Consider the following 69,028-nt stretch of genomic DNA (forward strand, 5'->3'; position numbering starts at 1 on the left):
AGCCTTAGTTTGTGCTGTGGTTTAGTCCAGTACGTAGAGACTGATGATTCCTCTCTCACTCTGACCTTAAAAAGTAAGGTAAGGAGAGGTCACCGGGAGTGGTACGTCCTGCTCCCATCAACATCCTGCAGCTTTTTCAGTTGTCTTACTTCATGTATTTAATGTTATTTAAATTGCCCACGATGGCTGTCATGACACATCTCAGCAACTGCGCAACACACACAGACATCAGCCTGCTCTGATCAAATGAAAGTCCCTAGAAGAGCAGGTAACATAATTTTGCTTCCCTGAATTTATCCGAGATATTAAATTGGCTGAATTTTGTGGTATTCAAGATTTAAGAAGTACATAGATGGGATGTAACAGCTGTCGTTGATTTCTAAGTTCTCATTCTTTCCCATACTTTGCAATCCTCTCAATTTATCTACCGTACCTGGAAGTAATCTGGGGTTTACCCATCACAGCTCAAACTTACTTCTGTAGTATTTTGCTCTGTCATTACTCAGTTTTTGGCATATGCCTTCACCTCCTGCCTCTCTTGCTCCACCACTGCCTTCTCTCAACGTCTCTTTCCCTTTCGTCTTCTTGCACGCTTTTGCTCCTTTCTTTACTCTGGTTATTGAGGGATTCTGCTGTTCTTTGTCTCTGTAAAGCTCCCACTACTTCTGCTAGTGTAGCTGCATGTGACATAAAGGGCTTTGACTTTACACAAATGCAGGAGGAGAATGAAGTCTCCAGTTTACAAATCCTCCAAGCACAGACAGGCTCAGTTATGACGCAGGACATTCCTTTTCTTTCAGGAGGTCTTGAAATCATATTTATGAAAATATAATATGGTTTAGGATGCTGGGCTCATTACACATATTTTTATACCAAGATTCACACACAAGTGTTCAAGAATAAGAACCTGCCTAGTAACTTTCTCAGGATGAGAAGGCAAACATACTGCGAAAAGGGGTGACATAATTTTGGCTGCCAAACCCATCATTCCTTAAAATGCTCACAGAAGAACAATTCTTCAACTGATTTTGCAGTGAGTGTGAACACCTTTCCCTTTGTGTTCTTTCAACTTTGCCCAGTACCTTAGGCTTTCCGCACCTCTGTGCCTTATTTCAGTATCACATGCTACAGGCTGAGGCATCTTGCGACACAGAGAAACAGCGCTTTTCTTTCTTCTTTTTCCAGATGTCTTACTTCTGCACCCTAGAAAAAGAGCATATTCCACTTGCATAGTTCTCTCTTCTCGCCCCCAGTGCAAGCTTTCCTATTTAGCATAGAGATTTGTTTCCTAAACCTGATTAAGCAGGGAATATTTTCACTAATCCAATTCAGCAAATTATAATTTTGTCAGAAGTGCCCTTTAGAAAGAGCTTTTGGAAATTGCTCTGTAACTCATTCGGAATATGTGCACAGATAGAAGGATTTCTTTTCCAAACAGAAAGACTTCATCTCTCATTAAAAAACACAAAAACAACAAAGGACAATAGTTAACATTGCTAACTCTAATATAACGTCTGTTTTATGTAGCATAGATAAAAATTGAGCATCTTACAAGAAATGACTTTTTACATTAATCTTTTTCCAGGAGCATGCATTTCCCTTACAGTTGTTGTCAGGATTTAACGTACCTGACTAATGGGAAAAGGGGACATTCTAAAATCAGCAGTGTGCGGGCGTCACATTGACAAACACATTTGCATACACTTCTGCTCCTGATACTTGTCTAACAAATTAATGGCATTTAGATTTTTGCAAATCCAGCGTGCCACAGTTCACAAAAAGCTTGCCATTTCTTTGTTGGATGGATTTTTATAGCATATACTGCCATAATACCTAAGGGATGCGTAAGTGACGGAAGTACATCATCCTAAGGTCTCAGTTTCCACTGCCTGTGCTTTATTTTTCTTAGTACGAAATAAAATAGCGCAAGATTTAATAAACCAGTGCAAATTTGATTATTTTTGCATGGGTTTGACTTTGATCAAGATATTAAAGTACCGGTGTGCTAATTAATGAAGACAAAACAATATCAAATCACAACGGATCCAGCCTGAGCAAACAGCAGCATGAAGAATGCTGAGGCCATAAGAATTAAACGGTAATTGAAGAAGCATTGGCTTACGCCTTAGTCATGGACTGAAAATGTCTTTAAAGAAATCATCAAGCCCCCTGTGAATAACTGTCATTATTTTTCAGGGACATTGTCAGGTCTCCGAGTTTCAACCCTGCTCAATTGTTTGTTTTTCTTCTTCAGCAGAACAAAGACTGAAATATTTACTAGATTATTTAAATGTTATTTTATAGACCACTGTATACAGAAAGAGTAATGTTTTCAGCATATGCAGCTTAGGGAATAGCAAGAAAACTTCATTCGATGAAAAAGGAACGGATTTTGAAACAACAGAACAACGAGCAAAAAAAAAAAAAGCACATGGTCAGGTTCTAATACGAAGTAAAATTCAGATAAAAACGGGGGTAACCACTTACGCTTATACATTCAAACCCAGAATTTAGCACAGGGTATTTGATTCTGCCATCAAAATATGACTTCATTACTTATTTTATAGCACTAAAATAAATTACTTTGGGACGTAGCCTCACTTTGAAATCCACGGTACACATAGCTCACTAATACCGACTTCTGCCTACTCAGCGCAGCCACATCTGCCGGTCTGATCTTGTACTCTGCAAGATGACCCATGTCCTTAATTGCCAAAAAGAAACACGGGGATAACTAAACACGAGCAGCATTCGCTTGGCTTTTCAGACAGCTAACTGGCAGGTTCAGATGAACGTATTTAAGCTGCAGGGCAATCCCTCTGCCTGCCAGAACAGCTGTTCTGAGGGGCCAGACGTTGCAGCGGGGCCCTTACTGCTGCTCTGCCCGCAGCTCCTGCCGAAGGACAGGGACGTCGTCAGCCAGCAGCGCTGGCCACGACCCGAGCACGCTGCTGTCAGGGAGCAACCAGCCAGGCCGCACCGCTGCACTCAGCCTGCTGCGTGTATTTAGATGAGATACGCCTTCGAAGCTCCCTGGTTTGGTACGGCCTTCTGATTACTACCCGCTGCTGGTTATACAGGCTGGCAGTGATGAGGTTGCAGAGAGAAGTCCTGCAGCGATCAAAAGGGACTTCAGGGCACTGGGGCGACTGGTTCAAGGATCGGGAGCACAGGTAGTGTTTTCCTCTATCCCTACAGTGGCAGGGAAGGATACTGAAAGGAGCAGGAAAACACACCTGATCAACGCGTGGCTCAGGGGCTGGTGCCATCGGAGGAATTTTGGCTTTTTTGATCATGGGGAGGTTTACATGGCACTGGGCCTGCTGGTGACAGACGGAGTCCAGCTGTCTCACAAGGGAAAAAGGATCATGGCTCATGAATTGGCAGGGCTCATTGAGAGGGCTTTAAACTAGGTTCGAAGGGGGAAGGGGATAAAACCAGGCTCGCTAGAGATGAGCCTAGGGGTGGCGTGCCGATGCCGGGGGCGAAATCGATAGCCCAGCTCAAGTGCATCTACACCAATGCACGCAGCATGGGCGGCAAACAGGAGGAGCTGGAAGCCATTGTGCAGCGGGAGAGATATGACTTAGTCGCCATCACAGAAACATGGTGGGGTGACTCTCATGACTGGAGTGCTGCAATGGATGGCTATAGACTCTTCAGAAGGGACAGGCGAGGAAGGAGAGGCGGTGGGGTGGCCCTGTATGTTAGGGAGTGTTTCGATTGTATAGAGCTCAACGATTGTGATGATGGTACGGTTGAGTGTCTATGGGTAAGGATGAGGGGGAAGGCCAACGAGGCAGATATCCTGCTGGGAGTCTGTTATAGACCACCCAACCAGGATGAAGGGGCGGATGAAGCGTTCTATAAGCGGCTGGCAGAAGTCTCTCAATCGCTAGCCCTTGTTCTTGTGGGGGACTTCAACTTCCCGGACGTCTGCTGGAAATACAACACGGCAGAGAGGAAGCAGTCTAGGAGGTTCCTGGAGTGTGTGGAAGGCAACTTCCTGACGCAGCTGGTAAGTGAGCCTACCAGGGGAGGTGCCTCGCTCGACCTGCTGTTTACAAACAGAGAAGGACTGGTGGGAGATGTGGTGGTCGGAGGCCGTCTTGGGCTTAGCGACCATGAAATGGTAGAATTCTCGCTTCTTGGTGAAGTAAGGAGGGGGGGCAGCAAAACCACAACCATGGACTTCCGGAGGGCGGACTTTGGCCTGTTCAGGATGTTGGTTGAGAGTCCCGTGGGAGACGGTCCTGAAGGGCAAAGGGGTCCAGGAAGGCTGGACGAACTTCAAGAAGGAAGTCTTAAAGGCGCAGGAGCAGGCTGTCCCTGTACGCCGTAAGAAGAATGGGCGGGGAAGACGACCAGCCTGGCTGAACGGGGAGCTCTTGCTGGGACTCAGGAAAAAAAGGAGAGTTTACCGCTTGTGGAAGAAGGGGCAGGCGACTCAAGAAGAGTACAGGGATCTCATTAGGTCGTGCAGAGAAGAAATGAGAAAGGCAAAAGCCCAGCTAGAACGCAATCTGGCCGCTGTCGTTAAAGACAACAAAAAAAGTTTTTACAAATATATTAATGACAAGAAGAGAGCCAAGGAGAATCTCCATCCTTTATTGGATGCAAGGGGGAACATTGTCACTGAGGATGAGGAAAAGGCTGAGGTACTCAATGCCTTCTTTGCCTCAGTCTTTAACAGGCAGACCAGTCATCCTCAGGGTACTCGGCCCCCCGAGCTGGAAGACGGGGACGGCGAGCAGGATGAACCCCCCGTAGTCCAAGAGGAAGCAGTCAATGACCTGCTATGCCACCTGGACACTCACAAGTCTATGGGGCCGGATGGGATCCACCCGAGAGTGCTGAGGGAGCTGGTGGAGGTGCTCGCCAAGCCACTCTCCATCATTTATCAGCAGTCCTGGTTAACGGGGGAGGTCCCGGACGACTGGAGACTTGCCAATGTGACGCCCATCCACAAGAAGGGCCGGAAGGAGGATCCGGGGAACTACAGGCCTGTCAGCCTGACCTCGGTGCCAGGCAAGATTATGGAGCGGTTCATCTTGAGGGTGCTCACAAGGCATGTGTGGGACAACCAGGGGATCCGGCCTAGCCAGCACGGATTCATGAAAGGCAGGTCCTGCTTGACCAACCTGATCTCCTTCTATGACCAGGTGACCCGCCTAGTGGATGAGGGAAAGGCTGTGGATGTGGTCTACCTGGACTTCAGCAAGGCCTTTGACACTGTCTCCCACAGCATTCTCCTAGAGAAGCTGGCGGCTCACGGCTTAGACAGGTGGACTCTGCGCTGGGTCAAAAACTGGCTGGACAGCCAGGCCCAGAGAGTTGTGGTGAATGGAGTTACATCCAGTTGGCGGCCGGTCACGAGCGGTGTTCCCCAGGGCTCAGTACTGGGGCCGGTCTTGTTTAATATCTTTATCAATGATCTGGATGAGGGGATCAAGTGCACCCTCAGGAAGTTTGCAGACGACACCAAGCTGGGCGGGAGTGTTGATCTGCTCGAGGGTAGGAAGGCTCTGCAGAGGGACCTGGACAGGCTGGATCGATGGGCCCAGGCCAACTGTATGAGGTTCAAGAAGGCCAAGTGCCGGGTCCTGCACTTTGGCCACAACAACCCCATGCAGCGCTACAGGCTTGGGGAAGAGTGGCTGGAAAGCTGCCCAGCAGAGAAGGACCTGGGGGTGTTGGTCGACAGCCGGCTGAACATGAGCCAGCAGTGTGCCCAGGCGGCCAAGAAGGCCAATGGCATCCTGGCCTGTATCAGAAATAGTGTGGCCAGCAGGAGTAGGGAAGTGATCGTGCCCCTGTACTCGGCACTGGTGAGGCCGCACCTTGAATATTGTGTTCAGTTTTGGGCCCCTCACTACAAGAAGGACATTGAGGTGCTGGAGCGTGTCCAGAGAAGGGCAACGAGGCTGGTGAGGGGTCTGGAGAACAAGTCTGATGAGGAGCGGCTGAGGGAACTGGGGTTGTTTAGCCTGGAGAAAAGGAGGCTGAGGGGAGACCTCATCACTCTCTACAACTACCCGAAAGGAGGTTGTAGCGAGGTGGGTGTTGGTCTTTTCTCCGAAGTAACAAGCGACAGGACAAGAGGAAATGGCCTCAAGTTGCAGCAGGGGAGGTTTAGATTGGACGTGAGGAAAAATTTCTTTACTGAAAGAGTGGTGAAACATTGGAACAGGCTGCCCAGGGAAGTGGTGGAGTCCCCATCCCTGGAGGTATTTAAAAGACGTGTAGATGAGGCGCTTAGGGACATGGTTTAGTGGGCATGGTGGTGTTGGGTCGACGGTTGGACTCAATGATCTTAGAGGTCTTTTCCAACCTCAATGATTCTATGATTCTATGATTCGAGACACCCCTTTCACAGCACTCTGCCCGCGGGGCCGAGGCTGGCATGCTGGGGGGACGGCGGCCGCAGGGAACCGTCCGGGGCCCAGTCTGAAAGCAAGCCGGAGCCGCCGCCACAGCTGTCCCGCGCTATGAAGGCTGTTGGCGGTGGACAACCGCCGGCGAGGTGAGTGGAGGCAACGCCGGCACGGGCAGGGCAAGGCTGCGCCAGGCCCGGAGCTCGGCAGCTCGCAGCCGCAGCCGCTGCCGAGGCCTGGCCTCCCCTTGGCTCGGCAGTGCGCCCGCCCCGGCCCTGGGGCCGCCAGGCGGCAGGACCGCGGTGCTCCCGGGTATACCCCGGGGGGGGGGCACCCGCCGCGGTAGCCGGTGCAGGTGCCAGGGCGAGCCCCGCCGCCAGGCCCCGCCGGGCACCGGGCCGACCCCGATCCCACCGCCGGGCACCGGGGGGGAAGGGCTGCGCCGGCGGGGGCGGGCGATGCCACGGCGCATGCGCGGCGGCGCGCTGTCCGGCAGCGGCGGGAGGGGCTTGACTGGCTGCGCGGGAGCCGCGAGGTAGCCCCGGGGTAGCCCCGACGTGCCGGGGCCGCTCCGGTGCCCGCTCGCCCGGCCATGTCCGAGGCGTATTTCCCTGTGGGCCCCGGGCTGGGCCTGGAGGAGAACTTCCTGTCGCTGGACGACATCCTGATGTCGCAGGAGAAGCTGCCGGGCCGCGCCGAGAGCACCCTGCCTCGCCTGGCCTTCGCGCTGGGCCAGGGGGCCGGCACTGGCGACTCGATTCCTGAGGTAACCGGACGGCGGGGAGGGAAGAACTACAACTCCCGGCAGCCACCGCGCGGGGCGGGGCGGGGTGGCCGGCGGGGCGGGGGCGCGGGGGACGCTGGGAGCTGTAGGCCGGCGCTGCCCTGGGCGGAGCGCGCCGCGGTGGCTGGCTGCTGTTCCCTGCGGGCCCCGGCCTCGCTGCCGCGCCGCGGACCCCCTCCCGTGCGCGCCGGGCCCCAGCGGCCCTCTATTTGGGGGTCACTGCAAGGAAATTTTAGCTTCTAGCTACTTTTTTTAAAGTTATTTTTACTTCAATTGTATGCATTTTGCACGGGTTTTTTCTTGGTGTTTAATAATCTGACAATTATTAGATTATACAACATCAGTTAAAAAAAATCCACTTTCAGAGTCTTGCAGTAATAATTAATGCCTCTAAAGTGTGTCTGTTTTATATTACAATTACAGTAAATTGTTCTGAAGACAAAATTGACTTTTTGTAATACTGGAGCTTCATTAATAAAGTTCACTGTCTGTCTTTGGGTTTGCTTTATGTGTATTTTCATGGTGAGGACAACTTTTGGTTTTTCTCATTCATGCAGGGATCAAAGCTGGAAATACCTCTGTGGCTTGCTAAAGGTCTACATGACAGCAAAAGAAGGATCGTTTCTGTGGAACTGCCAAAGATTTACAAGGAAGCCTGGAGGACAGTGTTCAGCGCTGATGCCAATGTGGTTGATCTGCATAAAATGGGGCCATACTACTATGGGTTTGGCTCCCAGCTCCTGAATTTTGACAATCCAGAGAATCCTGAGATAGCTCAGACCATCCTGCAGGCAAGTATCTGAACGAAGTCTTGAAATTTGGTTTTGCATTTTTCCATCTTCCTCTTGTTCCCAGCTGTGCAGCAGTCTTCAGGAAAAATATCCTGGTTTAATCCAAATGACTTCTGGATTGAATACGGGTTTCTAGATCAAGCTGTAGGATGACCCTTTTGGCACCTGCACAGTCGAGGGGTGGGAGCCTCAAGTATGCATCGGGAGTGTAATTTTAGCTTGGAGCTTCCACACTGTAAATATGGTATTTCATAAAATCCTGTAAAACAGGACTAGAGGAGAGAGAAGATTATTTCATCATGCCCATGCTGCAAGGCAGAATTAATTCACCCTCTATTATTTCTATTTTTCTACCCTGTTTTTAAAGCTCTGTAATGATGAGACTTCACGCTGCTCTGGGCAATCTGTCTCAGTGCTTCGCCATCCTAATCTTAGAAGGTTTCCTCTAACGTCTAAACTAAAGCTCCTTCGCAGCAATACAAGCTGTTCTGTTTGTCTCATACAAAGTAAATGCTGAGGACAGATTATTCTCTTCCTTCCCGCAGCAGTCCCAGTTCATCTGATATCTCTTTGTGGGTCATGCTTTCTAACCTCTGATTGTCCTGATTGTGCACTGCTGGTATCTTCCCAGTTGATCTGCATCCACAGTGACGTGCAGTGCCCTAAACAGCATACAGTCTCCTGCTCAGGACGTGCACTGATGAAAACAAAAAGATTACTTTGTGAGTTTTGTAGGCCATGATGCTCTCTGCTCATCATGGTGCAGCACCTTGTTTTTCACGATAGAGTGACATTGCTGTGTGTTCGGTTTGCAGTCCACAGTAAGATGGTACAGATTGCGTACGCAGACAATCGTTGCTCTTCCTGCGTTTGTGCAGTTCCCTATTTCTGCCTTAATGTAAACCCTTACATTAGTCCCAGCTGAATTACATCCTGAATTACATGGTTTTCACACCATCTTTCTAATTTGTCGGGATCATTGTGAATTGAGAGTTCTGCTTCCCAACACGCTTGCAGTCATCCCTCCTCCTTTTCCTGCATGTTGTTTGCTGATTTAATAAGCATAACTTCTGTTTCTTTAGTAAGCTTATTAATTAATATATCAAACAGTACTTGGTTCCAGATAGACCCCTGTTGAGCTCCACTCAATATGTTCTTCCCTCCTGACAGGAGCTATGGATAATTGTCTTTACTGACCACCTACGGGCGGTTTAGCTAGATCTTGCAAGAATGCCCCGTGACAGATACCTGTCTGCTGCTTTTCCTCCCCTTGGAAGGCCTAGCATCCTGCCGTAATAGGAAACCAGGCTGGTCTCTCAAAGTTTGTTCTTGGCAAGTCTTTGTTCTTGTTACTCTTCTCTCTGTTTTCTTGCAGAAGTTTATGTATAGTTTATTTGTTCCAGTATGTTTCCAGGAATTGATACTGATGGATTTATAATTCCCTGGCTTTTCCTTCCTCCCTCTCCATCTCCCCTTTCTCTTTCAGAAGATGGATACCATCTTTGCCGGTTTCCAGACTTCTGTGCTCCTTGAGCTTTTAAAGATAACCACTAACAGCTCTGAGATTTCTTCGGCCAGCTCTCTAAGTAGTCTGGGATGATTGCTATTGGCTTTTTTTTTCCTTCTCTTTTTTTTTTTTTTCTTTCTCTGTTCTTTAAATGAAGGCTGATGCCTTGATGAGGCTTTAAAGCACTGCTGCTTTCTTGGAGTTGTCCACTGAAAGCTTGCTTTCTGCATTGAGGAGGTGACCACACCTTTCCTTGTCTTTTCTCTTTCTGCTAACGGACATCTTAGGAAAAAAGCCACATTAGCACACATCATTACTTGTTGACAGAAAAATGAAAGCACGCAAAGTGTGCTTTCTCTTTATTAAAAGCAAGCAAGAGGGGAGTTGTGCTGACTTAAAAAATAAACAAAACACAAAAAACCTCCCCTCTCCCAGGAACTATAAATGTGAAGTATAACTATTTGGTGGCAAAGCCAAAATGAGAGTTATTAATTTATAATGTATTTATTCTATAAGTAAATCTCCAAAATACTACTGTTCTGATGATTCTAAAATCAGCTTCTGAAATAACAAAGCATAGTTTTCAAAGCGTTTTGACCCTTTTTTTTTTTTATTATTCCCAAAAGCAAAGATAAGGAGGGAAATAAAAATCCTTAAATATGTCTTGTTGCTTAGCTTTTAAAAATGTTATTTATTAGTTGTAGATTTGGGGTTTTGACTTTTTTTGTGGTTAAGTGTTTTTTCAGCATACTGAATGCTTTACAGTGGCGGTTTGGCGTAACTTCCAGGCCGTTCCCAAGTTGCAGCTTGTATGTTCCTGCAGCAGCTGCTGTAGCATGAGATTCATTCCACCCGCTCTAAAGCAATGATTGCCTGTGAAGTGAGATGGAATAGATCGCAATTGTGTTAAACCCTGTGGTCTGCTCAAGCCTGTCACTAGGAAGCAGCCAAAATCTAATTCCGTGCTTGCTTCCCATCCAGTATATCAGGCGCTTGCTCTCCCGGCTCGGGCAGAAAATGGTTTGTCTTTGTATCCAGGGTTAATAGGTGCTTTGCTGTTTGCAGACCCCTGACTAGTTGTGAACTAGAGCCTACACCTTTGGCTTTTCAGTCTTGAACGCTCAGGCCTCTAGCATTTGAGCTGAAGAAGCTTCTGTGTTACCTGTCAGTAATTCTGCTTATCTTCTTTAGACATTTATTAGCCGTTTTCGTCGTATCATGGACTCCTCTCAGAATGCCTACAACGAAGACACATCAGCGCTGGTGGCTCGGCTGGATGAATTGGAGCGAGCCTTATTTCGAGCTGGCCAGAGAGGGCTGAATGACTTCCAGTGCTGGGAAAAGGGACAGGCTTCTCAAATCACAGCTTCCAGTCTGGTCCAGAATTATGGGAAAAGAAAGTTCACAGATACGGATGGTTAAAAGCCTGAAGAACATGCAGCTACAGTGGGGGACACCGACAGATTTACAGTCTGTCTGTCACAGAAGAGAAAGATGAATCAGCTTTGGGGAAGGACAGTCTCCCTGTCCATTAATGGGAATTCTTCTCTAGAACATCTTCAGATTAGATTAGTGCAAATTTTAAAGGCAGACGGCAAGGGTATAAAAAATAGATCGCATCACATCACTGGATAGCTTTACAGCTTACTCATACCACTCCTGAGGATTTGCAATTAAAGTGTCTGCTAGGTGGCTGAAAGGGTATGAGAGGATTTCTAAAAGGGTGATTAATATTTATTATTCTTTATCTTCCAAATTGATACTTAAATACCGGATCTGTTTGGAAAAAGGTGTAATTCTTTGTATTTCATCTTGCCCTTCCCATTCCAACCTCCTGGGAACAGCTGTTTCCAGGTTCCCTGTTCTTTGGAGAGCCCCAATGATGTGGAAAAAAATGTACAAACGGCATTGAATTTTTCCCATTTCTTATATGTTGGGGGGGAACAGGTACTCTTTGTGAGGAAAGAATGTTTTTCTTTGCTGACTTTTGTACACAGTGTTAGTGCCACGGAGAAAAATACCTCCTCTAACCCGTGTAGCAAGCAAAGTGGCCGTGCAGGTCTCACGTGCCACCTCATCCTCTCTCTCCCTTTTGGCCCTTGTGGGATTTTGATGCTGCACGGGGTGGAGAATGTTCTCATTTGGTATGAGCGGCTTTTGTGACAGATGCGTCTCTATGATGGGTGGTAAGCTCTTCCGCTTGTTTTACAGAGGAGGCAACAGAAGGCAACAAAGAGTTAGTCCGGACCGGATCAGAAGCAGCAACTTTAATGGAAACTCTCCCCCATTATCAACCTCTGAGCCATCTGTTTTCCCATGAGAAATTCTTCTGATTACGAAATTTGGTTAATAGAAGGGACAGAGTAAATGAACTGAGTTTCCTTCCTTCTGATCCATCTAAATCATCCTAGTGAAATGATCCTAGTAAATGTCATTCTTGCCAGTAGGAGTGACTGGAGTTGGAACTTGCTAGACAGCACAGTGGTTATCATCCCACGTAGATGCCCTTAAACCTAGATTATCTGAAGTCCCATTGGATTGGAGACACAAAACAGATGGTTATCTCTGTAGGACTTAGTTCCCGTGGTCATCAGGATGGTTGTCCTTTGGAAGCAGGTATTAGACACCTTATGTGTGCCCCTAGGCATCTGTAGAAGGTGGACCTTGCAGAGTACCTAAGTGGAGGAGCCAGATCGTAATGATACTGAGCACTTCCTCTTCTGTGGGAATCACTGGGAGGTGACAGCAAGATCCAAATCTTGGAGGAGTTGTTACTGGACTTGCAGATGCAACTGGATATTGGATACTTCAAACTGGAAACCTTAAGTACAAAGGGTACGTGGCCATTCCTTGGCCAGACAAGTGAAAGCTCTGCCTCTGGAGGTGGTGAGAGGGGACAGCGTGCTGGCTTCACAAGCACCTTGGCATCTCCGCCTCAGCTGCGCAGGGCCAGCTGTCCTGCCACACAATTAGAACACTAATTGGAAGCTGTGCCTGACAAGCATGTGCAAGATCAAATGCCGCTGCACTTAATGACTTAATGGCACATAATAGCCTATGCATTTTCATGAAGCTTTTGCCTATTGTCCGTTTCTGGATTTTTATGTTGAATAAATATTTTGTAAGGGGACGCTCATAATGTAAAATGTCTGTTGTTAATTGCCCTGCAGCAGAAAAATTAGTCATAGATTATAAAGTGCAGGTCTCTACAAAGCTGTGGCCATGATAGATAATGCAGTCCTGCTTATATCATTCCCCTTCTCTTACAGGTAACACGGTCAGGAGCTACATTCGTGTAGTCATGTGAGTGTAGAAGTAGTTCCTGTGTGACTTGGCCCACGTGGGTAATAGCTCTTCGCTCAAGTCGTGGGAGAGACACTGCCAACCAATCAATAGGCTATTGATTTTATAAATTGCGTTTTTATGAAACACAAGATGGATGGAGGTGATTCCGTGTTACCTCGACTTTGTTGTAGAGTGGTGGGTAGCGGGTGGAAATTGGCTGTCTCTGTATTCGTACCCTGCTGCTCCGAGCGCTGTAGCATAGACTTCATGTAGCATGCCACAGCTGTGTTCAGTGCTTCAGCTGCAAGGGAGGCCAGTTTAAGTCCATCCATGATGAGAAGCATTTTTGAATTGGAAGGATTGTTTTAATGAGATGGTGGCTTTGAGATCTAGTTGGTTTATAACCAAAATCACTAGTTCATCAATTTCTGGACTGGTTTTGGTGACTGTCCAAACTCAGTTTCCTACATTTGTAAGAACATTTTTCTTCTCTACTGCTGGGTGCAAAATCCAAGCAGACGGTTCCTTATTTGCCAACACTTTGTGCAGCTACGTTCAGAGTGGGGAGAAAAAAAATCCCTGAAGTAGTCCTCAATGTCACTGGCTTTTTGTAAGTAGGCAATGTCACTTTTAGTAACCCTGAGTGTTTAGGAATAAACACCAGTAAGACCCTTAAAATCTGATCCTGTAAATATAAATTACAGTATTTGGTTAGTAGATTTGATACTCTGTTGATTTCTTTTTTTTCTTTTTTTGTTTTTTCCTTTCTGGCTGGAATGCTTTTTTTCTGTCCAGAAATACAACAAAAGAGTGCTCTGCAATTTTTATGAAGACAGACTGTCCTTTATGATTACACCGCAGCAAGCTATAAGTTAGAGGAGTTTGAACTTGTGTGTTTTCAGAATGGCACAATAAATCCTCATTACAGAACTATACAAAAGAGGTCTGAAAAGGACTTTTAAGTGTTGTCTCTCCCCATGTCCCTCAGCTTTTTAACTGAGGGTCTACTGATGTTTATGAGAAAGCAGTCCATAGACACATTTTACAGTATCTCCACAATGGTTTTCATTGCAATCAAATAAAAAATAGGCAAAATTTGAGATGCTGATTAGTTATGTGTTCACATAAGAATATTTCTTTGGGTTTTAATGGCCTGTTTTTGAAAAGAGATATGAGCTGACCTGGCCCAGTCCTTCCCCTAAAGCGAGGAGTTGGACTTGATGATCCTTATGGCTCCCTTCCAACTTCAGATATTCTATGATTCTATGATTAGCCCCGTCTAACCCATCTCGGGATGATGTTTGTCCAGCCAGGCCTTTAGAAGCCGCCTCTGCAGGAGAACCCGCAGCCTCCCGAGGTGGTCTGTTCCCGTGCCTGGCTGCAATGTTTGATGAGCAAAGTTGGAGCTAGGCATTCACTGACACAGCAGAAGACACGGTCAGTCGAGCTTCCCGGCGGTGAATTCCTGTTGGAATGGTTAGTGAAACTGAAAAATTTTCCTCACCTAAGTTTTACATTAACTTCTTGCAAAACTGTCAGCTCCTCTTGTTTATCTCTTCTATGTATTTTTTTCAAGCAGGTGAGGCAGCCGTGGAGGGCTGACCCCCAGTTAAATACAAATAGTTCTGCAACCAGCGCACACGCACTTTCTCACCTATCTAAATTACCCTTTCACAAAATGTTCATGTTCCATCCTTGGTCTCCTTTGCCCTAAACCATGTCTTAGTTTGTCCTCTGGCATCGATTTATTTTTGGTCAGCAGACTGAAGCGGTTGATTGCTTCTGCCGGCCTGGAAGCAATAGGTGGTGTCATTCTGACCAACAGCAACCAGGAGGAGCAGCAGCAAGAAATGTTTCGAGAACTGACATACTGTAACACCACATACTATTTTTATGAGAGAAACAGTGGCACCTAACTGAGTTAGGAGCACAAGCCTTTCTGATCTTGATCAGTGATTTTCTACCCATTTTTTGGTGACCGGCTATTACAAGAGCTTCATTCAAAATTTTAATTGAACCAGTTGCTTAACGGAGATGTGATGTAATTCAGTGGAGGCACAGTGTGAATGCTTTCTTCACACAGAGCTGCTTCTGTCCCCAGATGTGCTTTTTATAAAACACACTGTCTGACAGCACAGCATACGGCTCAGGAGTTTGTGGTTTTATTTAAAAAACTAGCTATTCATCTAGTGCTGCCTCTGCCTGGCAGGAGGCAACTCAAAGCTGTTCCCTGCCTCACTTTCCTTTTTGGACAAACGAAGGTAACACTCTCTTATTAAGAGTGTGTTTTGTCCTCTGGATTGTAGGCAACGTCTTTGTTACAGCAAATATGCCAGCCAGATTTTCCCAGCTCTGCCGCATCTGCCAGAGCTCAGATGCTTACTTGATGAGTGCTTGTCAGAGCTAAAAGATTCCCCTTTTCAGAAATCACTCTGGTTTCCTTGATCAGTCCCATTAAACCCTTACTGCTAAGCTTCTTCAAGACTGCCACATATCTGATAACTTAGAAGAATAAGATAAGTGCTTTTCCCACTCTCCGCCCTTCTCTCCTAGCTGAACAGCCACTTGGCCCTGCAGAGAGTGGCCGATAGTGTAGTTCTAAGCCCGCGTTTCTCCTCTGTTTTCCTGATCTTACCTGCTCAGAAGTGCTTTCACTAGAGTTGACGGCAGCCTGAGCACTAAATGCTGAGCAGAATTGTCGGTGGAACTTTGCACAAAAACTGATGGAAAGGTAACAGATTGCCCTGGTTTCATCATGTCACACAAGTGAGTAATGGGGGAAGGCCATGCACACTTCCAACTTACATCTGATGGTTTTGTTTTGCAAGACTGGCTTTGGGAGCCGAACTCTGGTGGCTGTAACATGCTTTTCTGTGTTTTGTGCTGATGAGGCAATGTGATTCAAGTCTGGGGCAGGCAGATGCTGCTTTTGAAAGAAGCTGTGCCAGTTTGGGCTTCCCTTGAAAGTGTCTCCTGGGCGAAGACCATCTGAGTACTTGCCTGGAGTTGCATCTTCTACCGCAGTGTTGCTGACTGAAAGCCGCTTCTTATATCTAGGCCCAGGGGACTTTTGGGTGTGGGAACAGCCTGATGGCCTTTGTTCTGAAACTAAACCTGACGTGGTGTCAGCAGGACCTTGAGGATGGTGTGAACCCGTTAATGTCATGCGCACATTGCTATGGAGAGGAAGCCAACCTACTGCGGCTGGGCTGGAGCTGAACATACATGTTACTAGTGTGTTGGGTTTTTATGTAGTTTATCGTGTCCTCTGACCCTAGATGCACAAATCAATCTGATCTCTTCAGCACTAAGATACTTCTGCAATGAATCAGGGTCAATGAAGCTGGAAGCTTCACATTGTGCTCTCTGCTCAAACAATATTGTCATCTCAGCCTACGTTAGATACACGGTTGGGTTGGAGCTTTATACCCTGCTGGTGTTATGCAGTTTTAGAGATATCGTCTTGCTCCTTTTCTGCCAGACTCTGCAGTAACCTCTTTGCTGATGGCTGAAGTGCACATGTTGGGTCTTCCCAGTAGTTCCTAGGGGAGTTTGAAAGTATGACCACGGGAAGGCCGTGGCCTGGGAGGGCCTGTGCATGCACTGCTTGTCAGCAGCCAGGAGAGGGGGCACTGAACTTAAGACATTGTTTTTGTGCAGGTCCTACCGTAACCGCTTTAAGCTGTAGGTGGGGAGAACCCTATTTGGCCTGTGAGATCAAACTAGGTGTCTAAGTGACTTTCTGTTCTATCTGCCAGGCGAAAACACAAGTCAAATGAGATTCAAAGCAGAGTTTAGGTTGCGCTACGTTGTCCTAGATTTGAGCATACAGGAAGAGTGGATGCCATGGTTGGCAGAGGCAATGAAAATCAAGTATTACTGATTGCTGCGTAAGGAGGGAAGTGGTGAGAAAGCTGCCAAGAAAGAGTAGCAGAGGAGGAGATGGACAGACATTTGGCTGTGCTACTTCAGTCGATGTGAGCTGTGCTGAGCACGCAGCATGCTGGGTTCTACCTGAGCGGGTGCAGGACTTGCCTCACGCTGGAGGGGTCAGTGCCCCAAGGGGTCCTGCGGCACTGCGGTGGGCTGGGGAGGGGCGGGCTGCAGGAGTTAGCGCCCTGGCTTCTGCTGCCTTCTCCTTCACAAAGTGCTAATTGCTTACTCCTCAGTTGGAAAGCCTGAGAAGTAGAGTTAGGATTGAGCGTGTGTGTGTTTAAAGGCTGTGATTCACAGAGATCAGAAAGGGAAGAGACCAGCAGGTCGTCCGCACGTCTGTTCTCTGTCTGCCAGCCTGAGCCCAGTGCTCGACATGTACCATCCAGGAATTCAAAGCCCTTCTGCCAGGGACAAATTTGCCGCCCTGTGGGCTCTGGCTGCGGTGGATGGAGCTGTGCTTTACCTGCAGCTGTTCCCATTTCTACAATATGTCCTCATGAATTTGTTGGGACAACGAGAGACAGGGAGAAGTAAAGTTGCATCTGCCCTCTTCTCCCCACCACTTGTTGGAGGGAGCTCTCCTAGCTGCCAAGGAGCAAGAAAAGCAGCCTTGGAGAAGTTGCCACGCACAGTAGCCATGGAAGTATCTGGCCATGGGAGCAGCGTGCCTGGGAAGGCAGCCAGCTGCACGGAGTAAGGCAGGGGGTGGCAGCTGCAGCGGTCCCTTTGGGTCTGCTTGGGCAGGAGACGAGAGGTAGGAAGAGGCGATGGGAAGCAGAGCAGGCAGGGAGAGGGGGAGTATCCGGAGGCTTTCAGGAAGCACGTCAGCATTCAGTGTGGTACTCCCTCATTTGAAGGGGTCCTGAAGTGCCTCCGCTTAGTAAACAGTGTAACATCTCAATAAATAAATCTCAATAAAGGACCACTTCCAGGCTGCGCATCATCGCATGGTTTGGCTGAGACCAAAGACTGGGGTGAAGAGAGCTGGAGATGTGTGGGGAGGTAAAGGGGAGGAGGAGGCAGGAGCTGGAGAGGGACCTCAGGGAGTGAAAAAGAACCCAAAGGGGGCTTGAGACAAGGCTTGAAGACAAGAGTGAAGAGGAAGACAGTGAGCTTCCACCTCCCCCGGGCACCATTTCCATCGTGTGTGCAAAACCCATTGGTTTTGCTTCACAGAGGAAATTGCTCCTGGGAGCCTCTTCTTCCCTGGGTGCTGAGGGCTGGCCAGGCTTTCCTGCGCAGGTGCCAAGCTTGCTGGGAGCCTGGCAGAGCTGACCCCACGCCGTTGCTCTTGGGGGGGCTGCGTGCAGGAGAGCAGAGTGGCATGAAGAGCAGCATGCTGCCGCTGCCGGACCACTCCTCGGCTGTTGTGGAAAATTACAAGGGGCGGCACAGCCCCAAAAAGCCAGGGCATTTGTTCTGGTTTTCGAAACACTTCATTAATGTCATTGACAATACCAGCAGGTTCCTGAGATTAGCACGCTTCTATTTTTGAAGAGTTATTTCTCATGGCAGGCTGCCAAGCAGTGCCAGTGCCTTAGTATCCTTTCTATCTGGATTGGCAGGACACACTGTGGTCTTTCACCTTTCATTAGCCTCTGTAAAGCTGTATAGCTGCAGCTCTTCACAATGATCCCCCACACCTTGGGGGAAACGTACCTTCTTCAGGTTTTCCAGCTAGCCCTGTGGCTAGGCAGAAATCCTTGTGTTTTAGGACGGAAGCCACTTTTCCTCTAGGTGCTGGGTCGCAGGCGAGGCATGGGCAGCACCCAGGCTGAGCAGGGTTTGGGGTGCGAGGAGCATGTCGTTTCTTGCCTTCGCCTTGCTTACAAATACAAGATTTGCAGTTTATTAAGGTGTTTAATTGACACCTGGGGGAGTGGAATGAGCTGAGGAACCCCACCTCCCCCCAGGGAATGCCAGCTGCTTTCTCTGTGACTCCAGTGATGCCACATCCTGACAGCAGGATGCAGTGCTGCAGCCGCGGCCCTCCCCAGGAATGTGCACGGAGGCTGCCACATCCCTCACCTGCTCCATCAGCACGACGTGCTGTTCCCCTGAGAAGCTGTGCCTGAAACTCCGCACCTGGACCTAGGCACAGCCAGAGAGCACCCTGAGGCGGTACACGCTGCACTCTGCAAACTACATGCTCCTCACACCCCAAACCCTGCTCAGCCCCCTTGGAAACACAAACCATGGGGCCTGCTTCTCCCCAGCTGCAGCTGGGAGGTGTAGGAGGACAGCAGCACCCCAGGACCAAACCCATTTCATACTGGTATTCTCTCCTAAGTCTGTCTTTAATGCTTGATGTTGTGGTATCAGAGCTGTGCTTGAGTCGTGGCACTCAAATGCATTGCGAACTGCTCTTGCCCCTGTTTCAGGCTCAGGTTCTTGTTGACAGCTATGCATTAAAAGCATTTTACTTTCAATTAGCCTACAAAATGGAGGGGGGACCCCAAGAGTGAAGATTGCTTTAAAGCTTGGAACCTGTCTTCTGTTTATGCTGGGATCCTGTAAGATCAGAAAAAAATAGCTTCACCGTAAGAAATCCAGTTTGCCTGCAGATGAGCTTGAGAAACTGCAACCCTAAAGACCCTTACCCCCTTACCCTTACCCAGCCTTACCCCCTCCAGATTTCTCTGTGCCTAGAAATGGGCAGTGGTAAGGAGATGCCTCCTGAGGGTCATGATGGTGCTGTTCCATCTCTGTTGTGATACTACAATACGAAAAATGTGGCAAAAAGCAAACGGAGGTTGCAAAAGCCCAACCTGCGCTCTCAGCTTCTGTGGCTTATAAGGCTGGGCCTGTCTCTAGCTGTCCTGTTGGTCCCTCGAGGGATCTGGGTTGTCCCTAGGTAAAGCAGAAGCACGAGGAGGATTATGACAAACCTTCACAAACAGGAGTTTTTTTGCTGGACATAAAAGGCAATTTTTTTCCCTGATTTCAGACCAAGAAGCTGCCAAATGCTTAGGATGCAGTGTGGCTTTTTTTCTCAGGCGTTAGAGCAAAAGAGGAGTGAGGAGATGACCACACGACAGCATAGTCCTGTAGCTGGGGGGCTTGGCAGCGATGCGCTTTGGAGGAAGCAGTAAAGCAGGTACAGAAATCAAGGCACCGTCAAAACAATCCTCAAATGTGCCTGTTTCTCTTGCTGTGGGACTGTCCTCTGCAGCGCGGGTGTATATCTTGGCGGGCAGGCTCCCATCACAGCAATGATTTAAGATGAGTTTCTTGCCTTCGCCTCGCTTACAAATACAAGATTTGTAGTTTGTTTAGGTGTTTAATTGACACCCGGCGGAGTGGGAGCTGATGGATCCTGCAGCCCCTTTCCTAAGTGCTTTTCGTGCCCATGGGTGGCTGAACGGCCACTTTTACTGCTGGGGGCAGCTCTGTGGCTGGGGTCCGGGAGCAGAGGGCTCGTGGGCTTTGGGGGGGAGCCATGCACAGGTCCTGGTCATCATTAACAGAACAACTGTTGGAGTCACACCCTTTGCAAAGGCTTTCAGAGAAGATCCCCCCCCTTCCACTTGTGCTGGCGGAGACCCGAGGAGCGCTGGTGGAGTGGAGCAGAGCTGAGCCAGGTGCAGCCTGTGTTTTCCTGGGCAGGGCTGTACTCTGTTCTACTGCCCCTGTGAATCTGGACTGGTTCCAGTGAAACCAGCAGGGTTACTCCAAGTTTGCACCAAATCAGCAGGGTTTATTGCAGTTGTGGTGGATTTACCAAGCCCTGCCTGGAGGCTGAGCTATGATTTTTCCTTTCAGTTTGGGCTCTCAGGTGCACAAATGCAGCTCTAGCTGCCCGGCTGTGAGTCTGTCCCATGCTGATGCAGGCAGAATGGGGTGAACAGATCATTGCCTCCCTGGATGGCCAGGCCTGGTCACGGCCACGCTGCTCCCCTGATGAGCACTGCTCTGGATTTACACCAGCATCCTCCAAGTGAGGCCCTCCCTGTGCAGCCCTGGGCATACAGTGGCATTTAACCCCTGAGCATCCCTGCAAAGCAATCCCACCCTCACCCCTGGAGCTGCCCTGAGTCCTGGCTGGCCAGGCTGCACCCAGCATCCTGGGGCTTCAGCCGAGTCAGCAGGGCAGGATGGCACAGCGAAGGAAAATCGCTGCAAATCAGGCCTTGGGAACAGCATCTCCTTCGTGGCAGAGACCGATTTAATCTCCTTAGCAATCGCCTCAATCGTAGAATCAGCAGGATGCTAATTAATTGAGAGGCACTCAAGGACAGACATTGAGATCCCTCCCGGCTTTAAATGGAACCCTTTTGGGTTTAGCAGTTGTAGCTGGCTGCTCTCCCAACGAGGGAGTCTGCCTTGGGGCTAAAGCCCTGCATGGGGTGTCTCTGCACCGGTTACCCTGCGGCTGCCCATCCCTCTCTGCTGGCTCTGGCTGGGGCTGGGGTGTCCGCACACCAGTGAGACGATGCCACATCTGTGTGCTGCTGGGGAAGCACTCACATTGGCCTCCGGCTCTCGGCCACGGGAGCCAGTGGACAGGGGTGGCTGTGACCCACCAGACCCCTCACCCTGCCTCTCCCCAGCCCCTCTGGCCTGGGGCCGGCCCCTCATCTCCACCCTGAAAGCCCACAAGCTGATTAAGCCCAGCATGTTAATTGGCTGCAACAGCTCATTTTGTTACCTTGCATTTAGTTATTGGTGGGGTGTGTGTGACTGGATTCACAGCAAAGGTCAGTGCCAGGCTGGGCCAGAGCCCCTTGTTTGGTCCGCCCCAGGACGTGGGATGGGGATCCAGAAGCTCCGCCAGGACCAGCTGTAAACCGGTGGTAGTCACACAGCCAGCAGCAACAACGCCAAGGATGATTCTACCCCAGGGATGTGCAACACCCTGCCGCAGGAGGATGTGGAGGCTGGAAGAGAAATGGGTTTGAATGGGTATTTGGCACCCACTGGTGAAAATCACTCTTTCCAGGGCTGTTTGACACAAGGGTTGGATTTAAAGCCCCCGAGCTGGGAGGATGCACAGGCCAGGACAGCACCTGGTACCCAGCCCTCCCCAAACCAGTTTGGAAACTTCATCTTAGTTTTGTCTTGTGCTTCTCCTATAAGGAACAGGGCTAAAAAGGGAAGGGGGCAATGAGCAGGCAGGGAGGTGCGTGCTGCATGGCTGGGTTGGTGCTCCCACACATGCACCCCGGCAGTGCTCCTGGTGCCAGGTGGGGTCCAGGCTGCTCTTAACGGGAAGCTGCTGAAATTCAGTGCCTTCAGCTCGGGCAGGCATGGTAGGGGCTGGAGGGGCAGCAGGCTGGCCACCCGGAGGGGCTGGACCTGCAGGCAGGCAGGCTGGCTGGCTGGCGGCTGTGTGCAGGGCAGGGCGGCATGTTGAACTCCCCACCATTACCTAAGTTCCTGCACTTTTGTCCTGGCTAAAAGTTGGGTGCCTTGAGAAAAGGACTCTAGAAATGTTGGCTCCTGCTTCCCATCATTGGTGGGTCAGGGTGTCCTTGAGTCCCCCTATCTCCAGACAGGCACAGGGAGTTTGATGGAGGCTCTCCAGAGAGGAGCAGTTGCTGAGTGAAGAGGCAATGAGGGATTGTGAGGACACATTGGTGGGATTTGGTTAAAAGCTCCAAAATCCTGGCTGAGGCACTCAAACATACTGAACGTGCCTTTCCAAGGAGCTGGAGAGCTGAGAGAGGAAGGTTTATGGTCCTCCAGTGAGCCACGGGCCGTGGGAGGAAGGGCTGAAGACCCGCCTCTGTGGTGGAGGGGGTTGTGTTGCAAAGGGGTGACACTAAGAGTTAACCTGGAACAGCGTGTGATGGTGCCTTTGGCCAGCCCTCTGCCTCTCTCCCCAGCATCTGCCAGGTTCATGGCTCAAATGCAGCGCAACAAGAGAGTGCATTAGCGAGAAGCGGGATGAAATCATTAGGATTGATGGATCCCCCCAGAGCTAGAGGTATTGACCAGCTGCAGGCCAAGGACAAGGTCAGGGGCAGAGCTGCTGGGGCGCAGGCAAGGGGAGCTGGGTATTTGGCTGCTCCTGTGAAGGTTTTCGGGACAAGCAAGGAGGAAGGGCTGCAGGTGGCTGCTCGGCCACTCCACATGCCTTCTCCTGCCTGGGCAAGGACTGGCTGTGCTGGAGGCCTTCCTACATGTGCTGCTCTGGCCCACTGCATCCCCCTCCTGACTCAGGCACCTGGCAGGGAAGCTGATGCCTGGAAAACCCCAGATGTTTTCCCTGTGTCCCAGGCTCCTCTCTTTTCGTGACTGTGACCCTAGGGAGCCCTCGGGGCAGAGCTGGCTCCACTCCTGCCAGCCTTCCCCAGCCAAGCACAGGGAATTCACTCCCCTGCTGGTTTTGCCCAAGGCTTCTGTCCTTCCTGTGTGACAGCCCCTCCTTGGCTCTGCCACCCACCCAGGAGCCTGGGCCATGGCCCCAGCCTGGCTCCGTCTCGGATGTGCTGATGAGGTCCTGGGAGTTTGGGCAGCACAAATGGAGTGGGCTCGGCTTGCCTGGATCAGTCCCTGCCTGCACAAGCAAAGGAGTGCCAAAGCCACCCAGGGCTGCTGCGGCCATCTGCGAGACTCCCTGAGAGCTTCCCCCCCGCCGGGGACATCTGTATCAGGGCCAGGCTTAGGTTTGAGCTAGAGCAGCTTATTTTCATGGGCAGCCTGCTGACATGTCCACTGCAGGTGATGGGCATCTGCCACCTGCCAGGGAGAGGTGGTGGGTGCCCATCCCACCAGGGCTCCCTGCAGTTTGAGCACAGAGGGAAGAACCCAGATCCAGCCTTGTGCAGGGATCAGCAGCATCTTGCTGTCTCAGCGGGAGGGTTGCCGGGCTCACCTGAGCTTGCTTCTTATCTTTCCAATGTTAGAAGCCAAATACAATCACCTCCTTTAAAAAATCTGCCCTGCCAGCCCCAGGGCCTCTGCGCCCCTGGGAGAGTGGTCTGCATTTCGAGACCCAAGTGCCCTCAGCTGCTGGCATGTCCTGGTCTCACCATGAGGCGACCTTGGTATGTGCTCGTGAGGATCCCTGGTGCCCAGGCAGGAGTGGGACCCCCTCCCCACCTCCCGGCCGACCTGCACACAACCAGCCAGCAGAGAGGTGCAGCCCACGCATGCCTGGCCCCTGTGTCCCCAAACGCAGTTGGTGGTGACTGGGGAACTGTGGAACCTCTGAGAACAATTGAGTCTTCCCACTCCATCACCCTCCCCTTAAACCATCGTGGCAGCTCACAGCCCTTCGAAATGGCATTATCCTGCTCTCCAGGGTAAGGGAAGAGCGGGCAACTTTGCTCCATTGCAATGGGTGCTGCATGATTGAAAATGCTGATTAATGCTGCCTTTGAGAATGTGCCAGTCTCTGGCCTCTGAGGAGGGGGGAGGCCCTGCTGTCTCTGCTCTGTCTCACGCCTATCAACTTGCTAAACGCATCTGCACACATGCAGTCACTCTCTGAACAGCTCAGCTCTGCTCTGCTGACAGGTATTTATTTAAAGCCTGGCTTGGCTCTGAAAAGAGGCTGTCGCAGAAGCGGCACAGCGGGGCCAGGCGCTGCTGCTGCCGACTCGTGTGGCTGGGAGGAGGCAGGGAAGGATGGAGGAGGCTGCTTGGGAGAGATGGGCAGGAGGCTGGCCTGTGGGCCCAAAGGCCTTGGCAGCCCAGCAAGTCACAGAGGGGCTGCAGGTGGGAGCTGCAGGTGAGGACCTGGGAAATAGCACCTCCAGAGGAGGTGTCTCCTGGTGGTAGGAGAACTCTTCATGCGCCAGGCCTGTTCCTGCGGCCATCTGTCTCTCCCAGTGCTTCTCTACGTGTTTTGAGGCACCTCTTGTCCAAAGCAACACGTTTGCTGGTGCTAAGACACCTTGACGCCACATTAAGCATCCTTCATTTTGCACCTTTGCTTTGAGTGCCTTTCTCTGTCCCTGGTGCAGCTCCGAGGGGTGTTGGCAGGGGGCACACTGCAGTGGGGGTAGAGGTTGCGCCCACTTTAGTGCCTGCAAAACCCAAAGGAGATGGGTGAACCCTTCTGTGGTTTCTACGTATTTTGATCAAGGTTCTGGTGCTCCTGGAGGTGGTTTGAGACTTTGAGATGGAGACTCTTGGATGCTCAGCTCCTCCCTGGCCGCAGTGGGCTCCCCAGCACATAGAGCAGCAGAGGGATCCCTCAGCACCTGTGTCTTCAGCCTCCTCTCTGCCCCTCCTGGGACAAGCTGTTCCTGGGTGCCTTGTTTTAACCCCAGCTGGCAGCTAAGCACCACACAGCCGCTTGCTCACTCCCCCCCAGTGGGATGGGGGAGAGAATCAGAAGGGTAAAAGTGAGAACAGCTGTGGTTGAGATAAAGACAGTTTAATAAGTAAAGCAAAAGCTGTGTGTGCAAGCAAAGCAAAACAAGGAATTCATTCACTCCTTCCCATCGGCCGGCAGGTCTTCAGCCATCTCCAGGAAAGCTCACTCCCCTCAGTAGGATGGGGGAGAGAATCAGATTTTTTTTCCTGATTCTCTCCCCCAGCTTTATATGCTGAGCATGACGTCATGTGGTGTGGAATATCCCTTGGGTCAGTTGGGGTCAGCTGTCCCACCTGTGTCCCCTCCCAGCTTCTTGTGCACCCCCAGCCTGCTCCCTGGTGGGGTGGAGTGAGGAGCAGAAAAGGCCTTGACTCTGTGTCAGCACTGCTCAGCAGTAACGAAAACATCCCTGTGTAATCATCAACACTGTTTCCAGCACAAATCCAAACCATAGCCCCATCCTAGCTACTGTGAAGAATATTAACTCTACCCGAGCCAAAACCAGCACACCAGGGCAGTCAAGGGGATGTTTGTATCCACATTCCCTACCAGATGCATCTGATACCCCCGCTCTGGAAAGCCATGCACTGTCCCCTCTGTGTGGAGGCAGGAGCGCGAGTGAACACCGGCTCCCGAGGGACTCCTGCATCCTCTGCCCAGCTCTGGAGCAGCGATGGCAGGCGCTGGAGCGATGCCTGGTCACATTGGCCCCACTGGGCTGGTGCAGGAGGAGGAGGGCCTGCCTCTCCACCTTCTGCTCACTTAGGAGTGGGGATATCTCCCTCTGGCTCTCCAGACCCACAAAGAGCAATGCCTAAGCTGAGATCAGAGTCGAGCAGCTTCATCGCAAGGAGGGAGTTCAAGGCAGCACGGTGCCACACGCACGCTGTGGGCACGCTGAGCTCCAGGGCCAGATACCTTCCTCTGTAAATCAACTTCGCTCTGCCGTGCTTGGCTGATCAATGCAGCTGATGGACCCAGACCTTCAATTCCAGGCGAAGGTGCCCGTGCAGAGGCAGCTTTGGGAACGGCTGACGGCAAAGTCCCCGGAGCTGCCTTGTTCCTGGCCCAAGAGTGCAGCTGAGCCATGGGAATTTTTCTTGGCGGGTTGCTGGCTTTTTTTTTTTCCCTGGCTTTTGGATAAAATCGTCCCGTTTCCCTGAGGCAGAGGGGCTGTGAGCACAGGGAGGAGCAGGACTTGGAGGAACAGCTGTCCTGCAGAACTGGTGGACGGCTCGAGCAGCGAAAGGGGGGGACTTGGGGCCTGAATGAACAGAGAAACTTGAACGGGGCCCAGCTCTATTAGAGGGACGTAGGAAAACATCTCATTAGGGCAGAGCCCGCAGCCAGGATGGAAAATTACTGGTAGCCCCACTTGCGAGGGCAGGAGGCAGCCGGGGGGTGGGGGGGGGGGGAGGCAGGGGAGGGGAGGGGGGGGCTGGCGAGCCGCCAGCCCCAGCACATGCTTTGTGCTGCGGTGGGGGAGCAGAGAGGGCACAGCGCATCTCTGCCCTGCGCCAGGTCACGGAGGCAATGCTCCCCGTCCTGGGCTCGCAGGCTGCGTTGCAGGGAGAGGATGCTGAGCTCCCTGCAGGATTGCATCTTCCCAGGCAGCTTCAGCGAAATGTGTGGTGTTAGGCTGGGGAGTGGCATGGCGGGCTCCTGCCTGCTGCTGCCTGCTGCCCAAGCCGTGAGCTCATGCACGGGCAGCGCCACGTCGCAGCCTCCCCTTGTTCTGCATGAAGCCCAGCAGTTCTGGGGGGACTGACCCATCCTGGGACCAATCTGGGGGCTCTGGGCAGGGTTTGAGGGGTCTCTTTTGAAGTGTCCAAGGTCCAATTTCCTTGCTGTCATTCTGGCCCTGATTATTTTGGAGCCAGCAAGCTGTGGGCCTTTTGCTGCCCTGCGGATACAAGGCTGGGGCAGATCGTGCCTGCCCTAGGGTGGGCAGGCAATGGGATGCAGGATGGGGCCCATCACCAACAGCCGGTGCTCCAGCACCACTGCCTTGAGTCCAAGCCAGCCTGATACCCCCCTTGCTACGGCCATGCCTCCACAGCACGTGGTCCCATGCCCGTGGAGCAGCTCTGCCTGGCAGACAGCTCTGCCTCAGCACAAGCACGTCCCCACGGCCACCGAGGTCACCCTTTCACTGCTTTGTGTGCACTGCTGGTTTCTGAGAGATGGCTCCTGGGCATTTTTGGAAATAGGCCGTTGGGATATGTCTCACCAACTGCTAATTCTCCTTGTTTCTCCCCCTTTTGAACAGCTTGGCTGAAACAGCCCATCAAAGGTCCAGGGCTGAGCAAGGCAGGGCCAGCAGCCACAAGCTCCAAACAATGTCTTTATTTAAGGGCATCAATAAAAACATCACACAGCTAAATTTAGCTCTGAATCCTCTGCTCATCATCACTGGACTGCCTGCGCCTTGGGGTGGTACCTAATCCCTGTGAAACCCGTCGATACAGGCGCATCAACCACACCGATCTCTTGCCCAGCCAACACAGGCAGCCAGCACATCTGCTCCAGGCTGCTTCTCCTCCTGCCCCCAATTAGCCCCGAGTGCAGTGCAGGATGCACCCTGGAGCTGTCGGCCATGCGTCAAACCCTCCCCTGCCTCAGAGCTTGGATTCAGACCTCTGCTTCCCTTGCTGGTCATCTCTACGGTCGCTCTCTGTCGGTGGCAGCTGTCCTCCACCGGACGGGTCCTCGCGGCACTGCCAGCACCGGGTGCTGCTGTGGGAAGGGTGGCCAAAGGGTGCGGAGGTACCTGCAGCGGGGTTGGAGGTCCCAGCTTGCCTCTGCCAGGTCAAGACGGCACCGTGGTCCTTGCAACAGGAGCTTTGGGGAGGAACAGGGCTGGGCTGGAGCATTTTTGTTAGAGTTTTATGGCCTTTCCCTCTTTTTCATGAAATCTCTCCAGGTTTCTTCCAGAGATGGGGGAAATGAAAGGTCCTCAAGTCCTGCCACCTCCCCTTTGCCAGCAGTGGCATTGCTGGGTTCAGCAGTTCTGGCCCCCCTGCCTCTCCACTTGCAGGCATGACTGCTGAGGCAGCTCCAATGCCGGGGATCCCGGCTAGAAGGGCAGCCCATTGCTCTCAAGCTGGTCTTGTTCAAGAGAAGTGACCCTTGGAGAGGGAGGGGGACCCTGCTGGGAGCTGAGCTTTCGCTGGAGTGGATGCTCTGGAGCCCCAGCAGCATCCCCATCTCAGCTCCCTTTTCCCCATCCACCTGCCCTGCTCTCTGCCACACCATGCTGAAAGCAGAGCTGCCATAAGGCTGCCTGTAGATAAGGCTTGTGAGCCTGGCAGCCCCTGCCCGGGCCCAGCTGCTCTGTGCCTCAGTTTCCCTACCAACAAATCCCGCAAGAAGACCTCCTACATGGAGATACGTGAAAGCTTCACATGGATGTTTCTGGCTTGCAGTGGTGCTCAGTACAGGTAGACAGTGTAAAACCCCATCCCCACCCCTGCACATAACCCTGGGCTTCAGGGAGGATCTGGAGCCCCTGTCACTACATGGGGTCAGCTGGATCCATCCCAGGGCTTGGGACCGCAGGTCCCTGGCTGTCCGCTGCGCTCTGGTTATGGAGTCATGACTCAGAGCGGTTCCAGCCAGGGGACAGAAAGGAGCTGCCACTTTTGCATCGGTGACAACAGCTCCTCCCGTGCTCCCTACGCTGATGCTGGCATTGGCAGTGCCATGGAAAATTACTCTGCGCTGCCGCTGGAGGGGTAAACCCACGCATGGGGGAAGGAGGGGGCTGCAAAATGACGCTGGCCGGGGTGAGTCCTTGGGAAACACAAGGAGTGGAAGGGTCCAGCTGGGAAGCCAGGGGGCTTAAAATAGCATCTCCTGCTGCCTGCTGCCTGGCTTGGTCCCCTCTGCTCACCATGGGGGAGGATGGAGGCTGGCTGGGGACGAGGGAGTGAATGGCCCTGGGACAACACACTCTACTCCAGCCCGCTAGCCTGCAGCGGCAGGGCAGAGGCTCAGGTCTGGTGAGCAGCACCATGCTTCTGACAGCCTTTCCTACACCACTTATGTTCCCGCAGCACCCAACTTCTTCCTCCCTCTTCTGGCTCCCGTCCCACTGGGGCGGATGCCCAGCACACTGTGGCACAGACGAGGCAGCTCCCAGGCTGCTCAGGATTTGCAGGAGCCCAGACAGGAGTCCCCGTGCTGCTGGGGAGGCCGATGGCTGGCTGCCAGCACAGGTGGGGAACCTGGCCCTGAGTGGCATGGGGGGACAGCTCACTGTGGGGTGTATTCAGAGCTCGGTTTGTCTCCTCAGACCCACTTGCTTTGGTGGACCGAGGTTCAGGGTGTTGGCCTGATGGCCAGCCTGAGCCTGTGTCCATCACCACCCAACAGTTCTGATATGTGTGGCAGTACAAAGAAGGTAGGAATCTGGCCCCAGCCCCAGGAGACTGTAGCAAAGCCCAGTTGGGAGAGACCAAGGGGTTCGGCTGTGGCAGCACTTGGTGGATACCCCTCTCTGGGCAGGCCCTGGGTGCCGGGGAACATCCCCTGTGCTGGACATATCCCCAACACGATCCCCCCTCTTTGGCACAAGGGACAGGACATCCCTCAGACAGCTGTGGCCCAACTTCAGCATCATCACTGACTTCTCTGGGCAGAGGGCTCCTCAGGTCCTCGGGAAATGCTGGTGCCACCGCAGGACCTGGAAATGAGCATCGGAGGTGTGTGATAAATGCTGGGAAATGACACAAGTCTGCAAGCAGCATCCCCAAACCCCCAGCAAGATCCTGGGGAGTCCCTGTCCAGGGCTGAAACCTCCCTGATTCCACCTCCGGAGCCAGACTTCTGTTCGACTGGCTTAGTGGCACGTGGCTGAGCTAAAAGCACAGGGAAAGCCACGTGGAAAATGCCATGCTGACCTGCATTAAAAGCGCAATGAAAAATAATGTGGAAAAATCCGTGCTGTAAAACCCCCTTCGCTTCCCTTTAATCACACAATTCAGGGTGCGGAAGGCTCTGCGTGCAGGCAATTTCTGAATCCCCACATGGGGTGATACCCCAGTCCCTCCAGCTTAGACCTCGGAGAGCTTGTGCTCTTCCCAAGCCAAATTTATTGTGCAATTATTTCAGCCACATGGCCCTGCTCCTTTGGCAAGGTAGCCATCTAAAAGCTGTTATTTGATAAAGTTGGACTTCATGCGGAGAAGATAAATCCCCAGTGTGAAAAATCATTTATTCCCATAGAAATCCCTGGCAATTGGAGGAGGAAGAGGTTTAAATTTGCACAATGTCAGGAAGATATGAATCTGACCCTATCTCATCCCTGACCAGTTCAGAGGAAACCTCTTGGCTGCTGGACCCGCAGAAGAGGGTGAAAGGCAGCCCTGAAGGCAGGGAAGATCTGACCCCATTGAAGTGCTGGGTGCTGGGCTGGGTCCCAGTTGAGGGATTAAAGGGTCCCTGTGCTCCCTGGCATCCCGGGTGTTTTCTCCCTTCGAGGTGAGAAGGCGAACACAGCCTGGATGCAGAGCCCCTGGTGACTCAGCGGGAGAGGCTGAAATCAGCTGAAAACTGGTTGCCATCCAAAAAGCCTAGGACAAGCTGTTAAAACAGATGTACCAGGGATGGAGATGAGTGTCTGTATCAGCAGACATTCCTCCAGCCCCTCAGCAGGCGTTTGTAGGATAAGCTCTCAAGGCACCCCATGGCCCAGCAGAGAAAGATGCTGTGAAGCACAGGGGTCCGTTGGCCACTGCGGCTGGCTGAGGGGTGATGAGGCTGAGGTCTGGGATGCCTGGTTCAACCCAGGTGCTGAGAGCAGCCTGTGGGCACATGCTGCCATCCTGGGAATTTAGGGTTGGGGGCAAACGTGGATCTCTGGATGAGGGTGGTGCTAACAAGACCCTGGTTCAACCCCTTTGAGATGCCAGCACTGCTCCCAAGGCCCATGGCTGGTGGTTACAGGGACAGACAAGAAATCCCTTTCCAGGGCTAGCCTAGGTCTCCTGCCGGCTGGTCCCCAGGACCTCCAGGGCAGAGGTTGTCTCCGAGATCCCAGCACTCAAATCCCAACCCTCCTGCAACATCTTCCATGTACCCCTCTTGGCGTAGGAGAACCTGAGCCTCACACGTCCTACAAGAAACCTCAGCTTTCCCACGCTGACAAGTAAATAGCACTGAAATGCAGGATGAAGCAGCATCAGGCCCTGACTCATGCACGCCATCTTTGCAATGGAGATATGAAATGTTTTGCCTGGACTCTTCTGGCAGAAATGCCCAGCAGGGAAGGGGAGTGAGTGATAGCCTGGACACCAGACCAGACCACAGCCCTACCCCTGGGGAGCAGCCCGAGTCCTCCCAGGTGAGCATCACATGGGGCTGGTTTGATGGGGAACCAAGCCCATGGAGGGGAGGTGATGGGGTCCTCAGCAGTTTCCCCATGGGGATGTTGTGGTAAAGGCCAGTTCTGGGTTTTAAATGGCATGTCCTGTGCAGTTGCCTCAGGCAACTTGGGAGTGGAGGCTGTTACATCCCTAACTGTGGAAAAAATGAATTAAAGTGATCCTAAAGAAGTACAGAGGAAGGAACAGTGGCAGGGTGGGCTTGCCCAGCTTGGAGGCAAGTGGGAATCAGCTCTTGCTCTAGGGGCAGGCTGGGGCCCTCTCTCCTCGCTGGACCAGCTGTCCGAGTTCAGGACACAGCCTTGCTTCATACCCTGCCGCCTTGGGAGCCCCTGGCTCCTTTAGAAACCTGAGCACCATTTCAAGGGTGGTGGGCAAACCTCCACAGACTGGCTGCCCTGCAGAGCTGGTGGCCCCTGATGATGCAGGATCACAGCCAAGGCAGAGGGAGGCACCGCCAGCATCCACACCTCATGCAGAAGATGAAGGTCCTGCATCTTCTTCCCACCCCCACCCCCATGGCAGTGTTCATAGCCCCTGGGTTTGCCTGACCCAAACAGCCACACCACAACCTCCTGCTCTACCCCAAATAGCTGCCACCTTATACCCCCAGCATCAATATGTGGGGGGTCATCGCCACCCCAGCCATGGCCTCCACTCCTGGGTGATCCTTCAGACACCATGGCTATCACCATCCTCACTCCCTGGCAACCCCAGACCTGCTGTGGGGACCTTCATTGCACAGGTCCCCCTTATCCTGGGACCACCTGGACCCCTTGACCATGACCATCCTATGCTCAGGGGAACCTGCACCCCCGCACTCCAGAGGACCCCCAGGTCCCTTGTCATCCTTATTCTTGTTCCTGGATGCTCACAGGCCCTTTGGCCTGTGACCCCACTCCCCAGGACTCCCTAGACCCCTTGGACATAATGGCTCTGTTCCAGGTATCCCTGTTGCACAGGTCCCCTCTTGTTCTGGGATCCTCCCCAGGCACCTTGATCATTGCCATCCCCTGCTCTTGGGGACCGCCAGACCCCCTGGGCATGGCCCCATACCTGGGCCTTGCCAAGGCTCCTACTGTCCCCTGCTCCTGGGACCCCACGACCACAGGGACCCCCTGGACCCATTGGCCATCATGGTCCAGCTCTGGGACCTCCATGGTTCCCTACAGGGTGATGTGTGCCACCCCCACTGGCAGCGCTCCATCTCCCTTGTAACCCCCCCCGGCAGCGCTCCATCTCCCGTTTAATCCCCTCCTCCCCCAGCCCCGGCCCGGGCCCATTGTCCTCCTGGCGCCCCCCGGCGCCGGCGCCGTTCCTGTCCCCGTCCCTGTCCCCGTCCCCTCCCCTCCGGCCCCGGCGAGGGGAGGAACCGGCCCGGCGGGGGCCGTGCCCAGCCTCGCCCCTGCGCCGCCCTGCGCGCCTCGCACCAGCACCGGCTCCGGCTCCGGCTCCGGCTCCGCTCGCTCCCCGCGCCGGGGCCCGCCGCCCCGGCATGAAGGTGCTCCGGCACAAGATCGAGCTGCTGACAGGTACGGCCCGGCCCGGCCGCCCCCGCTCCCGCCGCCCCGGGCGTTCGGGGGGGGGGGGGGGGGGGGGCGCGGCTGGGAGGAGCTGGGCGCTGGGGTGATGGGGTCGGGGTCGGGGGGGGTGGGGAAAGAGCCTTCAGCCCCTGCCTAGGAGATGGGGCTGCCGGCCTCCCGCCCCCCCCGCCGCCTGCCTCTTCTCCCCCAGGTATGGGCTCCTGGGGGGAACGATGCTTTTGGGGATACGGGAGGTGATGCCTGGGGAGGTGCCAGGGCTGCAGCGGGGGAAGCCCAGCCTGGTGGTGCTAGGGGGGAAGAGGAGGACTGAGTCGGCAGCCTCCTGGTACGGGGGTCCGCCAAGCAGACAGCCGGGGTGTGGGGGGGGTGCCTGTGGGACTGCTGGAACATCCCTGCAGTGCCCGCTCCTCCGCCAGCCTCCCCTGGGAGTCTCCCCGCTGCCTGGGCGCCCCGAGGATGGGGCTGGGGCTGGGGAGGAGGTTGCTCGTAGCGACAGCCACTGCGAGACAGCCTGTGTCCCCGCAGAGCCCCCCGCCGCCCCCTGAGCCCAGGATGCTCAGCCCCTGCACCGGTGGCACCAGATCCCCCGGGCTGCCTGCTCCTGCGCTCCCCAGTTGGACCACACCATTAGGCTGGTTTGTGGGGGCTGCTGGGGTGCAGATCTCTGCCCCCCCATGGGAGCAGAGCAAGCTGTGGGTGTTCATCCTGCACCGGTGGAGCAGGAAGTGGCCCAGGCTGTGTTGTACTGAGGTTTTCCTCCACCCCATCGCGGCTCCTCAGGGGTTCTGCTCGGGGGGGTGGGGGGGGGAAATGCTGTGGGCACGCTTCTGTGTCTCAGACTGGGCTGCAGGTTCCCTTCCTCCCTCTCCCTGCCTCGCTGGAGGTTGCCTTGGCTTCGCTGCCTGGCACGGGCCAGCCCTCGCTCCTCCGGATTTGCCTCCCCGTCTGTTGTGCACTGCTTGGTTAGCCCAGAGGATCCGTGCCAACGTCCCATGGGTGCCATGTCCGTGCCAGGGCAGGACGCAAGTGGTCAATGGCAAGACTCCCGTGGGGCTGGTCCAAGGGACCCCTGCCTTCTGACCAGACACACTGCCCAGTGTTAAACCCATCCCACAGCCTCATGATGATGATGATGATGATGATGATAATAGTGTATTTCCTTGCCACGAGCTGGTTCTCCTCCAATAAGCCAACACTGGGCTGCAGATCCCTGGGGAAGGTAAGCCAACGTGGCTGTTTCCGTCCCTGTCTATATATGCAGTGCCAGGGCCCTGGCAGGGCAGAGCATTAGTCCCAAACAGAGCACTAATGTCGTGCTGGGTTTGGGACTGATCTGGGATTAGGGAGGAGGCGTGTCCCAGCTGTGCCCAGGAAATGGTGGCACCGCACTGGGAAGGCAGAGTGGGAGCAGAGATGGGTGCACTTGGGGCAGCACCCTGGGGATGGGTGCTGTTGGGGAGCATTGGGGTGAGCTGGAGGGAAAAGGGCTCGTCGCCAGCCACATTGCCCCGGCATGCGATGGGAGCCAAGTTGTTTCGGCTAGGAGACCTGGAGCCGTGGCTTCCTCACCAGTCCTCTGCGGTGATGGTGGCCCAGCCAGGCTGGGGGACACTGCCCACAGCCCCACTGCTGCGCTGGCAGGAGCAGGGACGAGGGTACCTGTGGCGTGGCATGGCATGGGAAGCAGAGCACCCTCGGGAAGCTGGCAGCATGGCTGTGATCCTGCTCGCACGCTCTTGCACCCATGGGACTGCCCGACGTACAGATCCCTCCTCTGTTCCCGCACTCAGCACCACTTTAGGTGACTGTCCATCCGCACTGAGGACGCTGGTTGTTGCAGGGCTCTGCCATGTCCCTTGTGAGCCAGCTTTCCCCCCACCATGCGAGCAAGGTCACGGGGCCTTTCCTCATTGCTCGGCCACCCTCCCTCCCATATTAGCTGGAGGCTTTAATTAATAAAGGCATTCACCATACGCTAAGTGCTGTTCCCAGCCGCCCTGGGGTTGCAGTCACACGGTGGGTTGGCGCGGTCAGTGTGGGACGCTCCTGCTCTCTTCCAGACCCATCTACCGGTGAGGCTGATTTTCCTCCCATTTTTTAACCCTGGGATCGTGCCCCAGGGGATCGCGGGGTTGCTCGGTCGGTGGCTCTGCAGGCTGCATCATCTCAGCTGTGCTGGTGGGCTGCAGGTGAGGGCTGTCCCCTTGCACAAAGCCATTTCCCCAGCAGCAGCCCTGCCTGGAGCAGAATGCCCCAGACGTGTGCCTCTTCATGGGGCTGTCGGCACCTCTCCGCCCTGGGGTTTTGCACGGCCCCTGGCCTGGTGGGACCCTCCATGCAGGGAGTGACATGGAGACCCCTGGCACTCGGCGCCCTGGGACTCCCAGGAGGCTTTGCGGTGGTGTTTCTCCCTCCAAACAGTTCTGGTTTGTTGGATGGCTCCCAAGGAGCAAAGCAAAGTGCGGTGTCTGCAGAAAGCAGCCAGGTGGCACAGCCTGCTTGGTTTTTGAATGGAAAACCCGGTCGGATGAGCAAAAGCTGGCTTTGGAGGGGAGTTTATGACCAGCTCCCGTATTCCTGGTGGCCTTGCAATGCTCGTGGCATTGCTTGGCCTTTCCACATCACCAACCTGGGCTGACCCAGGTTTGAAGGTGGACAAAGCGTGGAGCAGGCTTGGCCAAGGCTGTGGATGGAGCGGGGTCCGTGTCTGCTGCAGTGCTAGTGTGGTCCCATATCATCCCCGGTATCCCTGGGGAGATTGCAAAAGGTGGGTAGCCACTGTGGGACTGGTGCTGGCCCCTTTGGAGCAGCAACAACTTGTCCAAAGGCTTGGCCTTGGGGAATGGGTGGAAACAGAGGCTGCGAAGACAAACGCCTGAGGTCCGGATCCTGCCTGAGCGCAGATAATCCCTTTGCACTGGGACCTTCTAGTTACCCACCTCATCTTTACACAGGAGAGCTTGGATTGTCCCCCGTGTCCCCCATGTCTGTCACCTTCCATGTGCAGCCATCTGCTGGGGGTTTAGGCATCCCCTTGCTCCCCTCTGCTTTCGAAGCTGGGCTTGTGCCTGGGGGTGTTTTTGGAGATGCTGGCATTGGGGGGGGGTACGAAATCCCGGTGCCCTGGTCAGCAGCATCCAGTCTCACACCTCTGCTGAGTGGCGGCTCCACGGTGAAGTCTGTCCCTGCAAGCCCCGGGGCTGAGCTGCCAGCTGGCCGGCACCTGCTTCACAGGCACGGAGAAGAGTTTGGGAGTAAAGGCTTCACATTTGGTTTTCTCCCATCATTGCAATACAAACTTCAGGCTGTCCCTCTGCTCCCCTGCTGCTCGGAGCATCCCTCTGCCTCCCAGCACGGCTGAGAAACATCACCCCTTGTTCTGGCTGTGCAGGGACATCTCTCTCTGTCCCACCCATTTCTGTCTGCAGCCTAAAACCAGCCAAAACGTTCGATTTTCTCTCTCTGACCAATGCTGGAAGCTGGGGTGGGAACTGGGATGTTCTTGCCCCGGGTTGAGTGCTTACAGGGGCGACCAGCATGAACAAACCAGGTTGGTCTCCCAGTCTGCCTAAGACCATGCCCTGGAGACAGGTCTGTCCTTAACTGGGAGAACTGGACCTGGGTGGGAGCTGGGAGCCTCCTCCAGGCACTGCCTGCCCTGTGCCTGCTTCCAGCTCCCAGCGGAGGGGCTTGCTGCGGCCCCCGGACAAGCTGAAGCACCAAGTCCCCATGGTAGATGGGTTAGAGTGAAGCTGATTTGTGTCCCCTCCCTATGGGCAGGGAGACCTGGGAGGCTCTGGGGGCCTGGGGCGAAGGGGACCGCGACAGGTCCCCATGGGTGCTGACATCTCCCTTGCCCTGGGCAGGGCTGCTGCTGCAGGAGATGACCATGGCAGGGCTGCACGAGCTACGCTTCACTGAGGAGAAGCCGCTGCTGCGGGGCCAGGATGCTGAGCTGGTGAGTCCGGTGACCGCACTGGCTCCGGCTCCTGCACGTGGGGTGCCAGGACGTGGGTGCTTAAGTAGCAGCTTGGGGGGGGTGTGTGTGCTGGTATTGGGTGCACGTGTGTGCATGTGTGTTGGTATTCAGTGCATGTGTGCGTGCAGATGTGTGCTGGTATCAATGCACATGCATTGGTGAGCATGGGTTTTGGTTTGGTGTGATGATGTATATGTGTGAAGATGTTGCACAGAACATGCTAATACACACTTGTGTGTGTGCACATGTGCAGGGAGTGCATGCACATGTGTGCGGGTATTGTAGATGTGCGTGTATGTGTGCACATGTGTGAGCATTGTGTCCCCCGGCAGCCACTGCTGCCCTGGGGAGTGGGTCCTTGTGGTGTCAGGGGGCTTCGTGAGTTGGGTGGGAGGAGGGTGCTGCGGGAGTCAGGGGACACGGGGGGGATGTCTCTGTCCCTAACGGCTCCTTCTCTCCCCAGGAGAACTCAGATGTCTTCCTCTCCACTGTGGACACAGACTGGAAGGTAGGACCAGCCATGGGGGGTGTCCCCCACACCCTGGGGTCCCAACATGGGACAGCAGCCTGCGGCTGGGGAAGGCTGCGGGGCGCTGAGCGGACCCAGGGGTGTTGCTGTTCCCCCCTTCCACGGGGACGCAGTGCCTGGTCGGTGTCTGTGCATGGGGCTGCACGTCCATCGCGGTCCCTGGCAGGAGGGGATGGGGAGGTCGCTGCCAGGCATGCTCTGTGCTGGCGCTTGGATGTGGCTGGCGGGTACTTGGTGACTGGCTGGGGACAAAACCTCTTTAAAACAGGCAATTTCTTCTCAGGAGGGCCGAGCTGCTTTTCCAGGCCCTCTACCATTGCCATGGCAATGGTTTCCTGGGCAATGCCAGCTCCCTGCTTACATAAGGATGTTTGAAAGCCTCTTTCTTTTTTGGAGGGCTGGGGCATTGCCCCCTGTACCACCCACCTCTCTCGGAGAGCAGGGCCCCTCTGCTCCCCTGGCTGGCACCTGCCTGCCTTGTACGGCTGTTTCGCCTCTTCGGAGGAGCCCCACGACGTGGCCTCGGGGCTTGCAGGGGCTCAGCTTGTGCCTGGCTCCCCCGTGTTGGTCTTCATCACTCACACCTCTGCCCAAGCTCATCCTGCACCAGGCTCCCCCTGCAGAGACTGGGGTGCCGGTAGACGGGGAGGGAGGGTAGCAGGGCTGCCAGACCCCAGCTTGCTGCCTGTCCCTCTCCCAAAGCATCCCCCCTCCCAGGGGACACCAGTGACCAAATTCAGGTTTTATGTTGCTGCTTTGCCAGTGGCTGGGACTGCCGGGAGGGTCGGCTTGGGTGGTGCTGGCTAAGCCCTGCCAGGTCCGGCACTGAAACAGCAGCACCTGCAAGGATAAAATAAATCTGGATTTCATTCATCCTGGGAGAGGGGCAGGGGAGCCCAGGTCCCCGTTTTGGCAGACCCAGAGTGGTGCCCAGGCTTTTGCAGCTGGCCCACTTGGTCTCCATCATCTGTGCGGGTGGCAGGGTGCAGCAGGGTAGGGAGCAAGGACTTTCGTCAGGATGCTGGGCAGTGGCTGCTGTGGTTCACACAACAGGAGATTTCTGGTGGCCCTCTTGGAGGCCACAAAATTACTCAAAAATGGCAGTGGTGGAAAAGAAATGCCGCCCTTCCCAGCAGCTCCAAAGCTGGCAAGATGCTGGGGCCGGGAGTGGCAGGGTGTGTGGGTCTGGGCTGCTCCTTGCTCTGCTTGCTCAGGGTCCCTGTTGACCACTGCAGGGGAAACCAAACCTCCTGGTGTCACCGAAGTGAGAGTGAGGAGGGAGAGGGAGGCAGCAGTGTCAGGCTGCCCGGAGGTCCCAGTAGCGCCACGGGCACCAGTATGGCTCTCACTCAGCTGTGCTGGGGCAGGTCTTGGTTGGCATGCAGGGGATGTTAAAGAGCAATGACTCTCTCAGGACAATCTTTGCATGCCAGTATTTCAGGGATTGGCCCACGGTGACGCTGAACCGTGTCCCCAGTGGTGCCCAGGTGGGTCTGGACGGCAAATGTCACAGCGATGCACCTGCATACCCTTGGTACCTAAAAAAATGAACTGGGCAAGGATCAAGGTGGCTTTCCCCAAGGCAGCCAGGCCCTGCGCCCTCTTGGTTCTCCTCCAAGAGCCTCAGCGTGGGGATGGGATGAGCTTCCCAGGCTTTGCTGGGGCAACCCCCTCCTTTCCCCCACCCCGGCACTTTGCAGGTTGGTTCCCTGCAAAGGCTGGGGGCTGCCTGCCCTTCCTTGGGGAGATCTTACCCCATTTTCTAGGCTCACCTCCTTGGGGTAATTCAATCCAGCCCCCAGCTTAGCTCTTCACTGTCCCTCTGCTCCTCCCCAGAGCCAGTCACTGCTCCCTTGCTGAGATGCTCTGGCCTGGTCGGGGTAGTGGGGGGGGGAGCAGGGATCTCCCACTGCTGCTGCCAGCAGAAGTAAAGCCCTTGGGGCTACTGGCATAAGCCAAGGTGCAGGGAGGGCAGGTGCCTCTGCCCTGGGACCTGGGCGCCCTGGCCCTGCTGGAGGTTTGGGCCACCTGCCAGGCAGATGGGCTAGTAGCCAATGGGGTGGCAATGCCATTCAGGCGGAGTCAGCCTTGCTCAGCCCTCCCATCTCCGTGCCGCCCTTTTGCATTCATGCCTTACTTCACCTCGGCTTTTCCACCCCTTCTCCCCCCTGTTTTGCCACCTTCTGTCTTTTTTTGCCTGCTCATGCCGCTCTGCATCTCTTGCTTTTTCCCGGAGGCTGTGGCTGCTCGTGCTTTTTGGCTCCACAGGCAGCAGGGCTTTGGAAAGCAAAAATGGCACCCGGACCCGTGAACGGCTTTGTACCTGTGCCAGGAACCACCTAGGAGCTGGGCTTCCCCCTCACACATGGTCCTTTGTTAGCAGAGATGCATCTCTCCGGGCTTGGGTCTGAGCTCTCTGCAACACAAAGCAGTGCAGAGGAAAGCCTCTTTGGTGGAGGCAAGGTGGATGCTGTCCCGCTGCCTGTATGTCTGTCTGTCCTTTCTCCCACATCCAGACACCCTGGTTGCCCCAGCTCTGACTTGTTTGCAGGACACTGCTTCACACCCCGCCAGCTCTGGGTGATCATTTGTCCAGGTCAGGGAAAGGGCTCTCCCCAGGGAAAAGTGGCTCAGCCCTGTTATTAGACATCAGAGACTCCACAGGAACAAGCCTGCTGGGTGAAGCCGAGGACACAGGACGGGGAAACCCGTGCATGGGCTGGTGATGGCAGCTGAAGCCCCTCTGCCCATGGCTGTGGTGCATGCCAGGTCTTGGTGGGAGAAAGCCGTGGCAAGCTGCTGGGGTGGGGATGATGCAGAGGTGATGGCAGGCTCCAGCTGGCACGGAGCATCCCTGTGGTGTGCATCCCCACTGGATGCTGCCCTGGTCCGGCACTGGCATGTGGCTCACCAGCCCCTTTGGGCAGGTGCTGGAGGGACCGTGGGACTCTTTCTCCATCCATGATTGCCCAGCTTTGTGCTGGCACAGCTCGGGTGCCGGTTGTGCTGAGCCAGGCAGTGGTGCTGGGCTGGGCAGGAACAGTCAGGGTGCAGGGGGATGGCACCCAGAGCCTGCCGGGAGGTTTTGGGGCCATGGCGGCATGAGGCCATACGTGGGTGCAAGCTGCAGGCAGACGACTCGCACTCTCGCGAAGCCTCGTTGGAATCAGGGCAGAAACCATCTGCCTGGGCACACGTGCACACGGGAATACACACGCGTGTGTGTGCACACACAACACGTGTTGACCCAGGGACAGCATTTGACCCCTTGGCGCTGCTGGGTTGTCTTTCCTCCTGCCTTATTTACCTGTCACCGGCAATGTCCAGGTTGGGGCTAAATCCTGCAGATTCCCCTGCGTGTCAGCATCCCACAGCAGGCGGGATGACTGTGCTGCTGGGTAAGGTAACACAGGTATCCAGGCAGTGTTCACGTGTGTACATGCTTGTGCCCCTCCGTGCACATGTGCACAAGGTTCTGCGTGTGTGCAGGTCGTTGTGCATCCATGGGCATGAGTGATGGCCGTGGCATACACGCTAAGCACACAGGAGAAGGATGCAGCAGGCGTGCTCCTTATATGCATGTAACGATGCACATACATGCACAGGAACATGTACCGACACAGACACACAGGGGCCAGCCCTGTGTGGGTATGTGCAAGCATTTTGTGGGGTGCATGTGCTTCAGCATGGCTCATTGTATCTATTTTTCTAAAGTTTGCATGCACAGACATGTAGGGGGACACGGTTTTGCCTGGCCCCTGTGTGTCTGTGTTGGTGCATGTTTCTGTGCTTGTATGTGCATGGTCACGTGCATATGCGGAGCATGCCTGCTGCATCCTTCTCCTGTGTGCTTAGCGTGTACCCATGTTCACTCGTGGGTGTGCTTCCTGGTGCGTGTGTGTTGCTGCAGGGCCGTGGTCTGGGCGGCTGGAGGCTCGAGCATGATTCTGCATGTTTGCGTGGGGCTGGAGCCGCGTGTTTGTGCGCGATGGGTGCGGGCGAGCATTGCTGGGCTCTGTTGTGATGATGCTGTCTGTGTTGCAAGGGGTGTGAGTGCAACCCTGTCCAGGCACCCCTGCCTGTCTCGGTCTGCTGAAGGAGGGAAGATGGAGCAGGTACCGCATGGTGCCAGGCATTTTTTCTTCATAAACAAGGGTATTTGGGGCCAATTGGAGCATGAATAATTCCCGCAGCAGCCAATGGCTGAGTGCTGGCTCCATCGCAGCACTCACCCGCAATGGAGGCCAAACCTGCTGGGGCTGCGCGTCGTGTCGAGGGGGAAGGGAGAGGGAGGGCTTAGCGCAGGGCTGGGGCTCCGCTATAAATCGAGGCGAGGGGCTGAGCCAGTGCAGAGCTCTGCTTCGCCCCAGCCCGCTGCACCGCTGTGCCCCACGCCAGGACCCCGTGCTCGGCCCACCCTGCCCTCGCATCCTCGTCCACCTGGTTCCTCACCATGCCTGAGTGCTGGGACGGGGTAGGTACCACCGTTCCCGTGCTCGCTGCCCTACCTTCCCAGGGAGTTTTGCCCCAGTACCTTCCCTGCTCACCCAGGCTGGACCTTTGCACACAGCAGGGCTTGGCGTGGGCCAGGCAGGTGTTGGTGCGGGGGGGGGCCTGCTGCTGGGGAGCCCTTCCTTCCCCCAGCCCCACTGCCGCATCCCTGACATGCCGCAGGTTTCGGGGACGCATTGTCCTTGAGCATGTCCTCCCCGAGCCCGGTGGAGATGCTGTGCTGAGGCTGAGGGTGAGTAAGCACAGCTGCAGCGGCTGCAGGCTGCGCTGGGACTGACTGCTGGTGGGGGGGGCACGCTACCCCTTCCCCACCCCCAGAGTTGTAGAGGGAGAGGGTCTCATGCTGTTTTGAAGCAATCCCTCGGATGCTTTCCAGCCTCTGCAGTGATGGCAACACCCGATGGCATCAGGCTGGTGCGGAGGTGGGCTGAGCGAGGTGGGAGCACTGCAGCAGCGAGTGGGTAACCTGGGCGGGGTGGGCTCTCTCAGGCACCTATGGGTGCTGTGACCCCCGCACCCCTCCTCGCTGGGACGATGGGTTGTCAGTGCCCCCCCCCCCCTTGCTGCCTGCATCCCTAGCCTCTCCCCTGCAGCGAGCATCCCTGCGGTAAAGGGCAGGGCTGTGGTATCCAGTGATGCTGCAGAGGCTGCACCACAGGCAGGGATGTGCCTGGCTCGGCGGGTGGGGGGGGGGCAGGTAGCAGTGCTGGGGAAGCAGCTGCCACCTTGGGCATGTGATTTTGGGGTGGGATTGCAGGCTGAGCTGTTGGGGCTGTGATGGGGACTGTGGACATGGGGATGGCAAGGAGGCAGCCTTGTGCCCAGGATCAGACCACATGAATGCCTCCTGCTCTGTGACCTTGGGCCAGGCCCTTCCTCTGCCTCAGTTTCCCCATCCACTGTTGCGGGGGGATATCCCCGCTCATCGCCTGCTGCCTGATGCAGCCCCAGGGAGTGGAGGGACAGCTGTGGATGAGGGCTGGGGTTGGGGTACCCTTGGGGAGCCGAGTGTTGTCTCCACAGAGCCCTTGAGCTGCCCTTGGGCGCTGCGTCCCCCCTGGGGACAGCGAATCTTGGTGAGGGGAGGCACTGCAGTGAGGAGACCCTGTCCTCAGGCAGTTCCTCTCACCTGAGGCCCATGTCCTTCAGAGTCCTTGGCGGTGTGTAACCCACAGGAGTGTCCACGTACCCGCTCCCCTCCCACCAGCCCATCCATGGGGCTGCCAGTACCCGCAGTGAGGACTGCGCCAGTTGGGCAGCCTGCCAGCATCCCCTGCCTGCCCCTGCTCAGCGCGTGATGCTCCTGCACCCACCAGATCCCGGCTTCAAGGTCACTGCCAGTGGGCTGGCTGGCAGGCATGGGCATCTGGAGGGGACCTCTGGTCCCTCATCCCCAGGTGATGCCTTGGCCAGCACCTGGGCTCGCAGCCTCAGTTTCCCTTGCTGGCTGGGGACGATGGCCGTGAAGGCGACGCTGGAGCCCTCCCAGCCAGGGAAACTGAGGCATGGGGCAGTCCTGGTCTCTGTATGGGGGCACAGCCATTTCAGACCAAGAGATTTTAAAGTTACTTTAGCTGTCATTTTGGGATCAGGCTGCAGTGTTTCCCGGGGTGGTGTTTGGGGTCTGACCTCTGCCTGTTTGTCCCAGGCACAGTGAATCCAGGCCAACCGGGCCATGCTGTGATCCCCCACCCTGTTGCCAAAACTCCCTCAGTCTCAGGCCCTCGAAGATCTCCTGTCCCATCCTGTGGGCCACCTGTCCCGACCCAAGATCCTCCTCTCCCAAGCCCTCTTGGATCATCCCATCCCATCCCATCCCATCCCATCCCATCCCATCCCTTCCCATCCCAAACCTCTATCCCTTGATTCCATTCTGTGATCCCATCCCATGATACACCTGTCCAATCCTAAATCCTATTATCCTATCCCAGGTCCTCCCCTCCCCTTCCCTTCCCTTCCCTTCCCGAACCGCTGGAGGCTGGGAGCATTTGTATGTGATTTGTCCTGCCTTCTGCCACCACCAGGACGCCCAGAGCTGGGGGTTTTCCTAGGATGGCTGTTCCTCTTTCCCTTGTGCTCCCATGGGACCCAGCTGCCCGGGGAAGCAGTAGTGAAGGGTGGGATGGTGGGGCAGGAAAGGATGTCTTGGGGCAGGCAGGCGTCACCCCATCTCTCCTCTTCCCCCAGGAACATGACATTGAGACCCCCTACGGGCTGCTGCACGTGGTCATCCGGGGATCACCCAAGGGGAATCGCCCGGCCATCCTGACGTACCACGATGTGGGCCTCAACCGTGAGTGCTGGTCGCTGGGCCATGGGGTGCAGGGGCAGGCGGGAGTGAGCCTGGGGCTGCACGGGGTGCCAGTTCATCGGCCAAAGCCCCTGGCTCAGCTCCTTTGCCTCCTCCCACTGAGGGTCCCCAGGCTGCATTGGGTCTCCCCAGGCATCTGAAAGCACCAGGAGGGTTTGGATGCTCAGCCAAACAAATAGCCCGGGCCAGGCACAGCCAGGAGTGCTTGGCCACCCAGGTGCTGGCTGTCCGCCCGCCCCACTCCAGGCAGGGACGGGACGCGGGGGATGCCGGGTTGGTCCCTACCGCCACCGCTGGCCTGTTGGTATTCAGAGCATGGACCCGGCTGGCGGCAGGGTGTAGTGGGGGCCGAAGGAGACGGGGGAATAGCAGGGAAGGAGTGACCCCGAGCCAGGGCTCTGGATGTGGGGATGCTGCTCTCTCTGTAAGCCTGAAGCCTGGGACCGCACGCCAGACTCCTGCCCCAGGCTGTGCCCCCCGGCTGAGCCGGGATGCCCAGTGCTCTGTGAGCGGGGAGAAGCATCTCCCCCTCTGCTGGCAGCTGAGGCTGAGTCACCGGCATGCTACGTGAGCTGCCTCGCCATCACTCTCGTGTCCAGGGATGCATCATGTTGGTTGCGATGGACCTTACAACCTGCCTCGCCCCCACATTTTGGGAGGGATGTCCCGGCACTGATGCCATGGGGCAGGACCCATCCAAGCCCCAGCGACGGCTGTATCCTGCTGCAACAGTGGTGGCCTGTCCACAGCAGCGCTGGGGCTGTTTTTTGACTGTTTCCAAGCAGGGAGATTTGCAGCCATTTCTCAAATCCCGTTTGCTTGAGCCCTTTCTAGCGATTTTGCATAGGGCCGACAATACCCCGGGCTGCTAATCCCGCTGCCCACCGGGTGGTCCTGCAGCTCTGGGCTTCCCATCCCCCAGTCCCATCCCTCCAAGCAGATGAGACTCACCCCAAACTCCTCATCCTCCTGGCTGTGTCCGTCCATCCTCATGCCTTCCAACACCAGTAGGGCTGCAGCCGTTGCTAACAGTGGCCATGGTCTCTGCTGTGGGAATGAGGAGCCTGGAGGGAAGGGGATGGGAGGGCTTTGGTGGCATGTCACATCCTGGTTGAAGTGCAGTGGGAGGGCAGGTGACCTCTCTCCATGCTCCCCTGGCCCACCCGGCCCCCCGTGCTGGGGCGTTTGGTCTCTGATCCCTGCCTGCCCTTTGACAGACAAGCTTTGCTTCAACACCTTCTTCAACTACGAGGACATGCAGGAGATCACGAAGCACTTTGTGGTGTGCCATGTGGATGCGCCGGGCCAGCAGGCAGGAGCCTCGCAATTCCCTCAGGGGTAGGTGCCAGCTACAGGGGCTTGCTATGCCCACCGGGATGTCACCTCCCTGCCCGCTGGGTTGTAACTGCCTGGGCAGTCGTGCCTTGCCTGTGGGTCTCTCCAAACCGTGACAAAGCCCGTGGCAGCCTACTGACCCAGGGTGGGCAATCGGGTGGTTTGTGGGTGGGTAGCATTTCCCTGCCCACTTCAGGCAGCCCAGCTGCCCTGTCCCAGCCTTCCTGCTCTGCGCGGGTCCCATAACCACCGTCCTGTGCCTCCCTGTGCTGCAGGTACCAGTACCCATCCATGGACCAGCTGGCTGCCATGTTACCCAGTGTGGTGCAGCATTTTGGGTGAGTCGGCTTCTCCTCCACAGCTGCTGGCTGAGAGTGCTGGCCAGGGAGATGGGCAAGAGGCAAGGGTTTGAGGCTGGGGGAGCTGACCCTGTAAGCTGGCACCCTGCATGTCTTCTTGTGTCCCATGCTGTGGGTGGAGGGGTGCCCCAGGGAACCCGTGGCTGGAGCCCACCATCCCCCCATACGCACCTCTCCGCTTTCCAGGTTCAAGTACGTGATCGGGATCGGTGTTGGGGCAGGAGCCTACGTGCTGGCCAAGTTTGCGGTGAGCCTGGGGCTGGGATGGGCTGACCCTGAGTTGCCCGTACCTGCTGTCAGCCTGGGGCATGGGGAAGAGCAGGAGCTGACACCCCCAGGCAGGCTGTGCGCCCAGGCGAAGGCTCCTGGAGGAACAGGGGGGCTGGGATGGCAGTGCCATGGCCATGGTGGCCGGGCAGTCTTGCCACAGGTCTCACATCACTCCCAGGACAGGGCTATGTCAGCCCCGTGCAATGCCTGTGCAGTGGACAGTGGTGCTGGTGGGGGGCTGCCCTGGGTGCATTTCCCCTTCCCGCTGAGCATCGCCCCTCTTGCTCACTGCAGCTCATCTTCCCTGACCTGGTTGAAGGACTGGTCCTCATGAACATTGACCCCAATGGCAAAGGCTGGATTGACTGGGCAGCTGCCAAGGTGGGCAGGGCCCCGACCCCCCCTCCCGGGCCTGGCGGCTCCCTGGGGCAGGAGCCAGCCACGGCAGTGCTGTAACTCCTTGTGCTCCCTCCACAGCTCTCTGGCCTCACCAGCACGCTGCCGGACACTGTCCTGTCCCACCTGTTCAGCCAGGTAAGGGCTGTGCATCCTGCCGGCCCCTTCCACCGGCCCCCTACCCAGCATCCCAGCCAGGTCACCCAGGCTGTGCCCTGCCCTGCCTGCCGGGTGCCACAGTGCCGCTGGACCTGCCCCATGCCCAGGGATGGGGTTGGTCAAGCCCTGCCTGTATCCCTCCTGCCTGATCCGGGGCTTAGCCTTGACGAGTGTGCGACTCATGCCCGCATCCTGCCTGGGTGTGCTGCCTGCAGCACCGCTGTGCCCAGCTGCATTGGCCAGTGTCCTCCCCCTCTGCCCCACTGGCCAGCATGGCATTGGCAGGCCTGGGGCAGCAGGGTGTCTCCGTGGCACCCGGCAGCACCTGCCCTGATCTCCGTCCTCTGCCGGCACAGGAAGAGCTGGTGAACAACACGGAGCTGGTGCAGAGTTACCGGCAGCAGATCGGCAGCATGGTGAACCAGTTCAACCTCCAGCTCTTCCTCAACATGTACAACAGGTGAGCACCCCAGGCAGCCCTGCCAGCAGGCTGCCCCCCTGTCTGCACCAGGGCGAGGGGCTGTGGTGCTGGTGGGTGGCCCTGAGGGCACCATGGGAACCCTGACCCCTGTTGGGTGTTGCCATCACCCTCTGGCGCAGGCAGGCAGGCAGGCCAAAGCTGGCCGCCGGTGCTGGCCAGGGATGTGGGAGTGATGGTACCTGTGCCAGAGCCTTGCCATGTCCCAGAGCCCATGGCCATGGGTGCATGTCCCCTGGTCTCCTCCTGCACTGGGTGCTGGCACAGGCCTGGGGAAGGGGGCAGAGATGCTGTCCCATGCGTGCAGGGGGTTGGGAGCCTTGCTACTCCGCTGGGTGCTGCATCCTGCGGTGCAGGCTCTGCTTGGGTCATGGCAGAGATGGCCGTGGGTTCCTCCATCTACAGGGTGCTGGGACAGCGGGGCTGGGTGCTGCTTCCCAGAGCTGGCAGTGCCCCAGCTCTTGCGCTATGGCATTGGTGGTAGCACCTGCCCATGGGCTCACACTGGCCCTCTTTCTCCTCCATCAGCCGCAGGGACCTGGACATCAACCGGCCTGGGACTGTGCCCAATGCCAAGACGCTGCGGTAAGAGTCGCGCCGGTATGGCATAGGGTGTCCCAGGGCAGTGGAGTCCACCCAGGCCAAGCCCTGACTGTGCCCCTTCCTCCTCTCACTTCCAGCTGCCCCGTGATGCTGGTGGTCGGAGACAATGCGCCTGCTGAAGAGGGGGTGGTGAGTGATAGGGTAGTGCCTGTGGGGTGGCACGCAGATGGTGCCCATGTGTGGGCACGCTCATGTTCGTTGCCTGTTCAGACACGTGTGAGCTCCCGTGTGCGGGAGCGTGCTCATGTGCAAACCTACCTGCTTGTGTGGGCACACGTGCACGTGCATCTGTGCCTGGTTGCCACACCTGGAAAACCTCCCCTTCTTCATATGCCCAGACATGCTCACAACGTGCACACTTGGATGTGCTGGCACACAAGCACACGCCCTGCTTGGCTATAAGCACCCAAACAGCTGCTAGCACATGCATGTGCTTGCACACATCCCCATGGTTGTCCACACTTGCACAATCAGCCACAGGAACTGTGCAGGTGGCCACATTTGTACATAATGTGTAACTGCATGCACGTGTATATCTATGCATATGCACAGGAGCACACGTGTGACACACAGGATGCCTCACCAGCCCCCCTACACTCCCTTTCTAGCCCCCACCCTTGCCCAGACACTGCCTGGCAGGAGGAAGGTCCCCCCTGTCCCATGGCAAGGGATGGTGGTTCTGTGAGCTCAGGGCTCGCCTAGTGCCCTGTCTCCACCTGGCTGGGGTGGGATGTGCCAGCTGGGGTGCCATGCGCCAGTGGCGGTGCCCGTGGGCAACTTCTGCCAGGCTCAGGGCACCCCAGGGTGCTAATATCATTCCTCTCGCCTGCAGGTGGAGTGTAACTCCAAGCTGGATCCCACCAACACCACCTTCCTGAAGGTAGGTGGGTGGCAGGGGGCAGCCAGGCAGTCCCTGCTGCCCATGAAGTGTCCCATTGCCCTCTGCCCCAGGGTTGCAGGGTGTCCCCATCTCCCCCTTCCAGGTCCGTCCTGGCCATGGGGCTGGGGGTGGGTGGGGAAAGCAGGGTGGCCCCAGCAGTGACATCCTGCCAGCAGGTACCAGGGGACAGGGTGGGTGGCAAAGGCACCCTCCCAAACTAAGCAGGACCTTCTCTCTGCAGATGGCTGACTCCGGTGGGCTGCCCCAGGTCACACAGGTGAGCCCCCACAATTTCCCCAGTTAACTGGGTATACTGGGCCCTGAGACATGCACTGGTGCTGTCCCTGGCTAGCAGGGAATGGGCTCAGGTGGACATAGGGGTCTTGCACAGGAGCTGCCAGAAGTGGCTCAGGGCTGAGCGGGGATCTCAGCCCCAGTGCTGCCTCAACTCAGCCTGCTCTCTCCCCACAGCCCGGCAAGCTGACCGAAGCCTTCAAGTACTTCCTGCAAGGCATGGGCTACAGTGAGTGCCAGGGCTGGGCACGGGGCTGGTGCGTGCTTATGTGTGCACATGCGTGTGTGCCTGCGTGCGCGTATGCTGACCCTGCCGCAGGAGAGGAGCCTGGCACCCCTGCGTGCCCATCCTGATGGAGAGCTGCATGTGCGTCTGTGGCATTGTATGTCTATCCGTGTGTTCGTAGGGGCATGGGGAGTACATACATGTGTGGAGAGGGTCTCTGTGCATGCATGCACACTTATGTGTGTATGGGCATGCACAAGGAGGGGCTGTGTGTGTGCACACAGACGTGCAGAGTCCATGTGCACAAGACTGCATGTGTGTGTGTATAGGTCCATGAGCACATGTGTGTATGTGTGTGTGTGCAGGTCTGTGTGCATATCTGTGTGTGCACGCGTGTGAAGGTCCATGTACACACACGTGTGTGTTTGCAGGTCCATGTGCACATGCATGTGTGTCTGTGTGTGTGCAGGTTTGTGTGCACACGTGCAGGTCCGTGTGCATGCACACATGGGGCTGGGCAGGGGCTCCTGGCCCCACGGAGCAGCCAACACGGCTGAAACTCTCTCTCTGCCCTCCCTGCCCTTCTCCTACTCCACTCCTGCCAGTCGCCCACCTGAAGGATCGAAGGCTGAGTGGAGGCACAGGTACCGCTCAGTGCTGCTCGGCCCGTGCCTGCTGCTGCATGGTGCCCACCTGGCCTGTGCCCTCGAGCTCCCTGGGCACCTTTGGGAGCAGCCTGGGTGCGGGGCTGGCCCTTCCCAGCCAGGTGCCCTCTGCCTCACTCCGCTTTGCCTGAGATGGCACCCTGAGCCAGGGCTGGGGGCTGGCATTTGGAGAAGTCCCCCCTATGCAGGCAGTCTCGGCAATGTGCCCACTGTGGCCTTCTCCAGCCGGCCAGGAGCTGTGCCTGCTGGGCGTCCTGGCTGGAGGAGGGTGTCACCTTCCCTGCACACCCTAGGGGGCCGGGATAGCTCCCATCCCTGCTCACCCCTTCCCCGGAGCGTGGCGGCCAGGGGTCCCCACTGCTTCATGCCCAATGGTCACATGCCCGGGAGATGTGCCCGGTGTGCAGCCTGCCCCAGGGAGCCCCATCCCTGCCCTGCTGTCCCTTGCCAGCCTAGAGCTGTTGTCACAGCACCGCATGCCGCAAGCTTGTGCCCGGGGTCATTCGCACTGGGGAGTGGGACCGGCAGCTTTGCTTGTGTGAGGCAATGTCGGCTCAGGCCCTGCTGGCTTTCGGAGGGAGCTGAGCACCCCGGCCGTTTCTCTGTGCCTGTGCAGTGCCATCCGCCAGCATGACCCGCCTGGCACGCTCCCGCACGGCCTCCCTCACCAGCGCCAGCTCGGTGGATGGCACCCGCCCACGTGCCTGCACCCACTCAGAGAGCACCGAGGCCATGGGGCAGATCAACCACACCATGGAGGTATCGTGCTGAGGTCCACGCCTGCCGCCGACGTCTCCTCCAGAGCCATCTCCCATCCGTCAGCATCCCGCCAGCACCCACCCGCCCCGTGGACGTCCTCCACCAGGGCCCTCGCTCCCTCGGGGTCGATTTGTCTTCTTTGCCGTTGGCCTCATCCCCTTGTCTGGTACCAGAGAAGGAGAGGGGCTTTGCTTTACTGCCTCCCAGCTCCGGCTCCTGGCTTCGCCCAGCAGTCACACATGGTTCTGCATCAGTCCTCACCCTCCCTAGCATCGGCTTGGCCCTGGCCTGGGAGGGTGGGTGGCAGGGGGATGGGGCCAGGATGGGGGAGCAGGGGCAGGGTGGCGAGATGGGGACAGGATGGTGGGATGGGGCAGGACAGCAGGCTGTGGGCAGGACAGCAGGATGTGGAGAGAATACAGGAGGTAGGTTGGTCCCCCAAGGTCAACCGATGGCTGGCCAAGCCATAAGAAAGACAGGGACAGGGCGTGGCGCTCACTGGGAGGTCACCGGGCCCTTCCTGGGGATGCAGCTCCCATTTCTCCCCTCTGGCCCTCCCTGGGGAGAGCTAGCATGGGATCCCCCAGCACACCCAGGAACTGGTGCCCTGGAGCTCGCTGAGCATTGTGAGAAATCGCACCCCAAACTGTCCCCTCACCATGGTCATGCACCCTGAGTGCTTCCCCGGGGCAGGGGGAGAGGGCTCAGCCTTGCTCCAGAAGCCATCAGGGCAGGACGGTGGCATGGGGGTGCCCCTGCCTCTGCCTCTGCCCACGCCCTCACCCGTGGTGGCACTTCCTTGGTCCCTTGTTGCAAGAAGGACAGTCAACACCTGCCACCAAAAACGCACCGGGGGGGGGGAAGGGGGGCTGTGTACCCTGGCTTGCTCGGTCCCTGCCACACTGGCAGTTCCACTCCCAGCTCTTAGGCTGAGGCCGCCAGGGCTCAGAGGCCACTGGGTTTGGGGATGTCACATGGCAAGTCCCCCCTCCAGGATCGCCACAGACTGTGGGTGTCACCGCAGTGGAGCCATTAGCAATAAGATGAGACACTCCTCCCCCGCAATGCTGGGGAGCCCTCGGCACCCTCTGCCCCGCAGGGTGCATCACCGCAAGGTGCTGGCAGTGTGGGGTGACCCATGGGATGTGGGGAGCACCCCAGTGTCTGGCTTTGCTCACAGGCTGGCTTTGCCCACAGAGCTGGCCAGACCCACCATAGCCCCCCAAATCCACACCCCCCACCTCCAGCATCTCGCCTGCGCACTGAGCGGGGCGTCTCTCAAGGGCTTGGCTCCCCCCGAGCCGCAGGGCCCCATCCGGCCACTGGCTCCGGGTGGATCCAGCCTCTTGCGCTCGGCATGGAGAGCCGTGTCATCGCGTAACCCCACCGTCGGCCACCCAGCCTCTGCTGCCGTCCCTGGCCCACCCCGTGGGCAGCAGAGACCAGCTCCTCCTGCACCCAGGATGAGGGAGCCCCTGGCTCTGGTGATGGGTGCTCAGGTCTTTGCGGGTGGTCCGTGGGGGACCTGAGCAGGGACCTGCAGGGGACCCACCAGGTGCCACCATCTGGGCGAGCAGAACCAGCCCACTGGGAGCAGGTCCCACCCAGCCCCCCAGAAGCACTCGCCCCCCAGATACCATCTCCACTCCCCAGCGAGGGGCACAGGGGTCCCGGGGCTCCCAGTGGGTGTATGAGGGCTTTTGGCCCTGAGACCCATGCCCCACTCAGCCCCTCCCATATTGAATGGCCACCCCAAAACACCAGTGTCCCCATTTGTCCCCCAGTTTGTTCTGCCGTGTGCTTCCTTCTTGGTGTAACTCTGAAAGCTATGTAGCTCCTTTTTACTGTAGATACCGCTGCGATCTCTCCTTTTCTCAGCGTGTCCTTCCAGATGATATATATATAAATACGTATACATAATATATATAAGGGTTTGTCTGGTCCCTGACCTTTTTGGGTTCATTCCCCCTTGCATTCTCGTCCAAGCGGTGCCGTGTGGTTCCCCTGGAGGTGGTCTGGCCGTGCTGGCCTTTGGTTCCTCACCTTGGTTTTGTTGGTCGGTTTGGTTTTCCTTGGTGGTTTGTTCTTTTGATTTTTGTTGGTTTTCCTTTTTTCCCAGTCACAGCGGAATTTAACGCATTTTCCTGTCTGAGTGCAACCTGGTTTTGTCACGGCGGCATCAAGGCCGCAGCACTCACAAGACGGCAATATGTAAACCGGATTTAACTAACCTGTTGCTGTAGAGAGGATTTACTGTGTTGGAAAAAAAACAACAAACTAATAAAGACGTTAAGAACCTGCTGTGCTCTTTTCAATGTGCTGCAGGGAAACCGGTCTGAGCCCATCCTGGGCCTCCCTGCAGAGATCTGGCAGGCAAGGAGGACAAGGGCAACACCTTGGCCACCAACCCCACCAGGGGCTGCACTGCTGGAAAAGGGGGACCAGGGTGCCCATGGAGGAGAGCCCAGGACCCCAGGGTGCACATGGAAGGAAGCCATGGGGTGTTTTGGCTTTGGGGCAGCCATAGGCAAAGCGCCCCATATGTTGGGAGTGGATGGAGACTGGAAAGCTGCCAGTTGTGGCCCAATGAGGTTGGATCCAAGGGGTGCCCACTGGGGAAGGAAAGACCCATGGCTGCACAACTCTGCAGATGAGCAGGGTCCTCGGGAGATCCAGCCTCCCTGTCCTCTTCCAGGCCTGCAGGCTCCCTGTTTGTCTCCCCATCAAGGTCTGAATGTTCCAGGCCACAGCCCTTGCCTTTCCAAGTGCATGAAGCCTTCCCTGTGAAGGATCCCCTCCCTGCATCCTAGCCCTCGTCCCTGCTCCAGTGTGTCAGTGTCTGCCTTGTACTGGGGCACTCCAGACTGGTCCCAGTCCCTGAAGAGGGTCCCAGAGCCAGGGCGTGGAGGGAGAGTGACCATGTAGTCTACACGCATGGTTGCCTGGGGCGGGTGGAGAAGAGCCTGGACACATCGGGAGGGAATGCAAACCACCAAGATTGAGCTGAGATGTGGGCAGGCAGCTTGGGAGCCTTTCTTGGCTGGTTTGGCTGGAGGGGTCTGCAGGTCTCCCTGCCTTCGGTTCTTCCTCTGTCCTGCTCCAGCCTTGAGGCGTCTCTCTTGCTGGCCCCTCTCTCCTTCTGCTTTAGTTTTGGGGGCCTCCCTCCTACCCCGTCTCTCTCTTTCCCTCTTTCCAGCATTAGGCTCTCCTTCCTCTAGTCTTGGGATCTTCTCTGGCAGGGATGTCTATTTGGGCCCCCCTGCTCTGCTGCTCCCCATCCCCCTCCTCAGCCTGGGTGAGCCTCATCTGGGTGTGGGGGGGACTGGAATAGTTCTGGTGGGGCTGGGATGGGGTGTCACCTGCCTGGTTCTAGGACTGGAGACCATTGTTGTGGTGTCAGGGCAGCTGCAACTGGCATAGCTGAGCTGCTGGGAGTGGAGCGGCCATGTGAGGACCCGAAGACCATAGAGGAGCAAAGACCTGCGGCTGCAGGATATGGGGAGGCCACAGCCACACTTGGGATGCTGGAGGGACAGCAAAGCCTCCCTTTGAGGTGTGGGGGGGCTCTAGCTGGGGGGGGTAGGATGTTATTAATGAGGGGTTTGTGTTAAATAGCACCATTGCACTTAGATGCTGTCAGGATGGAGGGCTCCGAGGGTGCATGACAGAGGGGGCTGGATCCAGAGAAGACACCCTGAGTCTCCTGCCACCCTCAGCAACAGTGCAGACACCTGAGCTGCCGGGTGCCACCCGGCCTAAAAAGGGAGGGGGCTCAGGTGGGACAGGACGCATCCTCCCTCTTCTTCCTCCTGGTATGAGGCTGGGTGATCCCAGGGCAGGACTGCAGCATCCCCGAGGCTGAGGGAGGGGAACTCCTGCTGCACAGCCCTGGCTGGTGCCGGGCTCTGTTCCCAGCCCCTCTGCCAGGCTGCCATGCAGACAGACTTCTCCTGACAACCCCCAGCCATGGGTACATACATGACCATCAGCTGTGCTGGAAGGGTCCCCCTTTTCCCAGCTGTCCCAGGGACCCTGATAACAAACATCTTGTTCGACCATCGGCTCCCCAAGGACCTGGTCCCAGCTCCCACATGCTTGGGGATGAGGGGAGTCAGGGGCCGCCATGCCTTGTCATCAGTCCCAGCCAGCCCTGACCCCCCTGCCTTCCCTATCCCTCTCCTTGGGGAAGGGGAACCTTGAATTTCCCCTGGCCCCTTCCCTTGCTGCTCCTCTACCATGGGGCCACCCGACATTCCCACCCAGCTCCCCCGTGGATGCTGCAAGCCTGGGGCACCCCTATTCCTTGCTTTCCCGTGGCCCCCCGCGGGCCCTGTTCCCCTGGTACCATCTTGGAGCCCACCCGTGTAGTCCAGGGCTGCCCCAGGCACCCGTCGCCTGCCTCCCCCTGCCCTCCCTGTCCTGCTGCTGGGGCAGTCCTGCGGCTGCGCTCGCTGTGATGTGCACAGGGTCCAGCCATCAGCAGAAGCAGCAACTCTGCCAGGGTCCCCAAAGACATCCTGTGGCGATTGCTGATGGAGGTTACATCAACCACACAGGTTGAACCTCATCTTACATTCCCTTGGGACGGTCTCTTAACTGACTGCTCATGGTAGGTTTGAAATGTTCTGAATCATCTTTTTCAGGAACAAGTACGATGCAGAATATATCATCTATAGACACCTTCTCCATCATTTATTTATAAAGTGCTTGTTCTAGAAGGAGTTCTGCAAAGATCCACACTCCAAGTCAAGTGTTAATTGTTCCGTCTCCTTACTTTTTCCTTCATTCTCATTGCTCCTTCTTGCAGACCCTCCCCTTCCTCGCAAAGAAGCCCCCCGAGGCTGTGGACTGACTGCATGGGTGGCAGCTTTGCTGATCAGGATGCTGGGGCTCTGGGACACAGGAGGCTGCATTGCCATGGGGAGCTCCTGTTCTTTGCCGTTGGTGGGGGGGGAAGCACAGGTGACAAGCTGAGGCTGGACACCTCACGTGAAGGCAGCTGCAATGAGGGGTAGCTCATTCAGCATTGGGTGGCTTTGCTGTCTGCTTCTAGCTGCTCCTGAAATAACTTGGTGGTGGCTGTAAGCAAGGAAGTGCCTATAAGGCACCATGGTGGAGAAAACCCCCAAACCCTCTGCAGGAACTCAGGGTGCTGAGGTGCCTCTCTCAAGTGCCTGTAGGCTAATGCAGGCAGCATGGGGAATAAACACGAGGAATGAGAGATCTGCGTGCAGCTGCAGGGCTACGGTATTGTTGGGATCACGGAGATGTGGTGGGATGGCTCCCGTGACTGGCATCTTGCAATGGAGGGACACAGGCTCCTTTGGAAGGACAGCAAGGGCAGACGAGGAGGGGGAGTTGCCCTTTATGTGAGAGAGCAGCTGGAGTGCATGGAGCTCTGCCTGGGGATGGAAGAGGAGCCGACAGAGAGCTTATGGGTTGGGATTAGAGAGAGGACAGGCAAAGGTGACAGGTATAGTGGGTGTCTGCTAATGGCCACCTGACCAGGAAGAACAAGTGGATCAGGCCTTCTATGGGCAGACAGGAGCAGCCTCACGTTCGCAGGCCCTGGTCCTCATGGGGAACTTCAACCACCCCAGTATCTGCTGAAGGGACAATACAGCTGGACATAAGCAATCCAGGAGGTTCCTGCAATGCAGTGATGATAATTTCCTCCTCCAAGTGACAGAGGAGCCAACAAGGAGAGGTGCTCTGCTGGACATCATCCTCACCAACCACGAGAGGCTCACTCTGGTGATGTGAAGATCAAAGGCAGCCTTGGCTGCAGCCACCGTGAGATGGTGGAGCTCAGGAAGCTGAGGGCAGGGAGGAGGGTGAAAAGCAAGCTCACAACCCTGGACTTCTGGAGAGCAGACATTGGCCTCTTTAAAGGTCTGCTTGGAAGAGTCCCGTGGGATAAGGCCCTGGAGGGAAGGGGGGGCCAAAGAAAGCTGCTTCATAGTCAAGGATTACAACCTCCAAGCTTGAGAGAGGCGTGTCCCAACGAATAGGAAGTTAGGCAAAAATGCCAGGAGGCCTGCGTGGATGAAGAAGGAGCTCCCGGCCAAACTCAAACACAAAAGGAAGCACAAGAGGGTGGAAGCAAGGATGGGTAACCTGGGAGGAATACATACGCATTGTCTGAGCATCTAGGGATGAAGTTAGGAAAGCCAAAGCCCAAATCTGGCCAGGGATGTCAAAGACAGCAAGAAGAGCTTGTCCTGTACATAGGAGACAAAAGGCAGACTCGGGAAAATGTGGGCCCGTTGCATTCCCCTTGGCGTCCACTGACTTGTCTTTCCCTTTCCTTCTAGGTTCTTGAGGTGTGAATAATCTAAATGATAATCTAAACAATGTCCTCAAGATGTCTTCATCTAAAGGTGTCCTTAGGCTCCTCTTATGGTCACAGTAAAGAAATGGGCCCCTCTGGGTCCTGTTACCTCGTTCTGAAGTAACAGAGGCCCAGAACAGAGACTTCAAAGCTATAATTCATGCAGCCTTTTTCTCGCTGCCAACAACAAGGAGACTCTTGGGTGATTTACTTAGATCTCTTTATTTTGATTTTCTGAAGCAAAGTGAAATGAATCCCGCCCTGGGTATCTGTTCCCAGCTCCGCCCCACACATGCTTCTGACCGCCCTGCTGGTTTTCCCCCCTTTCTAGTCAGTCTCTTCAATGCCAGCTTAAAAACCCCTCCATTTTCGAGAAGCTAGCTGGTTAATTTCTTCTGACGAGTCACAAATATTTGGGGATTTTAAGAAGCCACTTATTTGAATGTATTAAAATAATTAATTTTGGTAGATACTGTGTAAGTCTAATGAAATCTCTGAACACATACCTAGTTCGTAGGCACCTGATTAAGTCACAGTTATCAAACAGCTAGTGGTTCTTTCAGCAGTTGTCTCTAAAATTGGCTTGCACCAATACACAACTGCAGGAGATTTTTTGAAAGATACCGATCTATTCTGCAGCAATGCCTTGGAATACAAGCTCCTGGCCAAACTCAAACACAAAAGAAAGCATAAGAGGGTGGAAGCAAGGACAGGTAGCCTGGGAGAAAACTTCTAAAATGTATAGATTGATAAATGTCTGTGGACACTAGACTTTGGATTAGATCTTTTTAAACGTCCACTGAGAGCACATATGGCCAGACTGTAAATGTTGTAGCCTTAAACTACTTGGACATGAAATTGTGATAGAAGTGTTAATCAATAACTAGTGCTTTTGCCTTTATAATTAACTTCTATGTTGTTATGCTAAAAATATTCACTCAGCTAATCTTTCAGAACCTACCTATGACAAAAGCAACATTTTTCATGTGATCAGAATAAAAGATTTCATTGGCTGGTAGAAAATATTCAGTTCTGACTGTCATCTTCTTAGACACCAAGCTTGTATTCTGAGAGGTTCTGCACACACCATAGTGATGGAAGAAATGGATGAGGATTTAGAGCAACTTTGTGAAGAAATTCAAGAACCTCCTAAGAAAAGAGGTGTGTGTTTTAATGTTAAGGATTTAAGACTTGCCTCAGTATTTGTGACCAAAATGCCAGACAAAGTTCCTTGGTATCTGTTCTTTATTGCAAGGCTGTAGCTCATCAAAGTACATCTTATTCCTATGTGATGCCAAAGCAGAACTCTCTGGGTGCAAGAAAACAGATCAAAAATGCAGTAAAAAATTGTAAATGTCAGTGTCACCTATAGATCCCAGTACACCCCTCTCTAATGACAACCTGCATTTTATTCAGACTTTCTTGGTGAAGTTGCTGAAGTCACTGGTATCTTCTCTGTTCTTGGGACATAACAGGTTCTGTGATGCCTGGCTCTTTATGCCAGAGGCATTACATTTTTTCATTTACTTCACAATGTGAGATCAATCCAGAGGTCATTCGTTCAATATGGTTATGAATTAAAGTTCAAGTACAATGGTTGGTTTATATTGTAAAACACTGGCCTTGATGACCTGACTGACATTTAGTAGCCTCTAAGCTGCTAACTCTTGAAGTTGAAAATGTTGTGTATGGCAGTTTCTGACCACTCAGCTAGTTTTTAGTTATATGAAACAGTATTTATTCCCTCTCCCCTCCTTCCTCCTTTTCCCTCCTTTCTTCCTCTTCCCTCCCATGCCAAAATCCATGCTACCTCTTACTGTGATTTGTAATTGAAGGGATTAGGCTTGCAAAATAAAGGGGAAAAAATAGGGAGCAACAGTGATGGATATGTGAAGGAAAGATCACTATTTCTTCACTGTACTCTTCTTTTCCTGTGAGAAGGATGTGAAGGAACAACAGGACTTGCGTTTCTTTCAGTTAAAATGCATTATATGGTGTGAAGTTTCCCAGTCTCACTGGCACGAGTGGGGATTTTGCCACTGACTTCACCCACATGCTTTGTGCGACATTCTGTGAATAGAAAGAATACAGACAATTTTTTCTCCTTCAAATATTCCCTTAAAATGGTCTTTCCGGCTCTTCCCAACATGTATTTATCTTTTGAAGTTTACAGCTTTATAGAAGTTTTGAAAAAGAGCTTGTGTCAAAAGGCTTTTCTACTGTTCATCTATTAGTTCATGGAATAAGATAGTAAGCAACTTGACCTAATAACCTTGCTTTGTACTAATGCTTCTGTATTGGGTTTGCGTTGCAAGGTTTTGGTAGCGGGGAGGGGGGGGGCTACAGGGGTTGCTTCTGTGAGAAGATGCCAGAAGCTTCCCCCATGTCCAACAGTGCCAATGCCAGCCAGCTCCAAGACAGACCCGCCACTGGCCAAGGCCGAGCCCATCAGCGACAGTGGTAGCGCCTCTGGGATAACATTTAAGAAGAAGAAAAAAACTGCTGCGCAACAGCAGCCAGAAGTGAGGAGTGAGAATATGTGAGAGAAACAGCCTTGCAGACACCAAGGTCAGTGAAGAAGGAGGGGGAGGAGGCGCTCCAGGTGCCAGAGCAGGCATTCCCCTTGCAGCCCGTGGTGAAGCAGGTTGTCCCTCTGCAGCCTATGGAGGTCTATGGTGGAGGAGATATGCACTTGCAGCCTGTTGAGGACCCCACACTGTAGCAGGTGGATGTGCCCGAAGGAGGCTGTGACCCCCATGGAGAGCCAGGGGGTCTCCTGCTGGAGCAGGCTCCTGGCAGGACCTGTGGCCCCGTGGAAAGAGGACCCCACGCTGGAGCAGGTTTGCTGGCATGACTGGTGACCCTGTGAGGGACCCACACTGGAGCAGTCTGTTCCTGAAGGACTGCACCCCGTGGAAAGGACCCACTCTGGAGCAGTTCGTGAAGAACTGCAGCCCGTGGAAAGGACCCACATTGGAGAAGTTTGTGGAGGACTGCCTCCCGTGGGAGGGACCCCACACTGAAGCAGGGGAAGAGTGTGAGGAGGAAGGAATGGCAGAGACTGCGTAATGAACTGCCTGCAACCCCCATTCCCCGTCCCTCTGCACCACTCAGGGTGAGGAGGTAGGGAAATTGGGAGCGAAGTTGAGCCTGGAGAGAAGGAAGGAGTGGAGGGAAGGTGTTTTAAGATTTGTTTTTATTTCTCATTATCCTACTCTGACCTTTGATTGGCAATAAATTAAAATTAATTTCCCCAAGTCGAGTCTGTTTTGTCTGTGATGGTAATTGGAGAGTGATCTCCCTGTCCTTATCTTGACCCACGAGCTTTTCGTTATGTTTTCTCTCCCCTGTCCAGTTGAGGAGGGGGAGTGACAGAGCAGCTTGGTGGGCATCTGGCATCCAGCCAAGGTCAACCCACCACAGCTTCCTGTCCAAAGTAAGAATTTTCTGCTCATGAACTCTTGAAGATGGTTGTTTTGTGAATGAATTTGTATAGCTGGCTTTTAAAAATCCAGTAGCAAATGGAACCCGTTAGCTTGCAACCCTTTCCCTAGACTTATGTAGGGAGAGAGATAATGGTACTTCAGTTCCTTTGATCATTTCCCTTGTGAGTCAAGAAAGATGAGGATGCTGGATTTGGAAGGAAGAACTGGTTTGGTATGGTTTGGATTACTTTTTCTGTTCTCTCTTTGTAGATGTGTCAAAAAGACAATGCAGAAAGAACAAACAGTCTTCAGGTAGTATAACAAAGAGGAGGAGTAGTTTTCAATTCAATGAAGAGAATATAGTTCCAGAAGAAGACCGAGACGAAGTAGGGAGTGGGGGAGAAGAGTTTCTGGGAAAACGTGTGTCTTAATGTATCACAATGAAGTTACATTCACACAGGATTCTTCTACAGAAGAAAGTGAAAATGTTCTTTGAGAACGACAGGCAAATGTCAATGAAAATAAATCTGAGACAGGACATGAGAGACTTTTCTTTGATGTGGCTACATCTGCTTCTGAAAAGGAGAGTGCTAACCTTCCTGAATATTTAGAGCTAAGAAAGGAAAGTGACATTTCTAATTACCAAATAACAGAAAGCTCTGAAGAGGGAGATTCAAATGGTAAGTGAAAGGTCCAGCAGGTCATTTAGCTCCTTTTTCTTGCTCAAGAGGATTATGCTATTTATTAGCTTTAGCCTTCTTTCAGTTCATTCTCTTATTTCTGATTTCCCTCTCTGTCACTGTAGATAGAGATTGTACTCCAGGTACAGGATAGTTAAGTGATACTGTATTCCAGATAAACAGAAATCCCAGTTTAAGAAATTTGTGTCATTCCAGATACCTGGGCTAGATGTTTTCCGGCAGAGCGGCAATGGGTGATGAGTGTGGAGAAAGCGATGGAAAGTTTCACAGCACCAGCTTCCCCGCTGACTGTGGATTACTGTGGTCTCCCAACTATGTCTAGTTTCCATTTTTTTTATACCGAAGTAGGACATTGTCTTACAACATGTATAATTGCAAAGTAAGTCATCTGTTAAACAATGCCAATTAAAACAATTTATTGGCAAGAGATATAGGCTGTGAAATAATTCAACCTATAAGGGACTATGATCGTTATGTTTCCACACCTGGTGTAAATTTCTGTAGATTGCTCTTCTTGCTTCTAGTGAACTAAATTGTAGACCAGATTCTCTTCCTTTTAGTTGAAAAGGCTTGTTGAATTTTAAAATAGCCCACTGACAACCTGCTAGTACTGTTGATTATTAATATTGTCTTAACAGTTTTTATAATGGCTTTCAGTTCTTTGCTCGGTTGGGTGGGTGGGTGGATTTTTTTTTGCATGCTTTGATGTATTATGAACCTGGAAAGGACCTTTGTTTCTAGCAGTGATAATTTTAAACCTGAAGTTAGTAGGTTGACATAAAGCTAATCATAGATAAAATACTAATATACTTACTTTTCAGAAATTCTTTCACAATCCAGTGTTATAATTTTACATTCATACTATTACAGCACAGTAAGGGTTTGCCAGTCCCTCCCAGGAGGAGGGAAGGGGTTATCCTGGGCTACAACTGGAGAAATGGTTGAAAATGGGCCTAGCTGCAGGGGGTAAAAGAGGTTCCTCTGCATGAATTAAAGAGGGTAGAACTATGCTGGGTTTATGCTAATTAGTCTAATTCTCTGATCTCTTCCTGTAGAAGAGGATTTCTGAGTTGCCAGAACTGAGCAACGATCTTCCAGACGCATCCATGGTCTGAGTCAGGCACTGCCAGGATGGAGTCGGTTTAGATGTGTTTGATATTCAGTTTTCAGATTCAAGCTCCTGGAAGCCTTTTGCCTTGGAGACAGAACAGCTAAGACTTGGTCTGCCCAAGCAGCAGGAAGCCTCTTCTCTCAGGCACTGGCCATCTCAGTCTCTCCCTCCTCACCTGATGGGAAGTGTGAGCAGACATGCTGCTCGGACCGTGCGGCAGTGAGGAGTACTGGGGTTCAAGGAGGCCGTGCACAAAAATCTTGCCCTTCTCTCATCTAGCATGATGACATGTGTTAGTTTGAGAGGGTATTTATTTATGGTACCTCAGGGCTTGTGAGCTTTCATAACTTGAATGTTCATGCTTAAATGAAAAGTGATTGGATTTCTTTGCTTTCTACTTCTTCCTTTAAATTAAAAAAAAAAAATCTCTCCTGAGTGCACTGTACAAGTCGGTAAGGAGCAAGCTCTGCTGTATGAAGAGACAGGCTCTAACAAGTAATCATTCAGAGTGCAGAAAATAACTTTTCCAGCTGTGAGTTGTGGAGCTTTTCAGGAATTTCCTCCTCTTTCTGACTGCTGAAACCCCTGTTGACAGAGAGTCATACAGCCTCTCTATCCTGCTTTCTGCTTTGGATGCAGAAGGATGCCTCTGAAGCTGGATGGGCTAAAAAGACGTTGTGATGATGGCAGCACACGTCTGCTAAATATTACTAACAATTGCCTGTATCTACAGATTCTGTATTCTTTTCTATGAAGAAATAAGAGGGTTCTTAAGCTTTTGTTGGCGCTTATTGCTAGTTTGTCTTTTCTTGCTTATTAGAAAATGAGGAAAGAAAATAAAAAATAAGAACAAGACAGGCAAAGTGTAATTTTTCGAAAATGCAGTTCCCTGTGATGAACCAGCGCCCATGACCCTGAGTGCCCCAGCCGGGTCCAGCCGGGTCCAGGCACACCATGAGGGACCCACCGCTGCCACAGCTGAGCCCCACGGCACCACAGGGAAACGTGCTCAGGAAAGGGCCAAACCACCACACCCAGCCATGAGCGAGGGGCCAGCGCCCCAGTGCATGCTAGGAGCCATCCTCCTCCACCCCAGAGCATGCTGGGAGCTGTCATCCTTCACCCTGCAGCATGCTGGGAGCTGTAGTCCCTACCCCAGCCGCCAGGCCAGCCCATCCCCAGCTCTGTCTCCTGGTGAAGGAGGTCTGGGCCGGGCTGTCAGCCCTGGGCCACCCGGGAGAGACTGTCCCCAGGGATGCTTGGGCGTCTCTCCTGCGGGGTAGCTCCAGGGCTCGGCCCCCGGGAGACAGAAGGGGTGCAGGGGCCAGAAGTGAAGCCTGAGCTGCGGGAGCCTGAGCGGGACAGCTGCAGGGGCACGCGGCTGGGCCGTGCCCTCAGGCCTGCCCAGGGCTGTCCTTTGGGCTGTGTCCCTGTACCTCAGGGCTCCGTGCACGCAGCAGAACTCGGCTGCCTGCAGCAGGAGAGCTGCGGGCAGGGAAGGACCCTCCCTGCCAGGCAGGCTGGCAGCAGGGAGGCAACCTCCAGCCCAGCCCTGGCAATGTGAGAGGTTCCCCAGGGACCCGCAGGGATAGCCTGGGCTTAGCCCCACAGCAGGGAGCTGCTGGCCAGGAGTGGTGAGGAGCTCTCTCCTGCTGGAGTTTGATATCCTCCCTCCTCCCAGCCCTTGGGGAGGTGGCTGTGGGGAGCCTGGCACATGCTGGCTGATGGCACTGGGCACGGCCTGACCCTGACCTGTGGCCGCAGTGCTCTGTGCAGCCCTGGCAGCTGCTGGGCCAACAACAGAATTTGGGGTCTGGCCAGTGCCATGGCACTGGCAAGAGGGACATGTCAGGGGCAGGGTACAGGTGCTGCTGCTGTGGCGGGAGCAGGCTAGAGCAGCCCTGCTGCCTAAAGGGCCAGGAGTCTGGCCCCAGCAGCCCAGAGGAGGTGGGGCAGGGTGCCCCTGGGGGCACAGCTCTTCCTCCTCCACAGGGAAACTTCTCCCCTGGCTCACAGACACCGATGTGCATGCCTGGAGCACGCTGGAGGTGGCCACCACTGCACACCAGGATGAATGACGACCCGCCAGCTCGGCAGAGCGTGGGTGCCTTGTCATGCCCAGGGGTGTCTCAGGAAGGGGCAGGTTGGGCTAATGCTTCTCTCCTCCACTCCTCCAGGTTTTGCAGTCCAGCAGGGCAGCTGGGGCCAGTGGAAGGACACAGTAGGTCAGGACGTGCCATGCTCTGGGCTGCAGGAAAGTAAGTGTGGCAGGCAGCTCTGGGGCAATCCCGATTCCTTCGGGGTCTGCCTTTTCTCTTTTGCCCTTTGCCTCCCTAAAGAAAAACCTTCCACAGCAAGTGAACAAACATGGCTTCTTTTTGGGGAAAGCCTAACTGAGGGGTAAATTTCTACAATAGCATTGGGGCCAGGGTGCACTGAGGGTGAGCTGTCCTGCAGGCAGCAGCAGAGGCCAGGAATGATGCTGTCTGCTGAGGATGCTCAGGACGCTCCCTGTCTGAAGGACACCATGGCATTGGGCTGGGTGTTGCAGCTTTAAGCAAATGCAGCCACTTTCCTGAGGAGGGCTTCACCTCTCCCCAGTTTTGCAGGGCCAGCAGCACAGTGCCCGTAGGGTCCATCCCTATGTTGGCTGCGCCTTTGGAGAGCTCAGTGGGCCTGAGCTGTCAGTGAACCAATAGAGGGTTTGCCGCCTTCCACCAAGGACTGGAGGGCTGCAACAGAAAGAAACAGAGCAGATTTGAAAACCTTCTGTCTGCAGAGGCCCCCCCCCCCACCAGGCATCCTCTCTAGACCATGCCAGCCCCACCCATCTCTTTCCCTGGTCAGGAGGGAGCAGGTGGGACACACATCAGCTGGAAGCTACTGCTCAGGAATACCCCAAGTGGACCTGACATGCTTCTCTGCCCCTGAAGCGTTTCCCTGGAGCAGGGCAATGCAAGGCAGCACCCTGCCCAAGCTCTGTCCCCTTGCCCCACCAGCCCCAACACATGCAGCACTGCCCCTATTCACCATTTCAGAGCTCCCTCAGCTTTCTCCAAGCTTTGGTTCCTCAAGTGCCACCCTGCAAGCCCCAGGCACAGAGCTCCTGTCAGACCTCCCACTCCCCAGCACGCTCCCAGCAGCACGGCCCCTGGCCCTGCCAGCTCAGCTGCACGCCCTCCTCCCCCTCAGCAGGGTGACTCCAGGGAAGGACAGTACCCAAGGGGGCAGTGGGACTGAGCAAGGCTGCCACCAAGCAGGTGGGATGGGAGTGGGAAAGGGAGGCACAGAGCCCCTGGCTGCCCAGTTGGGTCTCTGGCAGCCCCAGGGCTGCCCCTTGCTGCCAGTGCAGTGGTGGGAACTGGGGCCAGGCTGCCAGAAGAGGGATCCTGGGGGCTGTGGCTCACCTGAACCTGATGGCCACCTCTCACAAGGTGGTCTGAGCATTCTCCAGGTATGGCAGGCTCTGACACAGGTATTCTTCAGATCTGCTCCTGTCCTGAACCAGCTGGAGAGAGCACATGGGCATGGGGCTGTCAGAGACCCTCCCCAGCTGGCTGGACCAGTCCTTCCTCCCAGCACCCCACTTCCCTTTCCCCCCCAGGCCATTCCCATCTCCCAGCCAGTAGCCCTGTGGGGACAAGGTTCAGAGGGAGCCACAGGCTGAGGGGGCGCTGGAGGTGCTGAGACCACCTCCATCCTGCTGCCAGGGCTTACATGTGCCAGGGTCTCCTTCAGCACCCTGGGGTGGGGAGGGGAGAGGGGCCTGGAGAAAAGCCCTTGGGGGCTCCGTGCCTGAAGGCAGGGACCCATGATGCAGCTCCAGGCTGTGGGCTCTGGGCTGGAGCAGAGGCGAGGCACAGCTACACATCCCACAACCCAGGCACGTGGGGCAGCCCTTGTCCAGCCTGGCCCTGGGGCTTCGGGCATTGTTCTCACCAAGCACTCTCCAATCCTCCACGCCTGCTCCATCTGGGTCAGGTGCTTGAGCTGTTTCCACTTGAGGAGCTCTGCAGCAGCAAGGAGGGCTTCTCCAGAGACCTGCAGAGCAGCAGAGGCTGGGAGACGGCACCACAGCCCATGGAAGGAGACCTGGTGTCCCCCTCCTCTTGGCCAGGCTGCAAGCCCTTCCCAGCCCAATACGGGAGGAAGTGGTGGGGGACAGTCTGAACTGGGTTCAGTGCCCAGGGCAGGGCCATGGGGCAGCCACCACCTCAGGTATTTCACACTGCCAGGCAGCAGAGTGGTGACCCTGGCTGGAGCAGGCAGGGCAGGTCTGGGAAATGTCCGTGCCAGGTTCTCCGGCCCTGCTCGTGCTGGGTCTGTGGGGACCCTTCCTCTGGGCTGTGCTGGAGGAGGGCTGAACGGGGGGAGCAGGGCTGGGAGGAGACCCCAGCTCCCCATTCACCTCTGCAGCAGGAGGCACAGAGGGAGGAGGAAGGCAGTGGTGGGACTGGTGCAGGGAAGGAGGAGAGCTCTGCCCTATCCTCAGTGACTCAGGGCAGTGGGACCCCGAGGTGGCACATATTACTATACTCCGACTGCCAGCAGCCCTTGCCCCTGATGCCCAGGCCACCCCTGTGGTATCAGCCCACCCTTCCCCGTGTTACTGGTCAGCTTTGAAATCTGTACCTTGGCCAGCTGTGGGTCTGGTCACTCATATGGAAGAACAGTGGGAGCAGCCCTGCTGAGAGTGCTCTGGGCCTGCAGCATTGTCCTGGGCATATGGAAGATGATGCTTTCCCAGCCCCACACAGTGGAGAAGGTCCTGAGTGAGCTGCTCAGCATCCTAATCCTTCCCACAGCCCTCTCACAGCTGCTCTCTGGGACTTGGTGAAGGGCAGCAGCATCTGCAAGGAGAAAAGCTGCTAGCCTGCCCCAGGAGCTGACGCCCACTCCAGCAGAAGTAGCACTGCTAAGCTCCTGGCTTAGCATCCATCCATCAAGGCTCTCTCAAGGCTGGAGCAAAGCCTGTAGTGGGGTTCCTGCCCCTAGGGTCCCTTGCTGCTTTCAGTGCCCTCCTCCAGAACACAGCCCTCTCCTGTGTTCCTCTCCACACCCCTCCCTCTCCATGGAGGCCACCCCTTTGGGCAGGAGCCTCTCAGGGGGTCTGCAGTGGGGGGTGGGGATACGGCCCCCTGGGAAGCCAGGAGATCAGAGCTTCCGGGCTGGGCTCCCCGTGCAAGACAGGCAGGTCCCAGTGGATCTCTGTCCTGGTCAGGTCTGGGGAAGAAAGCATGGGGGACTGGGAGGCGGGGGGATGGCAGCACCAGCTGCCACCGCTATGGTGCCTAAGGAGAAGGGTCAAATTCCTCCCACTGGGGGAGGAATCTGGGGGCAGAGATGGCCCAGAATTGCCATGGGTAAGGCCTTTCCATGAGACAGAAGGAGTCTGTGGACGGGAAGGGACTTTGACTACAGGCGGGGGACACTGGGCTCCAGAAAAGCATGGTGGGCAGCCTCTGGCTCCCCCAGGGGAGGTGGGCACCCTGCCTGCAGAGTGGTCTCTGTGCGTGGCACTGGGGTGGGGACAGTCCACTCAGGCATGGACAGCCCCTTCCCTCCAGGGTGAGGAACAGCCCCTGCCAACCCCATGCTTTGCCAATGCCAGATCTTCAGGATATTCTGCAGTTCCAGTGGGCAGGAGTTGGGAGAGCTGAGCACCAAGACCTGCAGTATGCTGTCCATGGCGTCCAGGGTCTGCAAGGAGGATGAAGGCTCTTTCTCAGGTCCCTCTCTGCCCCAGGAGACTGATCCAAGTCCCCAGCACCAAGGGAGGACACCCAGATCATTAATGAAGATGTTAAACAGGACTGGACCCAGTACTGACCCCTGGGGTGCACCACTGGTTACTGGCCTCCAACTAGACTTCATGCCACTAATCACCACCCTCTGGGCCCAGCCTTTTAGCCAATTTTCAAACCACCTCACTGTCTGCTTATCCAGCCCGTACATCAACAGCTTGTCTAGGAGGAGGATCTTATGGGACACAGTGTCAAAGGCCCTACTGAAGTCTAGATAGACAATATCTGCTGCTCTTCCTCAGTCATTTCATCGCAGAAGTTTATCAAGATGGTCAAGCATGACTTTGCCTTGGTGAAGCTATGCTGTCCACTCTTGATGATTTTCTCATCCCTCATGTGCCTGGAAATGGTTTCCAGGATTAGCTGCTTCCTCACCTTCCCAGAGATTGAGGTGAGGCTGACTGGCCTGTAGTTCCCTGGGTCCTCCTTCTTGCCCTTCTGGAAGATGGGGGTGACCTTTCCTGTCTTTGGACACTTCTTCCAGTCACCATGATCAATCAAAGATTGAGATTGGCCTCTCAACAACATCAGACAGTTCCCTCAGCACTCATGGGTGCATCCCACCAGGGCCCGTGGGCTTATGTATGTCTAGTTTGCTTAAGTATTCCCTCATCTGATCCTTTTCCACCAAGGGTATGTCTTCCTTGCTCCAGACTTTCCCCCTGCTCTCTGGGACCTGGGATTCCTGAAGGCTGGTCTTGCTAGTAAAGGCTGAGGCAAAGAAGGCATACAGTATCTCAGCTTCTTCCATGTCCTGGGTAATCAGTGCCCTGTCTCATTGAGCAATGGGCCCACATTTTCCCGAGTCTGCCTTTTGTCTCCTATGTACAGGACAAGCTCTTCTTGCTGTCTTTGACATCCCTGGCCAGATTTGGGCTTTGGCTTTCCTAACTTCATCCCTAGATGCTCAGACAATGCGTATGTATTCCTCCCAGGTTACCCATCCTTGCTTCCACCCTCTTGTGCTTCCTTTTGTGTTTGAGTTTGGCCGGGAGCTCCTTCTTCATCCACGCAGGCCTCCTGGCATTTTT

The 69,028-nt window shown here is 55.1% G+C and overlaps 2 protein-coding genes across 6 annotated transcripts; both read left to right on the top strand.

Annotated features, from left to right (window-relative positions):
- Positions 1-6,903: 6,903 nt before the first annotated feature.
- GINS3 (GINS complex subunit 3) lies at positions 6,904-12,595 on the top strand. The gene is made up of 3 exons (XM_076348766.1): positions 6,904-7,140; positions 7,716-7,949; positions 10,648-12,595. The coding sequence occupies exons 1-3, from the start codon at positions 6,967-6,969 to the stop codon at positions 10,876-10,878; spliced, it is 639 nt and encodes a 212-aa protein (XP_076204881.1). The 5' UTR covers positions 6,904-6,966; the 3' UTR covers positions 10,879-12,595.
- Positions 12,596-32,756: 20,161 nt separating this feature from the next.
- Positions 32,757-52,926, top strand: NDRG4 (NDRG family member 4). Of its 5 annotated transcripts, XM_076348767.1 has the most exons (17): positions 32,757-32,858; positions 36,737-36,828; positions 37,313-37,357; positions 44,078-44,183; positions 45,419-45,539; positions 45,812-45,874; positions 46,082-46,142; positions 46,460-46,546; positions 46,643-46,699; positions 47,077-47,180; positions 47,727-47,783; positions 47,879-47,930; positions 48,634-48,681; positions 48,923-48,958; positions 49,153-49,204; positions 49,807-49,845; positions 50,483-52,926. In XM_076348767.1, the coding sequence occupies exons 1-17, from the start codon at positions 32,822-32,824 to the stop codon at positions 50,635-50,637; spliced, it is 1,212 nt and encodes a 403-aa protein (XP_076204882.1). In that variant the 5' UTR covers positions 32,757-32,821; the 3' UTR covers positions 50,638-52,926. The 5 variants fall into 5 exon arrangements, with proteins under 5 accessions (XP_076204882.1, XP_076204883.1, XP_076204884.1 ...); XM_076348768.1 differs by lacking the exon at positions 49,807-49,845 and having other exon boundaries at positions 32,758-32,858; XM_076348769.1 differs by lacking the exons at positions 32,757-32,858; positions 36,737-36,828; positions 37,313-37,357 and adding exons at positions 41,723-41,852; positions 43,040-43,220.
- Positions 52,927-69,028: the final 16,102 nt, after the last annotated feature.

The sequence above is a fragment of the Aptenodytes patagonicus genome, chromosome 11, assembly GCF_965638725.1.
Source record: "Aptenodytes patagonicus chromosome 11, bAptPat1.pri.cur, whole genome shotgun sequence".
In the NCBI taxonomy this organism is placed as follows: domain Eukaryota; kingdom Metazoa; phylum Chordata; class Aves; order Sphenisciformes; family Spheniscidae; genus Aptenodytes; species Aptenodytes patagonicus.

Excerpts from the sequence above, each read along its gene's own strand:
- NDRG4 (XM_076348767.1), top strand. The coding sequence starts at position 32,822 with ATGAAGGTGCTCCGGCACAAGATCGAGCTGCTGACAG. Across the intron at positions 46,700-47,076 it reads TGTCCCACCTGTTCAGCCAG|GAAGAGCTGGTGAACAACAC; the intron begins GTAAGGGCTGTG and ends CTGCCGGCACAG. Across the intron at positions 48,682-48,922 it reads CCAACACCACCTTCCTGAAG|ATGGCTGACTCCGGTGGGCT; the intron begins GTAGGTGGGTGG and ends TTCTCTCTGCAG.
- GINS3 (XM_076348766.1), top strand. The coding sequence starts at position 6,967 with ATGTCCGAGGCGTATTTCCCTGTGGGCCCCGGGCTGGGCCTGGAGGAG. Across the intron at positions 7,141-7,715 it reads CTGGCGACTCGATTCCTGAG|GGATCAAAGCTGGAAATACC; the intron begins GTAACCGGACGG and ends TCATTCATGCAG. Across the intron at positions 7,950-10,647 it reads TAGCTCAGACCATCCTGCAG|ACATTTATTAGCCGTTTTCG; the intron begins GCAAGTATCTGA and ends TATCTTCTTTAG.